This window comes from Astatotilapia calliptera, chromosome 14, assembly GCF_900246225.1.
Source record: "Astatotilapia calliptera chromosome 14, fAstCal1.2, whole genome shotgun sequence".
NCBI lineage: Eukaryota > Metazoa > Chordata > Actinopteri > Cichliformes > Cichlidae > Astatotilapia > Astatotilapia calliptera.
The window spans coordinates 13,940,157-14,012,245 of record NC_039315.1 but is presented as its reverse complement, the minus strand read 5'-3'; the positions used below and the strand labels follow the sequence as shown (position 1 = coordinate 14,012,245).

Below are 72,089 nucleotides of genomic sequence, written 5' to 3'. Positions count from 1 at the left end.
AACTCTTACTAACTAACTAACACTTTTGAATGGCCTTTTTCCTAACTATCCTCTCCAGGCTGTGGTCATCCCTGTTGTTTGTGCACCATTTTCTTCCATGCTTTTCCCTTACACATAACTTTCTATTAATGTGTTTTGATACAGCTCTTTGGGAACATTCAAGTTCTTTTGTAATGACTTTTTGAGGCTTTCCCCTCCTTATGAAGGGTGTGGATGATGATTTTCTGCACAACTGTAGGTCAGCAGTCTTCCCCATAAATGGGATTCCTACTGAACCAGACTGAGAGATAAAGGCTCAGGAACCATTTGCAGCTGTTTTGAATTAATTAGCTGATTAGACATTAACACTTTGAGCCTACAATATTGAACCTTTTCACCATATCCTAATTTTCTGAGCTTTTGAATTTTGGGTTTTCATAAGGTGTAAGTCATAATAATCAAACTTAAAACAAATAAAGGTGTGAAATTTTTCACTTTGCATGCAGTAAGTCTAATCTTATATTACGTTCACCTTTTAAGTTGAATTACTGAAATAGATGAACTTTTTCATGATATTCAAATTTTTCAAGTTACACCTGTATTTTCTCCTCACACTTGGTCATGATTAATAACTTTTCAATTAAAATAGGTCAACCAATGAAGCTACATCCGACATCAGCAGTTGATCAGATAATTTAAACCAAGAAAAATGTCTTACTTTTGGTCAGTGTGCAGTTAAATGCATCCTCCCAGAACTCAGTAAGTATTTGAGAAGAAGCCACTTGTGAGGGGGACAGCTTCAGCAGGAAGTCTCTGAGGCCTGGGATTATAGACTTCGGAATCCCAAATCCAATGGCCCCAGCACAGAAACTGAACCTCGTTAATTCTGGGTTGGTTACCCATGATTCACTGCCTATCCACTGGCGGGGTGGGGAAGGCTCATGTGATGTGAGCTCCTTCAACAGGATCTTCATGTCTCCAAAAGATGCAAATGCCACAACAACTACAGCTTTAGACCTGGAGAGACAATGTAATGCATTAGAAAAATGTTTTTTAAATGTCTTCACATGATCAAACATTTATTTTACAAATAATTAAACAAGTCAATGCACAATAATTATCTCTGATGAGGAAACCTGCGGATAACATCTGCCACTCTCTGAATTCTGCTCTGTGGGTCTGTCCGATAGAAAGATACAGAGTATTCCACACAGATCCCCTCTTTATGTGCTGCTTTTAGAAATGAAGCCATGCCATTATTTCCATAATCCGAATCTGACCGAACAGCACCTATCCAAGTCCAGCCAAAGTGTTTCACTAGCTTGGCTAGTGCTTCAGCTTGAATCTGATCACTGGGGACTGTTCTGAAAAAACTTGGGTACTGCTGCTTGTCAGACAAGCATGCACATGTCGAAAAGTGGCTCACCTAAACCAAAAGAAATAAAACAGTGTAGCTCAGAAAATACCGCAAACACAAATATCACATAGCATATTTTAAATACGAAAATTGACAGAAATTGGAAATTGGCATTTACCTGGGGAATGTTAAAAGAACTGATGACTTGGGACAAACTGATGGATGTCGTAGACCCCGAGCCACCAACAACAGCCATCACCATACCAGAATGTGAGCAATTGTTATCCGTGGAAAACACAGGGTCGAAGCTATTTAGAAACTGAAATGCCATATGCACTGCTACAGGCACTGATGCACATGAGTCATAGATCTGATACCCGAGCCTGATTCCGGGCAGCAGCTCTGTGCTGTTGTTAATCTCTTCTATGGCAAAAACCATTGTACGCGATGATTGCAGTTCACTGGTGATAATACTGCAAATAGTTGTGTCACTGTTATAATATACACTGTAGATTTAGTTTAAGTTAAATGTTAAAAAATAAAATAAAGAAAAATTCAACAACAGGATAATTTAAACAAATTAAAGTCTTTTCATTTCCTTTTAAATATAATTCCTTTCCTGTGTTTCCTTTATAAAACTGTTATTTAACATATTGTATAATTTGTTTTTTAAAATACAACATTTTTTTTTATAAAGAATAAAAGACCATTGTTTACATTTTTTAACACTATACTGAATCAATGTAGTTCCGTAGATCATAACACACATGAAAACATTTCTCTCCTCATACAGTCCAACATGTTTTTACTTCTTCTTCTTCCCATTACTGAACTTCTTACTTACTAACCTTCCTTTGCATTTTACAGGCTCAGGCATGCTGGTGTAGTCACTGTAAACTGTGTTCATGTAGACGTGAAGGGAAAAATCACCACCAATAACAAAGTCCCCATCCTTTGAAAATGCTGGTAGACGAGTGCTTCCCTGCAGCTTGCAGTTCAGAGAGGATGCCGTCGTACCATCTTGAGCTCCTATATGCCTAGTCATTTGTCTCATACCATCTAGACACACTGCAAAGGCAACAGCTGAGTTGAGGTGAAACAAACACACAGCCAATACCAAACCAATTACAAGAGCTGCAATCTCCATTTCCATCTAAAATTGTCTGTATATGGGCACGCATTGTTTCCATTGGTTTATATAGGTCTTCAAACAAAGGGGTTTTGTCATCTTCTCACCTTCTTGAGAATATGTGGTCATGGATTAACCCTTACATGGTGTTGAATTTCTAAGTCTTCACAGTATGGTTTTGATTGGGCCCAAGATTTCCCTCACAATAATTGGCAACAGCAAAAGATACAATACAGCTTTATTTAATTTAGATTGGAACATCAACAGATTTTTAATCCTTAAGTAATGTTTCATAGAGTAGAAAGAGTGTATATTTTTGTTTTTGCACCAATTTTGGGGGGAGAAAAACATATATTATCACACACAATCTTATGCTGGTATACCTAAGACAGAAAAATATCATAGTATTAATAATTTAAATCTATTTTTTGGAAAGTGTAAATTGCAAGAAAATTCTGGAATTGTCGGGATTTATTATATGACTGTACTACATAACCATTACTACTACTAACATTGTCTTTACTCTGTAACTACTATCTGTAGTAATACAAAGGAATTAAAAAAGGGTAAATGGCCTTTATTTGTATAGCGCTTTACTAGTCCCTAAGGACCCCAAAGCGCTTGACACTTCCAGTCATCCACCAATTCACACACTGGTGATGGCAAGCTACATTGTAGCCACCCTGGGGCGCACTGACAGAGGCGAAGCTGCCGGACACTGGCGCCACCGGGCCCTCTGACCACCACCAGTAGGAAACAGGTGAAGTGTCTTGCCCAAGGACACAACAAGCAAGACTGTCCAAGCCGGTGCTCGAACTGGCAACCTTCCGTTTACAAGGCGAACTCCCAACTCTTGAGCCACGATCGCCCCTAAACAAGTTAAAATTTTGAGCACAAAAGTCATTCATTAGTCTGCATTCAAAGCATTGGGAGGAAATGTTGCATATTTGGGATTTTTATGTGTTTCTTAACCTCACTAAAATAGTAGCTCAGGTGCTTCTCTGTTCTCACGACATTCCACTCCATCTTTGATAGCTGTTTTAATCTTAGTTAGCTCATAATAAACGGATTTCACTTTAGTTAATGTTGCATTTTTTTTTCTTTTTTCTTTTGCCTGTCCCGTTTGGCTCTTTTGCCATCAGAATTGTTGTCTAAAGGCAAAGAAAGATGCCCAACGGATTTACTTTACCAAATTGACCATCCCAGCCTTGCCGTAATGGTCCATTTGATTCACCTTTTATTGTTCATTTTATTTTCATTTACTGAATACGGGACAGACTTGACTGGGGGAAAGAAGGGGAGAAAGAAAGAGGGAAAGAGAAACAGCTGAGAAGAGGGACGGGTTCCTTCATGTAATGATCTGCTAGAGGGTGTGGGGGGGGCACAGCCCCGTCCTCCAGGGCATGAAGCAGGTATGGAGGAGATCAAAACTCCAGACATCCAGAGGCCCCCAGAACACAAGAGACCAAGGAAGACCAACAGAGGGGCAGCCGCGCCACTGTCCCAGAAAGAGCTGAGGAGAGTCCCAGATGAGGGCTCACTCAGCAGCCGCGGAGCAGAAGCCAGGGGGAGTTGCAGTGACGCGCCCGTGAGCTCCGCCGGCAGCCAGCCGTGCCTGAGTGACCGAGCCCCAGGCCGAGAGGCCGGGGGCACCCCACCTCCGAAGTGGCCCGGGCGAGCCCCAGGCTCCAGGCCCCGATAAGCGGCCGCCAAGGAGTGAGCCGGTGTGTACCTGGACGCCCATCCCCGGACACAAAGAACCACCAACGCACCGATGTCTGAGGGAGTCCGCCACTGGCAGGGAAGTGGTGGTAGGGGGAGATAGGCCTCCAAACCTTGGAGGGCCTAAGATGTCCCCAGAGAGGTGGCGCCTGACACCCAACCTGACATATAGACACAGAAATACAGGCACACACATAAACAAACATCCATTCCCACCCTCATGCTCTCATATGCACTTACTCCACACTCAACCAACGTGGAGACAGACATAAAGAGACGCTGTACACACGATTACACTCCCCAAGCGTACTCTACACACCGGGTCTAGGTACCCTTGCCCCTGGAGGGGGAAACTGCACCCAGACCCAGGTGGTGTTACCCTTTTCCCTGCGGTGGGGGGAGGCAGACCGCCCTGACTCCGCAGCAGCAGGAAGGCCCCACACTCCAGACCGCAGTCGGACGGCCAACTCCTCCTCCTAGCCCCCCCACTCCAGCAGGTCGCAGAGAACGGGGGTGAGAGAAGATTCCAAACCTCCCTCCACCCGCTCATTGTAGTGTTGATGCATGTGTGTTCTAAGGTGCATTTAAAACCCAGGAGGGCATGGAGCTACCTGCCAGAGAGCAGCAGGTAAGCGCATGGTCCCTCCTGCTAGCCCTCAATGTCTACGTGTATTTAACATTGAGAGGTGGGCAACGACGCCAGGGGTGGGGTGTACACCCTGATGGTACTTTGGATTCCGTGTATCGTGCCCACCCCCAAGATCCTATATGTATGTGTAATGAGAGTGTGAGTAATGTGAATGTCTAAGTTGTGGGATAAAATTGAGGCAGAGGCAGCCAGAAGGGGACAGGGGGGGTGGCCTCCTCTGCACCCTGGTGACATACCCCTACTCCAAGGTCCTGCATGTGTGGGTGGTTGTGGTGGAGCGGGAAGAGGGAGGCAGCTGGAGATGGGGAGGGAAGGAAGGGAGGGGCAAGTGACCCCTCCCTGGGGCCAGCACCCCCGCTGACCCCAGTAGGCACCCCCATACTCCGCGACCCGCCAGGGAAAGGGGGCCCAGGCCCATCCAGACCGGGGCCCAGCGCAGCAGCGCCTCCCGGCCCCACAGAGTCCGGGACAGTCCACCCAACCCCACCACAGAGAAAACTGCACCCACCCCACCATCCACTCATCTTCCAGACTACATAAGACAATAAACACCCAGGCTGAGATCTTCTTCCACCTCTCCTGTATCTCCCCCTCTTGCAGAGAGAGCCCCTGAGGAGAGGAAAGCTCCTGCAAGATGTGACAATCTTCCCCACCAGTTGAAGAGCCTCCCAGGTGGCTCGATGCACCGGCGGCACCCCGCTCCAGGGCTGGGCCCCCATGCACCCACCCGCCCACAACCCCGGCAACACACCAACCAGGACCCAAGCCCCCGAGGCCCGGCCCGGGCCCCAGCCCAGAGACGGAGCGCCCCCAGAACCTCACGCCCATCCCGGACCCACCCAGGGGCAGCCAGGCTACCAGGTCAGTAACCCACGTCCGTCAGCACAGACCCTCCCCTAGCCCCGCTGCACGCAGCCGCGAGGAAACAGTCATCTGAGAGCCAACAGAGCCCCTAACCGGACGTGACCGCTACCCCGGGTTGAGCCCCCCAAGGAAGATGCCTCCGGGGAACCCCCCGACGCCCTAAGCCTGTCCCTACCCCCACACCAATCACAACAGTGAAGGCGGGACCAAACTATGACCCCCCACCCCCACTAGGTGATGGAGCTGATCAAAGGAGCCCAGAGCAATTGATCTGATGTGGTGGCAGAGGCTGTATCAAGACTAATGTAATCTAATAGATAATTTCTATATTGGTTAGAATTAAGATTATTTTTATTTTTCCAGTTCATGAGGACTGTTTTCTTGGCTATGCATAGGGCAGTGAAAACCATATGGGCGATATTCTTTTCTGAAGTGACATTATCTAAGCTGCCTAACAAACACACTAAGGGGGAAGTTGGAATGTTACATTTCAGACACTTTGATAAGTCTTCACATATCTCGCGCCAAAACTTCTGAACTGGTGGACAGAACCAAAGAGCGTGGATATAATTGTCCGGTGAATTGGTTTGGCAGTGTGAGCAGTTGTTGGTAGACGTAAAGCCCATCTTGAACATCCGATGACCTGTATAGTGCACTCTATGTAATATTTTGTATTGAATTAATTGAAGACTGGGATTTCTAATTAGATGAAAGGTTTTTAAGCAAATCTGAGACCAGAAGTTTAGGTCTAAGTTAAGTGATAAATCCGCTTCCCATTTTGCAATAGGAAGTGATATTGATTCATCTGTTTTAGAAAGCATTCTGTATATTTTGGATAGTAATTTGGGGGTTTTAAGAGTAAGAAATTGAACCACACTTGGTGGTGTTTGTAGTTCAACTTGACCCGGTTTAAATTTCTTTTTTACTATGGATTTAATTTGTTGATATTCTAAAAATCTTTTCTTGTTGATCCCATATTGTGTAACTACCCATATGGAAAAGGAATAGTAAAAACTTATATGTGATTACTCATGAAAGTGGCCACTTTCATGAGTAAATCATATAAGGCTTACATGATTTACTCATGAAAGTGGCCACTTTCTCATTACTTTCATACATTGTTTTAGTAAGTATCCAAAACATACAAGTTTCATTATATAATTTTTTCAAGTGATCTTATATCTATTTTCACTCGTATATGCTTTTCATACAAGTTTCACACAAGACAGATACAAACTTTATAAGATTTATAAATAGCTTTTCCATATGGGTAGTCCGTCAAATGAAATAAAATCTGTTCCTTCTAGTATATGTTCTAAATATTTGATTCCTTTACCACTCCAATCTGAAAAGTTTATCATATTATTGTTTTGTAATATGTCAGGGTTGTTCCAGATAGGTGTACGTTTGCATGGGATTAATGAAGACACCGTCAATTTTAGAAACTCCCACCATGCTGTCAGAGAAGAGCTGATGTTGATGCTTTTAAAGCATTCATGTCGTTGGATGTTTGAGCTGATAAATGGTAGGTCTGAGATCTCTAGATTATTGCAAAGTGCTTGTTCTACATCTAGCCAAGGTTCATCTAAGAGAGTATGTTTTAGCCATCCTGAGATAAACTGAAGCCTGTTGGCTAAGAAGTAGTGCTGAAAGTTAGGCAGTTCTAGTCCTCCTTTATCCTTGGTCTTTTGTAGTGTTTTTAAGCTTATACGTGGGGGTTTATTTTTCCAAAGGAATTTGGACATACATGAATCTAGAGATCTGAACCAATCTTGTGGCGGTTTAGTTGGGATCATTGAGAATAAATAATTTATTTTTGGTAAGACCATCATTTTTATAGCGGCAACCCTTCCCATGAGTGATATGGGTAGACATTTCCATCTAGCCAGATGCATTATTTTCTTACATTGTGGATGCTAGTCCTTGCACAAGTACCAGCAGACAGACACGTAAGGTAATAGCATTTCCATAGCACATTTGTAGTCGTGATTACTAGTTGACCAAGTTATATTTTAAACATATGTTCATCCAGCACTTGGAGGACTTTGAGGAAACCCACTCAAGGTATTCTAGAGCAGTGGTCCCTAACCTTTTTTGTGCCACGCACCGGTTTATGTCCAACAATATTTTTAAGGTGTCGCCGATGAATAGCAAAATAAAACCAGCACTGGTGCCAAAATAAAGAAGATTTATTCATAACGCATATGAAAAGACCCAGGGAGACAGAGTTAACAATACAAAAAATACAAAAATAATTATCAAAACCCTGAAAGCCATAAATGTCACAACCGAGCCTCAAATCTTGCGCCCCGGTAACCAAATGACTCACGGACGGGCCCGGTGGCTGAGCACCGCTGTTCTAGAGTAATGTTTTAAAACACAACTAAACAGTGGGGAAGACTGAGATAAAGTGAGCTATATTTAAATGTGTGGTCCTCACGATAATTGAAAATGAGGCAGCATTACAATCAAAATGTGCAAACTAGGTTACTTACTTTTCTAGGTTATTTAGTTTAAATAATGCTTTCAGTTCAATTGTATGCTCCATCAAATGCCATCTTATCATGGTGGATGGGGTTGAACACCTAAGAGTGTGCATCTGATGGCTGACCTTGCGTGAATGTGTGACGTAGGTTTTGATGCACTGTGGACTGGATGTTTATGGGGCATGGAATACCCAGGGGATAAGACTGACATTAGGTATGTAGCCCTGGCTATATAAATAGTTCATTTATTTTGATGGTTAAATACAAATGTTCACTGTGTTCAAGAATGTATATAAAGGCCTGTAAGGTATGTGATGTGTGTTAGTGGTGGGTAGATCGATCCAAAAATCGATTGTATCAATACCAAGTCAGCATCGGTATCGGATCGATACTAGCTTGATGAGATTGATTCTTTGCTTTAAGTTCTGCTCTTGTTTGCAATGCTGTGGTTTCGGCAAAGACGAAACAGCCAGGTCACCAGACTCGCCGCTCCTGTGTAAGGAGAGCAGGCACACTTTGCTACCCCTCCCACCTCTTGTGTTTAGATGTTGCACTGTCACATGACGTGACCTAGATGCTTTGGGGGTTGTTAAGTTGTTTACGTATTATTTATATTTTCACCAGTTGTTGTTTTTGTTTGAGATGTGAAACTTAAAAGATGAATATCAGTTTGTACATGCTCCAGATAGCTTTTCTTCAAATTCTTTAATTCTCACTCACTTTTGCGCATGCGCAGGACTGAGACGTAAGCGTTTTCATCCATTTCAATGTGGAAGCACACCTCTGTGAAATAGACTGAAGCCGCTAGCTTAACCAAGGATGTTTGGTAAAAATGGTAAATGGCCTGTATTTGTATAGCGCTTTACTTAGTCCCTAAGGACCCCAAAGCACTTTACACTACATTCAGTCATCCACCAATTCACACACACACACACTGGTGATGGCAAGCTACATTGTAGCCACAGCTGCCCTGGGGCGCACTGACAGAGGCGAGGCTGCCGGTCACTGGCACCACCAGGCCCTCTGACCACCACCAGTAGGAAACAGGTGAAGTGTCTTGCCCATGGACCAAGACTGTTGGAGCTCGAACCGGCAATCTTCCAATTACAAGACAAACTGTCCTGCTCTCTTCTTATGTATTAAGCTAATGCTAATATTGCTAAGACTGAATGTAATAGCATGTGAACTGGCATTTAGCTGAGTTATCTGATTCGGTAGGAGGACACGGACATCTTGCTGGCGTGCCAGAGAGGTCTCTTCTGCTTATGTGTTAACGTGGGAACACGTAGATACAGCACCTGTGAGTGCTGCTGCTGCCGTGCCCTGCTGGTGGCCTTGACCCAGTTTCCCCAACTATCCCCTTGAACTCCCTGGAGGCGGGAGTACTGTTGTGTATACATGCTTTTTATTTTACTGCTTGGCAACAAGTGAAGCGGCCATGTTGTTTTAGATCCCAATACACCCGAGCCACGACTCAGGTCAGCAACAAAGTGTTTGTTAACAGAGAAACACTGTTGCACTTAAGGTGTGTGTGTGTTGGTGAGAGTGTATGTAGGTCCACAATATTGTTTAATTACTTGGTTTCAGTTGATGTTAAATACTTTATTATTGCTCAACAAACTTTGTTATTTTTACTTATTTTTCTTTTGTGTTTTGGAACTAATCAGCAGTGTTGGGGAGTAACGGAATACATGTACCGCCGTTATGTATTTAAAATACAAAATATGAGTAACTGTATTCTGTTACAGTTACCGTTTAAAAAGGTGATATTCAAAATACAGTTACTTTGCTGAAATAAAGGGATTACACTGCGGTATTTTCCTATTTCATGTGTTCGGCTATGCCCTCACCATTTTTGGTTTCCACGCCCCAAACAAAACACGCGTTAAGAGTCTCTAATACCTGTGTCTCAATCTCGCAGCCCATGTCACCCCTACTTGCGGCCGCATATAGACATGAAGAAACATTTTTAAAAATTATTCACAAAAATGATTTAATATGAAGGCAATAGGCAGAGTGTTACAGGCATAGCCCTAAAGAATGTAGCTTCATAGGCAGTGTAGTCCGTTTTGTGAGCACGAGGGAGGGAGAAAAAGGAGAGTCGAAAAGTACGAGTTGTCACCGACCAGAAACGGGAGCTGGAAGAATGCAAATATAATAATAACCACTGCAGCCAAAAAGAGTGCCTGACGAGCCCAGTTGTAAGTAAGCTATTAAGACTCGGCTGTAAGTTCTGTTGAAACAACCTTTCAACGCCTCACTCTGTCTCTCGCTAGCAAAGTTGACCCAGACAACAAAGTAAAGCTAGTTTTTGGCTACGAGCCCCACACGGAACCCGACTTATTAGCCAGAGGTCTCTTTACTACGGTTCAGAGCCGCGGACCTGTTTTATATACGTGTGAAATAGTTTTCTATACAAGATCGCTGCAAAAAGTGCAGCCTTACCTAATGTCCACACTACTGTTACTAATTTTATATTAAGATTTAAACATCTAGTTGGTATTGGTATGGCGAGTAACCTTCAGTAAAAGTAATAATTCACACAGCAATAGTACATTCATGTAGTTGTAAAAAGCATGATAATATAATAGGTAATCCAAAGTATTGAGAATACGTTACTTTCATTGAGTAACGTAACGGAATACGTTATAAAATTGATTTTGGGGCATGTATTCTGTAATCTGTAGTGGAATACATTTTAAAAGTAACCTTCCCAACATTGCTAATGAGTCACTAAAGTGGACTGCTTGCGTGTGGTTTATTGTAATTAGGGATGGGTATCGTTTAGGTTTTATCCGATACCGGTGCCAAATCGGTACTTTTGAAACGGTGCCGGTGCTTAAACGGTGCTCAAACCGGTGCTTAAAGAATGGAGAACACAAAATTGGTCCAAAAACCTCTCATGTTCAGCTGTTTTTTTGTAAAAAGATAACAATGTTAGCCTTTTCTGCAGCTATGGGTCATATATGGCATCACTCTTGGCTGGAAGCAGTGCTTAAACAATGGAAAAAACACAAACTTTGTCCAAAAACCTCTCATGTTTAGCTGTTTTCCACTTTTTCTTTGGTCATTTTAGCCTTTTTGGCCAGGGTGAAGGGAGCATCTGCCATCAAACAAGAAGACAGCCGCATGTAGCTATGATGATGTTTGCTAGTTCACCTTACATGCATTAATGTAATAACGTGGTTAGCCTACTCAACGTAAATTACACACGAACAACAACATTAAGCTACTCACGCAGAGAAGAACGGCTGCTGCTGCCATCATCATCCGTCATCATTTCTGCTACACTGGCAGGGCTAGGGGCCAGGACTCTCCTCTTCGGGTTTTTGGGGGATATTGCTCCGGGTCCGATAACAGGCAACCCACCTGCAGTAGATGTGCACGGTGTGAGGTCTCGCAGCAAGCTATCAAATACGGCGCATTTCTCGGCTTTTAAAAAAAAACAAAAAAAACCCACTATGCGTCGCCAGGTGTTTCATCGGATTTGAGGAGTTACCTCCTTTGACAGTATCACAGTATCAGCTTAAACCATTGTTGCAGGCTGCTGAGTTTGCATATTTTGCTGTGAAGTACAGCCAGACTTTTGACCGCTTTGCCTTGGACATTTTTAATCTGTAGCTCTGCTCTCAAAGAACATACGTACCTGGACCCGCCTACTATCCTCGGAAACGTAAAATGATTGGCTAGAATCCAAAGTGTATCACAGCTCAGGAAAAAAAAAGCACCGAAATAAAGCACCGAAATGTGCGCTGCTTTTCGGTCTGGTTACTACCGTTTATGTCAGAACCGGTACCCATCCCTAATTGTAATATAGTCTATTTTAATGCACATTTCATATTACAAGCAAAAAACGGAGTATCAGTAGTAAGTGACAACAGGAACTCAGGGCCCCTCTCAATAGAATGTGGGACGGGTTTTACACTATTATGAAGGCACTGCTAGGATACTCCCATGCTAAACCTTTCTAGTTTGTTCTTTGCTGTTTCTATTTATCCTTATTATACAGAACTTACCACAGGTGTTTCCAGGTTATAGTCACACATTTTTTTAAGCTTTAATAGGTTAACAATATGCTATTAATTAGAAACAGATAGTTTTGCATTTACAATTAGGCCATCCGGAGCGCAGAATGGACAAACTTTGTACAAACTGCGCAAAATGTGTTGACAATCACAATTCAGGGATTTGAGTCATTCTGTGCTCCAGATGAAAATATTAATCACGTTAATCGTGGTGATGACAGATTAATGCGCGTTACTGCGTTAATGTTGACAGCCCCACTATTTTCTCAATACAAATATTCTAATCATAAATCAACCATAAATAGCTCATAAGTAGCTATACAGTCTGAATGATGATCTAACTCACAGTTTTCAAATGACATATTCATGAGCAAAAAAGAAGATTCTGTGTCACAATAAACACACTCTGAATGCAAAATGAGATGTATTAATGCAAAAAAAAATTTTAAATCAAGGATTAAAATACAAACAAACATCCTTCTAAAATCTATTTAACTTTACAATATTACAATTTTAGAATTGTTTAATGGTTTGATGATTTTTAGAAAGTCTACTCAACTTAAAAATAAAGAAAAGGAGGACAGATCTTCAGAAGGTCCATCACTCATTGAGATCTAAATGGGGTTTGAGGCGCCTGAAAAGAAATCTCAAAACTGCACTGTAGGTACCAACAATGCAGTTCACATCTGGTTTTGAACTGAAGAAGCTTCTTGGATGAGAGTTGAAACACCTTCAAAAAACTCAAAGAAGTCTAGTTACTTTCTTTCCAAGCGCCTTATATTACCACATATAGACAATCATTATACCTCATGACATTAATCAATCTGTTATTACTACAAAATAAAAATGAAATGTGTAGTTTTCTTTATTATGCCTTCCTGATTTATGGTTTTTACATAGAAACTAAAAATTGTTTCTGGGAAATAAGCCACAGCATCATTGAAAAAGACATTTAATAATCACATCATTACATTCAAACAAAGGACCAGGATTATTATCAGGATAATAGTATGAAAAGTATCCTAAAATGTGAACTTATATTACCTTATGATCATGAGTTTAGTACCACATAAAGATCTTAATGTTAAATATGTTTTGTTTGAAATGCCCCATAGAAACTTACATTTTATTACTTACCATACTATATGTTATTGCTTCTTGGGAAAAATTTTCTTCCACAGTATTATTCCTAGTTCTTGTTCTTTTGTCTACGCTGTTTAGGGGTCTCCGCAGTAGATCATCAGCTTCCAACTTACCCTATCCCTAACATTCTCCTGTGTCACACGCTGATCACTTGTCAGAACAGGAAGTGGTGAACATTGTTGTAATACAGCTGAAAGAAGCATTAAATTCCCCTTCACGAACCACTACCTTATCGTGGAGGGGTTTGTGTGTCCCAGGGATCTCAGGGCTACAGTATGTTGTTCAAGTGCTTTTGTCCCGTGGTAGGGTCTCCCATGGGAAATTGGTCCTGGGTGAGGGACCAGACAAAGAGTGATTCAGAAGACCCTTGAGAGAATAAGGGGATATGGGCCCATCTTCCTGCAGGCCCACCACCGATAGGAGATGCCATAGGAGTTGTTTGCACTGTGTGCCAAGCGGTCGCCAGGCGCAGAGGCCCTGGCGGACCGATCCCCGCCTACCAAGACTGGCAATTGGGACATGGAATGTCACCTCTCTGGTGGGGAAGGAGCCTGAGGTCGTGCTTGAGGTTGAGAGGTACCAGCTTAACGCAGGGCTTGGGCTCTGGAAACAGTCTCTGCTAGGCTGGGAATGCCTAGCAAAGGCCCCAGTCCGCGAGATATTAAACGCACACCGGCAGACCTTCAACAGCATTCCGAGGGAAACTGGGGACATTGAGGCCGAATGAACCATGTTCAGCATCTCCATTGCCGAAGCTGCTGCAATGAGCTGCGGCCGCAAAGTGGTTGGTGCCTGTCGTGGTGGTAACCCCCGAACCAAATGGTGGACACCAGAGGAGAAGGGAGCCCCCAGTCTTATCGACCTTGGTTAGCCTGTGGGACTTTGGAGGCAGCTGATAGGTACCAACCAGCCAAGCGGAATGCGGCTCGGGCAGTGGCTGAAGCAAAAACTCGGGTGTGGGAGGAGTTCGGAAAGCCCATGAAAAAATAAATTTTTTCTGGTGACTTCATCGGGTGATGGACTCCAGCTCACACTGACACAGTTCGCAGCCGAATGTGAAGCAGCGGGAATGAGGATCAGCACCTCCAAATCTGAGACCATGGTTTTCAGCCGGAAAAGGGTGGAGTGCCCACTCTGGGTTGGAGACAAGTTCCTGCTCCAAGTGGAGGATTTTAAGTATCTTGGGGTCTTGTTCACGGGTCATGGGAGAAGGGAGCCAGAGATCGACAGACAGATTGGTGGTGTGGCTGTAGTGATGCTGACACTGCACCAGTCCATCATGGTGAAGAGAGAGCTGAGCGTAAAAGCGGTTTACCGGTCGATCTACATCCCTACCCTCACCTATGGTCACAAGCTGTGGGTAGTGACCGAAAGAACGAGATTGTGGATACAAGCGGCGGAAATGAGCTTCCTCCGAAGGGTGGCTGGCCTCTCCCTTAGAGATAGGGTGAGAAGTTCAGCCATTGAGGAGGGGCTTAGAGAAGAGCCCTTGCTCCTTCACATCGAAAGGAGCCAGTTGAGGTGGTTCAGGCGCCTGACAAGGATGACTCCTGGGTGAGGTGTTCCGGGCATGTCCCACCGGGAGGAGGCCCCGGGGCAGACCCAGGATATGCTGGATATATCTCTCGGCTGGCCTGGGAACGCCTTGGTGTTCCCCTGGACAAGCTCAAGGAGGTGGCTAGGGAGAGGGAAATCTGGGCTTCTCTACTTCGGCTGCTGCCCCCACAGCCCCAGATACAGCGGAAGAAAATGGATTGATGGTGGATGTTTTTTTTATTACTGAGTATAATGGAATGCTGAAATTTTGAAGGCCGGTTCTTTTTGTTGAGTTCCAATTCTCTGGTGGGGGCTTGGGGGAATTGAAAACTATTGAAAAATAACTCGGAATCATGTAGTGTTATTGTGAAAGGTGATTTTCTGTTTATTTACTTTACTCCAAATTAAATATTATTGGATTAAAATAAACCAAAAAATAAATAAAAAATAATAACTTTAAAAAGTTTATCTTTAAAAGTAAAATTTGAAGCTATTTAACAGAAAAAAGTTATAAATAAAGAGATTTTTGAAATAAAAAAAAATTGAAAAGTTTTGTTTTTGCATTGAATTTGTACAATAATTGCAAGTACTAGAAGCTCTGATATACTATGATTGATTTTTGTTCATTAAATATTTCTTAGTGTTCTTCTCAGGCTTGAACAATATGATAAAACACTTGGGAGCAAATATACACATTATTAGCCCAAAGCTGGAGGCCAGAATTGCAAAAATCTCCACAACTACAGTGAATTTCCCAGGGGAGCTGACATATGCTGGGATAAATGTGATCCAGACAGTACAAAATATCAACATGCTGAAGGTGATAAGCTTGGCTTCATTGAAATTATCAGGTAATTTGCGGGCTAAGACTGCTAAAACAAAGCAAAAGGCAGCAAGTATGCCTAAGTATCCAAGCACAGCCCAGAAGCCAGCAGCAGAGCCTAATGCACATTCCAATATGATTTTCTCCTTGTATGTGGTTAGATTTTTTATTGGAAAGGGAGGGCTCACTACCAACCAAACAGTACATATTAAAACTTGAAGAAAGGTGAAAGACACAACAGTCATTCTTTGTTGTGGAGGGCCAAACCATTTCATCACATTACTACCTGGAAGTGTCGATTTAAAAGCCATTAAAACCACTATAGTCTTCCCAAGTACACAGGAGATACAGAGCACAAAGGTGATCCCAAATGCAGTGTGACGCAGCATGCAGGACCACTCAGATGGTGCTCCAATGAAAGTTAATGAACATAAGAAACACAGAGCCAGTGAGATGAGCAGCAGGAAGCTCAGCTCAGAGTTGTTGGCCCTGACAATTGGAGTTTTCCTGTGACAAAAGAATACAGCTGCAATTACGATGGTCAGACAGGCACCCACAACTGAGAATGTAGCCAGGATAATTCCTAGGAGGTCTTGAAAGGAAAGATACTCTACAGGCTTAGGGATGCAAGTGTCTCTCTTTGCGTTAGGCCAGAATTCTTTTTGACAAGGTAAACAATCAGTCGAATCTGGATAAAAAACACATAAATACAAAATTTTCTTGATTTTCATATATACACAATGAAACATTTTAAATGCATGGCAATCATTTCTCTTTACCTGTGCTATTACTGATCTCCCCCTCAGGACATGCTGTACAGTCATAGCAGCAGATGGGTTTTCCTTTCTGCAACACTTTACGAGTTCCTGGAGGACAACTGTCCGTGCACACTGACACTGGCACCTGTCAAAGACATAAATGTTGGAGAATACATGTAAATATTTACTATGCAGCTGTAATCATTGTTTAGTAAAGTTTGAATGCTTACTTTCATGCTACCCTCCATCCAGGTAATGTTTTTGTCGATCTGGAATTCCTGGCCCACGGGCCGTGATGCATCATACAGCCCTACAGTCACCATGTCAGTTGCGCCCTTTTCATTTTTCTGCCAGTTAACCAGTTCATAAATAGCCACAGGATCCCCATTAGCGTCAAATGACACATCATAGCCATTTCGGGAAAAATTTACTTTCTTCAGCTCAATTAAAATCTGAAAAGATGAAATTAAGTATAATGGGAGGGGAAAGGAAAAAAAATGCTCTATTTCAATAACAAATATTAATATTACATACAATGTTCCCTCTAATCTTTCATGTGTCTGAGCGAACACGCAAACTCCCTGAGCGGTCCCTTGGACCACTGTGAGCAACAGTAGACGTGAGCACTGTGGCCACGCCATCATCGAATCCATCCAAGTTACATGGTTTATTAAAATAATCCAATAACAGCATTTATATTTATGTTAGACTACTTTTAATTAAGTGCTTTAGCCCACTTACATTGAAATTTTAAAAAATCTTGTTCATGACCTGTGTAGTATGTTAACACTATTGGAAGTAAAAATAACTTGAACTCCAATTTATAAACACAACTTTCTTTCTTTTTTTTTTAAATAGAGCTCTGACTTTTATTATGAGTCTGTGGTCTGGGAGAGATTCCTGTAACTCTCTGTCTGCAATATACAGTATATAAAGACCAATGTTGGGCAATTAATTATATAGTTACTTCTTCAAAAAAGTTACTGAGTTTTGCAAACAACAAAGTTTTTTGCAGCTGTTTACCTAAACATGCAGCCAAGGCATTTTTTTAGACAAACATTTCAAAATATTTACAGAACAATCAGCTGTTCTGCAACAAATTTGATGCCACACAAATTATTTGTGCCACTCCAAAAAATTATTTCTGTCCACTATGAGATAAAGGAGAACAACAGCCTGATACCTGCAGACCTGACAACAGGAGATGTATCACTGCTGTAACACCTGTAACATTCAGCAGTCGCCTCATTGTTCTGACACACACAACAAAACTATTGACTACACTACACACTAACTACACAAGATTTGCGTCCCAACGTTGCAAATCTCTCACTTCTCAAAACACCGCCGTCACTCCTAAAACTTCCTCCCGTTTCTTAACACTACATGCCATGATTTGATTGGTCGACATGGTACATTTTTCCACCAATAGGAAAGGGTGGGGGGTGTTTTGGTTTCATCTTTGCTCACAGGCAGAGAGTGCTTTCGATCGTTTTCCTTATAAAACGCTGTTTGTACCGTTTCTTCCTGCAGTAAATATAAACAACGATAATATTCAGGAAGAAAACCAAACATTGCATATATTTTTATCATAACTGGCCTATCAACACAATTTAAAACTGGTATATACTGGTATATAAGTCCACACTTTTTCCGTCAATTGTTCCGTCTGTCCCGCTCACATCTCCAATGGTTGTACACGTTGTCATTAACGTGGATTCACTCCACACTGTCAGCCACACCGTTTTGCTAGCTAAAACACCGGCACATAAGGACGCTGTCATAGCCTGTCAACGACTTTGATTAGCTGCGTATATACGAATGTGAGTCGCGTGATTAGCTGCGCTATGGGATAAGGTGGCATCGTTCTAATCCCATACAGGAGCAGCCAGTCACTTACTGACTAACACTGCAAAACAGAATTGTTAAAGTATTTACTTTAATTTCAATTCAGGTTAGAATTGTTTACGCAATGCAGATTTTTTTCTGCGCAGAGACCGTGCCAGCAGTGCACAATTGCGCACGCGCGCAGCTTAGAGGGAACACTGATTACATATCAACTCATATTGCAGTTGATGAAAGACACTGGCATCAAGATATTTATTTCTTCTGACCTGTTTGGACTCTAACTTGGTTAACTTGTCACACTTTGCAGTGCCATTTATTTCCTTGCACACTGCATTATGGATGGCATGTGCTACTGCATACATGGCCTTGTACACCATGTTAGTAACTCTGAGCTGTGATGTGTCAGTGTACTGGTTTTGAAGATTCTGTATGTCTTCATTTCCATCACATACTTTCTTCTTTGCAGTGGCATCTAAAAATCACAAAAAGACAGAGCAGATGTCAACGTTGAACTAGATCTCAACTGTGTTCTCTTTATAAATGTTGCAAATTATGTTGGTAACATGACACATATTTCTAAAAGGTTAAAATAAATAAAATAAAAAATGGAAAATAATCCTAGTTTACCATGGCCCTTTCTCAATTCTCAAGTACGCAAGTCCATACTCGCTTGCCGAGAATGTGAGCACGGACTGAGGAACAAATAAAACACTGAAATAAACCAAAGATTAACATTTCAAAGTTATCTAAGAGTCTTATATATATATATATATATATATATATATATATATATATATATATATATATATATATATATCCCACAGTTGTTCATGTTTTTAAACCCATTTTGCACAGAGAGGCATATTTTGAAAAATGTATTGATAGCAATGTTGAATATTATTACACAGAAAAAAAAAACAACTACATGTAACATAATTACACCGTGACGCCTCTGCCTTTCTAAATAGAGGGACAGTAATTGCATGTGTAAATGTAAGTGTGTAAAGCCTGAAGATAGAGACAAAATACTGTTAATCTGACTATCTGCCGTTCTGCAATTTATCTCCTGTAAACAATAACGTGGCGCACAGCGTGACGTGGAAAAAGGCACATACCTTTAACGTTGTGTGACGAACTCTGTATTCCTCGTCCACACATAAACCCAAAAAAGGAGTTTTTAAAAATCTCCGTTTTCGGTGATTCCAAACGCCGTTTACGTGTGGACGAAACAGCTGCGTTTTCAAAATCACCCGTGTACGTGCGGACGCAGCGTAAAAGAGTTAGTAGTTTATTTTCTTACTACCTGCAGATTACGTGTATTTGCTTAATTGTTTACTAAATGTTTGAGGTGTGAAATAAACCGCAATGGAGCAAAATATGGGTGTGTGTGGTTGGAGGATGTGATTGTGCGTGGGCGCGCGGGAGTGGGGCGAATATTTTTTTTGTAAAACAAAGGGGGGCCCAGCAAAAAAAGTTTGGGAACCACTGCTCTATATCATCATGAAGGTATCCGATGATGAATCAAACTACACATGACCAATTTAAGATGACACAGCAACAAGATGCTATGTCAACCCTGAGCCTCCAATTTTTGTTTTAAAAGTGTGAACTTCAAAGTATGTACCAGTTTTTAAATTGTGTTAATAGGCCACATAAAACCAGAGTTACAATAACAAATACACACAATGTCTTTTTCCTGAATATTGTTGTCATGTTTACTGCAGAAAGAAACGGTAAAAACAGTGTTTTCTAAGGAAAGCGCTCAAAAGCAGTCTCTTCTTGCGATCAAAAAAAGAAAGAAAAGAAAAAACACCTTTTTCATATAGATGGAAAAATGTGCCATATCGACCACTCAGAAGATGATATGGCAAAATGGCTTTGGTTGTTTAGGAAGAGGGGGAAAACAGCTGAAAGAAAGAGAGAGAGAGAGAGAGCGAGTTTTGAGATGTAAGAGATTGGCATGTTAGGAATGTGTAGTAAGTGTGTTTTGTGCAGTGTGTTGAACAATGAGGCAACTGCTGAATATTGCAGTTACTGCCAAAACGCCACCAAAGGCCGCTTGCAATGTAAACGTTGCCTCCAGGTCGAAGAGGCAACATATTTGCACATATTCAACTCTGTATATTTTATATATTTTATTATTATTATTATTATTATTATTATTTTTTATTTTTTATTTTTTATTATTTAATTTGTAAAAATGTGTACACACACACACACGTAGGAAAAATATTTAGTATACACATCCAGAAATGCATACACTATTATATATTGTACATATATTTATTAGTTTCAGGTTGGCCATTCTTGAATTTTGCTCGTTTGTGTTGTTGTGTTTGCACATCTCTGTTGCTTGTGGGGCTCGCACACAAGAATTTCACTCGCATGTGCTGTGCCAGTGTGCCTGCACATGTGATGTGACAATAAAAGTGATTTGATTTGATTTGATTTGAAGACATGAGGGGTGATACACCTCCTGCTTTCAGGCCTGCAGGTATCAGGCTTGTGATGTTCTCCTTTATGTTAGAGTGGACAGAAATATTTTTTTGGAGTAGCAAAAATAATTTGCGTGTTATCTTATTACCTGATTGTTCTATAAGTACTTTGAATTGGTTATATAAAAACTAGGAGCATTAATTGCAATTAATTAATTTGAAAAAAACAATGTACTAAAAAAATTATGTATTTAATTGCAGTTTGCATTCCAGGCAAAGGCTAACTTTTGTCAATGCACAATTTTCTGGTATATCGATTACACTGATGCACACATCAGAATCAGAAGAAAGTGCATTGCTAGGAATGATTGGAGGCAAGTTTAATTTCAAAAGACTACCCAATGGAAGGCTTGATGAAAGTGTGGCTTTGTGCAAACTGTGAAAAATGGAGTTTGCATACCACAGAAGCACTTCAACTTTCCATTACCATCTAAATGCAAAACATGTTGCTAGCAGTCTGAGTACCAACAAAAGGTAATGGCAGCCCAAACTTGATGAAATGACTAACTTGAGGACTAAAATTAGTAAGTCAACATTGGACAAATTTACAAATTCTCTTGCAAAATTGATTGCTCTGGACTGTAACCCACTATCAGTGGTAGAAGATAGGGGGTTAGAAAATGTACTACACTTAGCGTCAGGTGATCCAACTTCCAACTGCTCTGCCAAAAGACTATTTCAAGTAAAATTCAACAGCTTTATGACACTGAAAAGCAAGAAAAATTAGACGCCTTATAGACAGCCCTGCTAATATGGAGGAACTACACCAAGAGCAAACAAGACTGGGGCAACAGCCAAACAAAAGCACAAGCTAGTCATTATAACTCCATCAGAGCTGGTAAAACTCCAAAAGCTAGCGACTGTCCTTGAGCCATTGAAGAAAATATAATCTGATCAAACATTATTCAGCTTTAAATATTGTTCAGCTTTAAAGTTACTGTGCAACTGTGTAATAAAAATATGCGCTCACGACTTTGGCCTTGAGAGCGATAAGAAGCGATCGCCTCATTCTGCAGGTGCAAGATATCTGCAAGCGAAGAGACTAGAACACCCAAGGCCGCTTTCCTTTTATGGAGTTGTTTTTCTGCTAATGCAGCACTGTCCTCACAACCCCCTCCTGTAAGTTTTAGAGAATATATACCCATCCTCACAGCAAATATTAGGAATCTCCTGATGTGAGCTGTGTTGAGAGGTTGTCTCTGTCTCAATAAAAGTTCACTGATTCCCCCATCTGCTGCAGGTGTCCGGTTGTCTTCATTCTCCGCCAGCCTGGTTAAGTCAATTCCTCCTTAACATCTAAAAGAACCTATTTAATGAAGGAAGACGGGTTCACTTTGTGTTTAATATTATTCTATTGTTGTTGTTTTTTTTATATCCTTCAATTGGCGTCACGGAACAGGATCCGCTCCAGGGCAACTGGAACGGATGGGAGGAAATCGGCCGTGGTCTGAGTGAACGGAGTTTGGACAAAAGCTGTGTGCACACAAAAACAAGGTAAGCAGACCTTTTATTTCTGCTATATTGAACATTATAAAAATACTTAGTGTCCAAACTCCTAGTAATTCATAACCAAAATTGTCTGGCTTACTTAAGGCTTGTTGAGAATCAGACAAGTGAATAAGAGATAAGTGAATAAGAAATAAGTGAATAAGTGAATAAAGATAAGAGTGAACTGAGGTCTGACCACGGTTGCAGCCGACGGGTTGCTCTCCGGTGTCGGATAAATACCTCAGTGCAGGTCTGGGACCTTGAAAGGGTTTATTAGTAACGCCTTTCTAAACAAATTAAAAGGTTAAAGGCCTTGAGAATATTTTTTAGTAATATTCTCTAAACTACAGAAGGGTTAGGAAGGCCCAGAGGACTTTATTAGAAAAGATCCTCTAAAACTTAAAAGGAGAAGTACTGGTTGGAGTCCAAAGGAGGGGTCCCTTTGATCAATAGGAGAAAACGGATCTCTTCTTAAAACCCCGATGATTTTAGTGTTTTAAATGTTTTGATGTTCTGTTTGATATTGGACACACATAAATACACGCTGAATGCTTGCTGTGGAACACTGGGCAGGACAGTTTGGTTCTCCGTGTTCACAGATTACACAATTAAAGGAACTAGGTTCCTCTTTTGGTTAAAATAATACACCACACATAGAATTTTTTACACATTTATTACATACATAAGGAGGGTAATGAGTGACTGCAGGTAATGTATGAAGTGTGAATGAGACGTGTGAACAAGGTGACAACCAACTAGCACCCCTATCAGGAAGCTCTAGGCAAGGTTACCCGCCAGACTCCGGTTTGGTAGAAGCCTGGTAACACCTGAAGGGATATTTCAGTGCTGACTCACCTTTAAAGCAGCGCCCCAGCTGTTAGTGCCTAACAGAGGCAGAAACCCAGCTGGCCCAAATTCTCCTTTAAAATCAATAAATAGAACATAAATTACCGGTGTGTGTAAATAAGTTGTATAAATCTGTTAGATCTGAAACTCCTGCTAAAAAACTTCCTCTCTACAACTCTTTTCTCTTCTCTCCCTCTTTCTCTCAGTTGGGATTCTGTGTGTGTATGTGTGCTGGAGAAATAAAAAAAAAAGGAAAAGGGTCTCTCTCTGTCTCTGTGAGAGGAAAAAGGTGGGGGCCGAGTGAGCCCGCGGGGCCGAGCGGGTCCGCGAGAGCGAGCGTGTATGCTGTATGAGGAAGAAGGGAGTGAGAGGGAGCGAGTGAAAAGAGTAATCGAGTATTTGGTGATTTTTTTATTATTTCAGAGGCACTGGGTAAGAGTTTTGACTTTAGCTGTGAGAGTTGTGAAAAGAGCAGGTTTTTCTTTTGTTGTAGACTGTGAGTAATCGGTGTTTTTCTGCCTATTGTGCTGCGTGGAAGACACAGAAGTGTAGAAATGTTTGTGGTTTATCTTTGTTTGACGTTTTATATAGAGTTGGTTGATTCAGGGTGATTTCTCCCGTTTAAGGGAGGAGTTGCATTGTGGTTATGTTAAAGCTTTGCTGTAGGGGTATGTGTGTGATTTTGTGCTGGCTTCGCATGTTTAAATGGATGCATAGAAGTTTGTCAGTGAGAAATTGTTATGGTGGGGTTTTAAAGTTAGTAAAGAGTCAAACAACGCCCACTGTTTTAAAAAGGCCCAAAACATCATAAAAGACACCTCACATCCTGGCCACTCCCTGTTCGAACTGTTGCCCTAAGGCAGACGGTACAGGGCAATCAGAGCAAGGACTAATAGACTCAAACACAGCTGTTATCCAACTGCAATAACACATCTGAATACTACAAAAATGTCCACCATGCCACTCTTGTGTTAATCTATGCACGGTCTGAAGCATGACGGTGGGAATACTTAGTATTTTAAGTATTCTATCTATTTTATTGATTGAATTTTATTGTTTTTTTATATTTGATATTACTAGGGATGATGCAATGATCAGGGACCATTCTTAATGTCGTCGGTCTCATGACAATGACAATAAAGTTTTTGATTTTGATTCTGATTCTGAAATACACCCTCCTCAAGAGTTCAATGATTTAGGCAGTTATGTTTATACAAATACTAAATGTATGTTTAGTGTCTTCATACAGGTGTTTTTTCTTAACCTGGAAGCCTGAGTACGGCAGCAGAAGACAGGCCAAGCTTTGGCTAAAATTCACGGCTGGACACCAGAGTTGTCCTCACCCCTCCCGGTAAAACAAAAAAGAGAGAATGTAGTTTGAGGCGGGTTTTTCTCGCTGACCTGCTCTGGGTGCTGTGTCCCTGAATCTCACCAGTGTTAACCTCTGGCGGAAGACATGGAGAAAAGGAAAAGATGTTCCTGGTAAATCACTGAAACAAATAAAACCACACACAACCAGAGAAAGATATGAGAAGGGTGAGGAACAGACACATGTGCGTGTTAGAGAAATGCCTCGTTTGAGAAAAAGTTAAAGTAACCCATATACAGACGCACCCATACATGCAATGAAGAAACAGCTTACATACATGTGCACGTACATGCAAGGTTAAAGTAGCGACACTTAACATACACCTGTTTTTAAATGATATAGTTCATACATTACTGACAATTAAACGCTTTGGGTTGCAGGACAACAACGTAACGTCAAAAGACAAAGACACTGGTCTGAGGATTAAGTGAGGACACGACAAATTTAGTGGTTAAAAGGGTCGACTTGGGACATGTTTTTGTTGATTGTTTAAGACAAATGACTACTGAATGATAGGAAATTCCTTTTTAGGTTTCTAAACAGGATCTTAAGAATTTTGACACGTACCTGTGTTGTCCTGTCAACTTGAGGGGTTATGAGTTGATTATATGGAGAAAAAAAAAAAAAAAAAAAAAAAAAAAAAAAAAAAAAAAAAAAAAAAAAAAAGGGGGGAGACGAGATCTCGTTGTTTCTCCCCTCTCGGGATAACACAGCCAACACAGCACAGCCAACACAACATCATTTTCCTGTTCGCCTGTTTTGTTTTGTTTTTGTTTTTTCTGAGAGCCGAAGCTGACCTGGACTCCTACCCTCCCCTCTACCATCGTTGCCCTCTCCGCGACCATCTTTGACCCTTTGACCCCTGAAGGCCACAGCAGCTGGACTCACAACAACAACTTGAGGATGTCAACAGTGCTGCAAAAGAGTGATCTCATGCAGCAGAGACGGAGAGCACTAAACCTAAAGCCCGTTTCACTACACGGGGGAAATTCCCAGGCTGCGTCAGCTGACAGAGCTGTGACGAGACGCGCATTAAGCCCGGAGGAAAAGGGACGGTGAGCAGAAGGATGCTGACCTCTGAGAAGAGCCGAACAGCAGAGCTGCAGAAGGCCGTGGAGCAAAGTAAGGAAGATGCAGGCAGCTGCAACAACGGATGAAAACAGACCCAAAGAGGAGGGGAGGACCCTAGGCCATGCGTCAGGCCGCTGGTTTACCTAAACTACAGAACAGGAAGGTGATGAACACAAACATATACCAACACACGAACACACACTTCTGCATGCGCCTACTTAGAATGAAGGGAAACACACACATGAACACTTATGCACTTGTTGAGGGAGTAAAAACTGATACATACCCATGCACTAAAATCAAAATGTTGATTTAATTTACTAAGAAGTGACACACAATGCTCTAGCTGCTGCAATGAAGAATGCTTTACTGACAAAGGCTCAATGCTGCACACAACAAAGTCAAATACAGAATTTGCTATAATAATAAGCCCAGAGGGCATTTGTGTGGTCTGGGGAGCAGAGTCCGGAGCGGTTTGGTTATGAAAATGATGCCCGTGCGAGATATCTGGGGCTTAAGGCCTCGACTTAATTGTTTACTCTACACTAAAAAGAAAAGAAAACACTCTGAGCAGTGGTGCAGAGTGAAAACGAGGAATTAACAGTGTGAGTTTTATTTCAGAGCGCCACGTCATTGTGATGGAGATTTAATAAAGGAGGAACACACGGACAAAGAAGAAGAGAAGGGGGGGCAGCCCTTGAACGCGATTGCCTGAGGCATTAAAGTTCTGTACTAAATTCTGGTTTCCAGTGTGAGAAAAGTCACGCAGTGCCAGTAGTAGAGCTAGGTTGAGTGATGATTCTAAATTACTGTAAGTAAATCATCGTACACCGTTCAAGTTTCATGATAACGGGGATCTAGACTTTGTTGAACCCTAGGCAATTTGAACAGGTAAAAGTCGAGTGACCAAGTAGCAGTTGAATAAAAGTCATTGAATAAGTGTTGAAATAAACTGGCAGAATTAAGAGAATTAAAACATTTCAAGAGCTCAACTTACTTAATGGTTCAATTTTGTTTCACGAACGCAAAACATATAGGTTTATGAATATGAAAAGGTTGAGGTGGTGTTGATTTGACTCTGTGTAGGTTTAGGTTGGTATTTTTATTGATGGGAAGAATATTCAGTGACAAGTCCTAAGACCCGGGCGTCTGCATTTTGTTTTTGTTATTTTTCATTTTATTTTGTTTTATATTTACTGATTTTTGTTTGTGAATCTTTTCTTTAAGCAGATCTGCACATCGGAAATTACAAGCATTACACGTCGGCGAGAAAATTGTTGTAAGTGAGTTTCTCCGCATTGAAATGGGTTCTGGAGGAAACACTTGTGGGGACAATTAGAAACGAGAGTCCCTGTTTAAAAAAGGATTCAGCGAGGTAATCCAAACTCAAGTTCTTGTTTCTTTTTGAGATGACGTCATTTTGCTGAGTGTGGAAACTAGATGCGACGACAGGTTTCACTATCAGCAAAGAACGGATGAATGGATGAAAGACTGGGAATAAAAACAAACGGACTGACTGGTAAAAGATGACAAGACTTGACCATGACTCAAGGTTAACCACCTCCACCTAGATAGGATAAAAGGGTGGATGAATTTATGTGGGTTTCTTTTACAGGAGTAGAAGGATGACAAAATATTCGAGGATGAGTGAACCTGTAAATGCCATTTTTGTGTCTTGTGTTGCTTACAGAGGTAACTGCGCAGCGTTACCATTTACATTTTCTTCCCTACAGGGTTACAGTTTTAATGTTTTTCTATTACAGGATTTCTGGGCGGATGTGTGAAGAAACGGTGTTTATGGGTTAGGAGTTGGGGATGCTATTACACTGTATTTACAGGAAATGTTTTATAGCACCTATGGAATGAGGATGCCTGACTACGGTCAATGTGCTGCTAATGTTTGCTTTGCTTTGGTGAGAGGGGTGCAGTAGAAAACAGACAAGTGACATGAAAACAAGTAATAATAACAAATAACAAATTTGGGGACAGTTTGACCTAGAGCCCACTAACTGGCCATTAGGGGCTCTCTCTCTCTCTCTCTCTCTCTCTCTCTCTCTCTCTCTCTCTCTCTCTCTCTCTCTCTCTCTCTCTCTCTCTCTCAGGTTGTTGCTCTTTAACTCCTAGAACACGCCCTTGGCGAGGTGGGGGGAACTGGACCACCTTTCTGTGCCCCATCATCCTCTATTAGACGACATCCAAGCTAAGTAAACATGTCTTGGCCCTTTCCCCCTGAAATGACAGGCAGGCAAAGATGTTGCGTCTTTGTTTGCTTCCTGGCCCTGGGTCTCATTCCCATTGGCATAATCCTGATCTGTGAAGGGCCCCCGACACTTCTGACACCTTCAAGTTCAAAAGCTTCGCCCCCTTCTGACAGTCCCAATCTGACAAATGTAGCCCCTAGGGTCTTGCCCACCACTTCCTCTCCAGTTTTGCCCACGCCCGATCCATTTAGAAAGAAACGAGACACGGTTACCTCCTCGCCAACGGATGATGAAAACTCTGATCGTGAGGGTGACGAACATTATCGTCTTTCTCTTGTTTAAATGCTTCTAGAATGGTTGTTTCTCTGTGGTGTTTTGTATTAGGCTTGTTATTAATTGTTTCCCTCACCCACTTCCTCTTGAAGGATATATCTGGTTGAACTGTGTCTGGTCGGGTTGTGAGGATTAAGCGATGTTCTCAGGGTCTCCGGACTTAAGCCTGAGCGAATGTGTACTCCCACCACTGGATATAAATTGTTTTTTTTCCACACCCCTTCCTCACGTTTTACCATATTCACTTTTGAATGTCCTTAGCAGTTACCGTTCTGAGTTTATTTTACGGTTGATTTACTCTTTCACATTTTCACGTTTATATCTCTCATTATTATAGTATACTCTGTACTCTCCACATTTTTATCATTACTTATGCTTTTTGGTTGCTGAGTTACAGGAACTGTTAATTTTGTGTCACTACCCTGGTTGCACTAACTCGTTGTATCCTTGTGTGCAGGACAGCTGTTACTGCTTTCATCGGGAACCGAGACTGCTTGCAGCCGACCCCTGGGCAGGGTGGTGCCTGGACTCTTTTCTCCTCATCTGCAATGACAGATAAAGACAAATGATAAGACCCGAGGAGTTTTTCGAGCCAGGCTTCGACACGTCTCTGTGTTCCTTTGAATGTTACTTATTTTTGTATGTTGACCCATTTAAGATGGGTCAAAAGGGGGATTTGAAGAAAATATAATCTGATCAAACATTATTCAGCTTTAAATATTGTTCAGCTTTAAAGTTACTGTGCAACTGTGTAATAAAAATATGCGCTCACGACTTTGGCCTTGAGAGCGATAAGAAGCGATCGCCTCATTCTGCAGGTGCAAGATATCTGCAAGCGAAGAGACTAGAACACCCAAGGCCGCTTTCCTTTTATGGAGTTGTTTTTCTGCTAATGCAGCACTGTCCTCACAACCCCCTCCTGTAAGTTTTAGAGAATATATACCCATCCTCACAGCAAATATTAGGAATCTCCTGATGTGAGCTGTGTTGAGAGGTTGTCTCTGTCTCAATAAAAGTTCACTGATTCCCCCATCTGCTGCAGGTGTCCGGTTGTCTTCATTCTCCGCCAGCCTGGTTAAGTCAATTCCTCCTTAACATCTAAAAGAACCTATTTAATGAAGGAAGACGGGTTCACTTTGTGTTTAATATTATTCTATTGTTGTTGTTTTTTTTATATCCTTCACCATGCAAGTAAATTAAACTATTTTTTAACTTTTTGTTACTGTTTCTTCAAAAAGCTCTATTCGTTCTTTAAGTCTGACCTCATTAGCCGTGTCTGGTCCCAAACTCTGCTGCATGTCCATAAGCCAAATGATCACTGCGGCATCACTGAGAGTTAAAAAGTGTCTAAATTCTTTCATCTGTAATAAAAAGATCAGTGTGGCTGCTCTACCAGGTGTAGCAATTAAGTTAAACATCCAGGCATCCATGAAAACGGAATTTATTAAACTTAACGGAGTTAGAAGTTAGCAAGGAGTTAGCTCGCTAGCTTCCATCTAAATATAATATAGCCTGTCCTGACTGAGAGATTTCTGAAACAAATTAAGATGTACAGCTCTGCTATCACTTCTGACATAAATGAAGACAGAAAAGTAAACAGCAGTGGCGTTTGTAGGGTTACTTTAGTTTGGCTAGCTGATATATAACTGATATATAACAATGAGCTAAGTGATAGCTAGCGACACAGCTATGTTAGCATAATATAAACAGTGAAGGTGGAGGATGAACGCTAACTTCTTTCCACTCGATAAAAGTTGCCGTGAGGATTCTCGATTGTTCATTAATTCATTAGTCATTAATATACTGCTGCATGGGCTGGGCTGTAGTTGCATCATAAGTGTTATAACCTCAGGATAAAAATGCTCAAAAACTCAGGTGCCACTTTTAGGACGTTTACTGACCACTTTTAGAAACAACCACAGGTAGTCACAACACTCACAACACATGTAGGAAACTGTTTCTCACATAACATTCCGATAGGGAAAACCCTGAAAAACCTCTGAAGGTTCCGGCGTGCAACGCCCCCAAACATACATTAACAATAACACTGTCTACAACAGTAAGGTTTTAAAAACTGAGCTTTAAAATGAATAGCGCTAATAAAAACCGAGAGAAGGCGACTGGCTGTCGCCCTCGCTGATTTTAGGGGCTTTTTGAGAATGAATAGAACCAGACACAAAGCATTAAAACATGTTAAAAACACAAAAGCCTTATTAAACGCAGGGTAGTTTGGGCCCGGAAGGAGGATTCATCACATCATCACTTAAAGACCGGATATTTGACAGTTATTGTGTAGATTAATAATTACTTTCTTGAACTGTCTACTACAGGTTTGTGACTGAGCTTCTTAGAGCAGAGACATGTGTCTCATGTTCAGGGGTTTATCTGTTTTCTGCCACCTGCATCACACCATGGAGGTCTCCGATGATGACTCAAACTACATGGTGAAATTCAAGGCTACCTGCACAATGTGTAGCTACCCTCAACCACCTGTGGCTCAAGATAGCTACTGTGCTTGGCCACACTTTAAGGATTTAAAGTGTCTTGCAAGGAGGAGAGCGAGAAGAGGTTTGGACCACCCTTGAGGCCCTGCTGCAGGAACAGTGTAAAAATAAAAGCCTCAGCACAGCCTCAGATGAAAAGATTTCCTCTCATCAGAAAAGAGGAACCACTGAGCAACAGACCAGTTCTTTTTTTCTTTAGCCCAGGTAAGACGCTTCTGACATCTGTTGTTCAGGAGCAGCTTGACAAGAGGAATACGACATTTGAAGCCCATGTCCAGGCTCTTGATGCACTAACTCTTACTAACTAACTAACACTTTTGAATGGCCTTTTTCCTGACAATCCTCTCCAGGCTGTGGTCATCCCTGTTGTTTGTGCACCATTTTCTTCCATGCTTTTCCCTTACACATAACTTTCTATTAATGTGTTTTGATACAGCTCTTTGGGAACATTCAAGTAGGTCAGCAGTCTTCCCCATAAATGGGATTCCTACTGAACCAGACTGAGAGATAAAGGCTCAGGAACCCTTTGCAGCTGTTTTGAATTAATTAGCTGATTAGACATTAACACTTTGAGCCTACAATATTGAACCTTTTTCATCATATCCTAATTTTCTGAGCTTTTGAATTTTGGGTTTTCATAAGGTGTAAGTCATAATAATCAAACTTAAAACAAATAAAGGTGTGAAATTTTTCACTTTGCATGCAGTAAGTCTAAATCTTATATTACGTTCACCTTTTAAGTTGAATTACTGATATAAATAAACTTTTGCATAATATTCTTATTTTTCGAGTTACACCTGTATTTTCTCCTCACACTTGGTCATGATTAATAACTTTTCAATGAAAGTAGGTCAGCCCATGAAGCAACATCAGACTTTGTAACATCAGCAGTTGATCAGATAATTTAAACCAAGAAAAATGTCTTACTTTTGGTCAGTGTGCAGTTAAATGCATCCTCCCAGAACTCAGTAAGTATTTGAGAAGAAGCCACTTGTGAGGGGGACAGATTCAGCAGGAAGTCTCTGAGACCTAGGATTCTAGACTTCGGAATCCCAAATCCAATGGCCCCAGCACAGAAACTAAACCTCGTTAATTCTGGGTTGGTTACCCATGATTCACTGCCTATCCACTGGCGGGGTGGGGAATGCTGATGTGATAGCTCCTCCAAAAGTGCCCTCATGTCCCCCAAAGAGAGAAGTGCCACAACAACCATGGCTGTAGACCTTGACAGACAATATTGTGCATTAGAAGCATTTTAAAATGTAAATGTATGAAAATTTTTAATTTAGACAGTAAAACTAATATTTGCAGAATAAATATCTGTGATGAGAACACCTGCGGATAACATCTGCTACTTTCTGAATTCTGCTATGTGGGTATGTTCGATGGAAAGAAAGAGAGTATTCCACACAGATCCCCTCTTTCTTTGCTGCTTTTAGAAATGAAGCCATGCCATTATTTCCATAATCCGAATCTGATCGAACAGCACCTATCCAAGTCCAGCCAAAGTGTTTTACCAGCTTGGCCATTGCTTCAGCTTGGAACTGGTCACTGGGAATTGTTCTGAAGAAATTTGGGTACTGCTGCTTGTCAGACAAGCATGCGCATGTTGAAAAGTGGCTAACCTAAACCAAATTAAATAAAACATCACACACCACAAAATCAAATATCATGCACATACATATTTTAAATACAAAAATTGACAGAAATTGAAAACATTTACCTGGGGAATGTTAAAGGACCTGATGACTTTTGACAAACTGATGGATTCTGTAGACCCCGAGCCACCAACAACAGCCATCACCATACCAGAATGTGAGCAATTGTTATCCATGGAAAACACAGGGTCGAAGCTATTTAGAAACTGAAATGCCATGTGCACTGCTACAGGCACTGATCCACATGAGTCATATATCTGATACCCGAGCATGATTCCGGGCAGCAGCTCTGTACTGTTGTTAATCTCTTCTATGGCAAAAACCATTGCACGCGATGATTGCAGTTCACTGGTGAAAAGGCTGCAAATAGTTGTGTCACTGTTAGCATATACACTGTAGATTTAGTTTAAGTTAAATGTTACAAAAATAAAATAAAGAAAAAATCAACAACAGGATAATTTAAACAAATTAAAGTCTTTTTATTTCCTTTTAAATATAATTCCTTTCCTATATTTCCTGTATAAAACTGTTATTTAACATATTGTATAATTTCTGTTTTGAAAATACAACAATTTTTTTATAAAGAATAAATGACCTTTTTTTTTTTTTTTTTACATTTTTTAACACTACACAGAATCAATGTAGTTCCATAGAACATAACACACATGAAAACATTTCTCTCCTCATACAGTCCAACATGTTTTTAGCACCTTCTTCTTCCCATTACTGAACTTCTTACTTACTAACCTTCCTTTGCATTTTGCAGGCTCAGGCATGCTGGTGTAGTCACTGTAAACTGTGTTCATGTAGACGTGAAGGGAAAAATCACCACCAATAACAAAGTCCCCATCCTTTGAAAATGCAGGTAGACGGGTGCTTCCCTGCAGCTTGCAGTTCAGAGAGGATGTCGACGTACCAGCTTGAGCTCCTATATGCCTAGTCATTTGTCTCATACCATCTAGACACACTGCAAAGGCAACAGCTGAGTTGAGGTGAAACAAACACACAGCCAATGCCAGACCAATTTTAACAGCTGCTATCTCCATTTCCATCTAAAATTGTCTGTATATGGGCACACATTGTTTCCATTGGCTATATAAGTCTTCAGACAAAGGGGTTTGGTCATCTTTTTAAGGACATGTGGTCGTGGATTAACCCTTACATAGTGTTGACATTCTAAGTCTTCACAGTATGGTTCATGTACATTTTGATTGGGACCAAGATTTCCCTCATAACTATCGGCTATGATAAATTATGAACTTCAGATTAATTTAGAATGGATAATCAACAGAATTTTAATCCTTAACTAATGTTTCATAGAGCAGAAAGAGTGTAAATTTTTTGTGTACATTTTTGGTTTTACACCAGTTGTTTTTGGAGAAAAACATATTATCACACAAGATCTTATGTCGGTATGCCTAAGACAGAAACATATCATAAAAAAAACCATATCAATAATTTAAACATATAATTTTAGAAAGTGTAAATGGCAAGAAAATTCTGGAATTGTTGGGATTTATTATATAACTGTACTTCGTAACCATTACTACTACTAACATTGTCTTTACTATGTAACTAATATCTGTAGTGATACAAAGGAATTAAAATTTAGAGCACAAAAGTCATTCATTAGTCTGCATTCAAATTATTGGGAGGAAATGTTGGATATTTGGGATTTTTATGTGTTTCTTAACCTCACTAAAATGGCAGCTCAGGTGCTTCTCTGTTCTCACGACATTCCACTCCATCTTTGATAGCTGTTTTAATCTTAGTTAGCTCATAATAAACAGATTCCACTTTTTTGAAAAAAAAAGTACCTTTTTTCCACTATACTTTTTTACTTGTACTTGAGTACATTTATGAAGAAGAAACTGTACTTTTACTCTGCTACATTTGGCAATATTTGACCCGTTACTTTTTTAAAAAAAATAATTAATTTCACTCATTAGATAATGCTACTAATAATAGATCATGCCGCCAGTGGAGTTTCCTGTTACTCTTTCACCAATCAGATGTAGCCATATGATCACATGACCAGTTATGAACTGTGGCGGGCACAGCGGCCCAAGCCTTTCTGAATTTCTTTTTAGCTGTGTTTAGATGGATGCCATTCTTCATGTAACAGCAGCTGTGTCGAGCTTGATTCCTCGAGGTGTTGGTGTACTGCAACTTTTTGATATGTCCATAGTCCAATTAATTAAATGGCTAAATTGCCACCTCTGCATGCAGTACTATAGAGTCTTGCTAATGACCTAATGATTTTATACTGGTGTGTTGCGGTGAGGACATGTTTAATAGTTTTAGGACACTGGGCCTCGAGGATTGGAGCGATTTTCCTCCTGCCCTCAGTTTGACTAAACTAGAATCACATATTTTCGGTGCTACGTTGTGGTGAGATAAGTTCGTGGGTGTTGTCTGCAGCTTCTATTGTCCTTTTAATGTCTCGCTGGTTAGCTAGCGTGAGCTATAAGCTAACAGCTAGCCTGGTTAATAATGCCAGAGTTCCACGCACATGTAAACACAGTATTTCTGTGGTGTTGATGCTGTGCTGAGCGGGCAGCACCCGAAGCAATTGAAGTGTCGGAATGTGGAAATTTCAGCATCGCTTGAAAAAACTGCCAGCTAGCAAAGTCCCTCTCACCGGTAGGTAGGGTTGCCAACCGTCCCTTAAAAAACGGAATCATCCTGTATTTCGAAACAAAAGTACACGTCCCGTATTGAGCTAATAAAGGACGCACTTTGTCCCGTAATACAGTGAGAATCAAAAGTAGTCTATAAATGTTAATGGAATTAACGCTTTGTTGGAAAACATAATTCCCAGCCCCTCCCCTGCTTTGTGACCAATGAACTGACAGCACACTTATGACAATTCGAGTATGACAATTCAGATTACCGCTCATCTCATTGGTCGAGGAAAGGTCGCTTACGGAGAAAATACCGGAAGACAACAGATGACCACAACAAGAAGCATGGCCAACAGGGAAACAAACGCCGACACTGCGGTGCAAGTCTCGGACGTCAGTACACCTAAAGCTGGACATACACTGGGCGATTTTCAAACTGCACGATTGACTCGCAGGGGTTAGAAGTTGGTAGGTCACGATGCAGGTCTCACACTATACCGCCCGATGCTCTGATGCGACCTGAGTGCTCACACTGTGCCTCCATAAAATGAAGGTTATAACAGAAAATCTGTCGCTCGCTCTCTCTGTCTTTCACTCACACAGACACACCACCACCATCAACTTTGCTAAATTGCTAATGAAAAACATTGATCAGGCAGCTGTGATTGAGCAGCAATGTAAATCCAACTATTTTCACGGTTGTTGTGGTCGTGATAATTTTGTGATGCCACATGGAAAAGGCTCGGATGAGCTTTTCAAAGTTCTACAAGTTGTGCCTCCATCGCTTGTGTCCAGATCACAGGCTGCACAGCCGTGCTGCTCCATCTTTTACACCAACGTTTACGTGTTTGCGCGTGAGCAGCTGCGGTGACACCCTCACGAGCGATTGATGATCGGGAGCTGCTCGAGGTGTTAATCGCTTCTCGTTACCCCACGTATACTGCACGATGAAGGCCAAAATTGGGCCGATCACCAAATCGGTCGCATGACTCAAAAATCGGCTCAAAATGGGCCAAAAATCACACAGTATAAGCCCAGCATTACAGCAGCAATGTTTGTTCCCCTCAGAGAAAGAAAAATATGCTGCAAAAGTACAGGGAGGAATGGGAAAAGGAAAACACCTGGCTGGAAAAGTGCACGATAACATCTATAAAGCGCACTGCACTGTATGCCGGCGCACTTTTTCCATAGGCATGCTTCTAATGGTGGGCACATGAAGAACATGAGGGGCGTGAAAGCTCGGGGAACCCTTAACCAATTTTTTGTCCACCAGGCCACGGCAGAAGTAGATATGGTATGTAAGCATTGGTTTGTTTTTTTTTAAACCCTCTGGTTAAGGTTAATATGGGCATGTGCGGTGAATATCAGCGCTATGTGGCCAGAAGTGTGATAATATAATTTATTTTGTGTAATAAACAACTGCAAGGATAGATGATTACAACAAATAGATGACTAATACATAAAAGTAATACATAGATGAATAATGATGATGAGTTAAGATGCGTAATCATGGGAACAAGTGGGTTTACAAACAGGAGCAGCTGATTAGCATTAGAAAAGCTGATACGTCAACTGAAGCCAATTGTACTAAATGCACTATATGTGCACAGTTACAAGAATGATTTTGTTCTATTGTTTTCTATTAATTTATATAATTTTAAGTTAAGCAGGACAGAGTTCTTTTAAAGAAAGATTTACTTATATTCTCAAAAGTTAAGCATGACAGGCTTCTGTTTAAGAAAGAGACCTGTTTTACTGTGTTACTGTTGTCATTTTGAGCTAAAAATAAATGGCTAAATGATCATTTGTTTCCCATATGGTCATATCACAAAGAATATGCATCTGCTTAAATCAAATTCAAGTCAAATGATTAAAAAATAATTTCACACACACAAAAAAAAGAGCTACCACACTGGGAAGGGTGAAGACAACTGGGTTGCCCGGCCCTGGCCACGAGGTGTCCCTTATTTATTTTTCAGGGAGTTGGCAACCCTACCGGTAGGCGAAGTGATTTTCAACCAATTACAAGATGAATCTGGTAGTTTTGTTGTTGTTAGCTAAGATACTGTCATTAAGAAGCGGCACAACTAATGTGTCTATGTGAGCTAATTTGCGATGTGCACTGCGGGTCGTGCCATCAGTTAACCCTTCGCATGCCAGCTGTGGCACGAGTGCCCAGGGTTGCCGACCCCTGATCTATTGGATAGTTTTCCTCAATCAAGAAGCTGTCAATCAAAATCACTACATCTCTTCCTGCATCTGGAGCTTGTGAAAGACTGTGCGAGATTCCTGTTCACTGCTGAACAGTTACAGCTTCACAGCAAAAATCTTTAGAGCAGGGGTCTCAAACTCGCAGGCCATATGCGGCCCATGTCACCTCAACTTGCGGCTGCATATTGATGTGAAGAAATATTTTTAAAAAACTATTACACGAAAAATTATTTAAGATGACGGCAGAGTGTTACAGGCATGGCCCTTTAAGACTGTAGCCTCATGGGCGGTGTAGTCCTTGCTGCAGGAAAAACATGTGGGACCGCCCCTCCCGCTGTATGTGTGTGAGCGTGAGGGAGGGAGAAAAAGGAACGTTGAAAATTACGAGGTGCTACCGAGCAGAAACGGGAGATGGAAGCATGTAAATATAAAAATAACTACTGCAGCCAAAAAGAGTGCCTGACGAGCCCAGTTGTACGTAAGCTATTTAAACTCGACTGTACACTGTGTTCGGGTTTTCCTCCGAAACAATAAAGTTCTGCTCGAGCAGCCTTTCAACGCCTCTTTCTGTCTCTCGCTAGCAAAGATGACCCAGATAGTAAAGCTACTTCCCGGCTACGAGCCCGACACGGAACCCAAAGTATTAGCCAGAGGTCTCCTTACCATGGTTCGGAGCCGCGGACCTGGCCGAGGTAAGAAGAGAGTTCAAATATGTTGAGAGAGTGGCTGTGTTAGTTCAGTGACAGATTATTTGGAAAGAAAACAGTTTTCACTTGCAGTCGAAAACTAATGTGTACGCTTATGCCTGCATTTTTATACATAAATGTAGCAAAAGTGCTGCCACGTGTCTGGCCAGAAAGAGCTGTTTATTTGGTAGTTCAATGAAACTACTGTACTCTACTGTACTATACTGCTGAGTGACTGTCTTCTGCTCGTCAAATAAATTTCATTGCAGTGTTGACCCTGTGCTAACTTGCATATGACAAATGAAACTGAAAGGCTTCAGATAGTTAAGAGTGAGAAAAAAAATTGCATTCATGTTTGCAATTTTGTCTTGTTACACAATATTTGGAATTAAATTAATTAATTAAATAAAAACACTACATTTCAGGAAATATTAGTGGGTGTTTTCGTGTTTGTTTTCTTTGTACTACTTGGACACTAAAGTGGCCCTCCAATGAGATGACAGTGCCAGAAGTGGTCCGCGGCTCATTTGAGTTTGAGACCCCTTGTCATGGTCCTGAGTCTGAGGACTCAGTGTTTTGTGTTTCCTTATGTTTTTGTTCATTCCGAGTGTGTATTCTGTTGTGATTTTGCCATTTGTTAGGTTTCTGTTCTTTGCCTGCCTGCTCCCACTTCTCTGTGTTCCCTCTGTCTGTCTATGGTGTCACCCTGTCTGTTTGTGAAGCTGTCCGTTTAGTTCTGTGTCTTGTTTGGTTCCCCGTGTCTGAGTTTCCTGTTTTATTGTGAAGGTCTCTGTCTGATGTGAGTGTGTTCAGTTTACATTTCCCCTGTCCCGTCAGCTCTGATTCCTCCCAGCTGTGTTGCCCTCCTGTCTCTCATCCCCTGATTACTGGTGTGTGTATTTAAGCCCTGTTTGTTCTCCTGCCTGTTGCTGGTTTGTCTGTGTCAGTCGGTGTTACTTGGGCTCCTGCTCCTGCTCCTGCTCCTGCTCCTGCTCCTGCTCCTGCTCCTGCTCCTGCTCCTGCTCCTGCTCCTGCTCCTGCTCCTGCTCCTGCTCCTGCTCCTGCTCCTGCTCCTGCTCCTGCTCCTGCTCGTCTGCCTCTCATCCCTTTGTCGTATGCTCCCAGGTCTGTTATTTTAGTTCTCCCAGTTTAGGTGTTTTCAGCTATTTGTCATGCCCCACTGCTTGTTTGCCACTACACCTTGTAAATAAACTTCACTAGCATTTTCATCCACTGCTTGCATCTTGGGTCCTCCTTCCTCCACACCACACGGCTCGCCTTCCCAGCCGTGACACCCCTGCTTTAGAGCATACTGCTGCTGAAGCTCAATCATCACTTACTGAGTGAAGAAATGGCGCTTTTTTGCTAAATATGCAGAGATTGATGCACACCCATATAGTTTATGGTAAAGTGAGCTGCCTTGTATGTACTTATGTTGAAGATGCCTCCTTCTTGTTTTCTCTGAGGCTGCTGTGCCATTTAGAGTAGAAGTGAATATAAAGTATACAGCATATCTTGTCACTGAAAATAGTTTGCACTGTTTATATATTTATATTGTTCACTGTAGTTATTGGTTAAAAAAGCTTTATGTTGTGAAAAACTGAAATCAGGAAATTAGAATTGTTGTCCCTAACTTGTTAATGTATTTACATATATTCTATTTAAAAGTGTGTGTGTGTGTGTGTGTGTGTGTGTGTGTGTGTGTGTGTGTGTGTGTGTGTGTGTGTGTGTGTGTGTGTGTGTGTGTGTGTGTGTGTGTGTGTGTGTGTGTGTGTTCGAGCATTAAAAATGCTCGAACATTACGAGCAGTTTTTTCTCTAATGGTTAAAATTTTATTTGTTAAGAAGTTCATGAAGTCATTACTAGTTAACATTAAAGGAATGGTTTGCGCAACAGCCTCTGACTTTTTGTCTGCCTGGCTACAGTGCTGTAGAGAAACCTAGGGTTGCTCTTCTTTTCTTTAATCAATGACGGGAATAAAACAATATCCACCACTGCTCAGTGCATCTTATGCCGGGCTCACACTGTGCGATTTTTGGCCCATTTTGAGCCGATTTTTGAGTCGTGCGACCGTTTTGGCGATCGGCCCGATTTTGGCCTTCATCGTGCGTTGTGCATTGTGTAGTATACGTGGGGTAACGAGAAGCGAGTAACACCTCACGACCAGCTCCCGATCATCAATCGCTTGGTCGCGAGGGTGTCACCGCAGTTTCTCACACTGCGCACGTGCAAACACAAATGTCAGCGAAAAAGACGGCGCAGCACGGCAGTGCAGCGTGTGATCTGGACACAAGCGATGGACGCACTTGCAGAACTTTGGAAAGCTCATCCGAGCCTTTTCGGTGTAACCTCACAAAATTATCACGACCACAACAACCGTGAAAATAGTTGGATGGACATTGCTGCTCAATCACAGCTGCCTGATCAGTGTTTTTCATTAGCAATTTAGCAAAGTTGATGGTGGTGGTGTGTCTGTGTGAGTGAAAGACAGAGAGGGAGAGCAAGCGACAGAATTTCTGTTATAACCTTCATTTTATGGACGCACAGTGTGAGCACTCAGATCGCATCAGAGCATCGGGTCATATAGTGTGAGACCCTGCATCGTGACCTACAAACTTCTAACCCCTGCGAGTCAATCGTACAGTTTGAGCAGGAGCTGAATTGCGCGACTGACAAAATCGCACAGTGTGAGCCCGGCATTACTGAGAGTACAGAGTCCAGCACCTCTTCGGGAGACTGGCTCCAGAATTGAGCCAGTTTATTATAACTAGCTGGTTACTTTTCAACCTCATGCACAAGCTCAGGCTGCTTATCCATCAAAATGTAATGTTCCCTGATCCTAAAGCCAAATTGTTCAGTCAGGCATCAGACTGCCAGACTCTGCTCCTGTCCCCTACCCAATAATCAAATCACAGAGCTCTGATAACAAACCACACTGTCGAGGGAAAAATGCCTTTCGTAGGGTGTTTCAAGTAGAGATAGCACGATGCCACTTTTTTATGTCCGATACCGATATCATAAATTTGGATATCTGCCGATACCGATGTGAATCCGATACAGTGTGTTTTTTAATTAATAAAACTGTTTTTTTTAATATCTTGCTGCATTTTGTATAAGTTCATAATCAAGTTTAAATAAACAACAACACTAAAGCTATTCTGTTATACCTGTATGTGTAAAAAAAAATAAAATAAAATAAAAAAATACACTGCACCCAAAATATTTCATAGTTCAGCAATACTGATCAATCTAATAAACCTAAACCTACTCCATCCTTCCTATTCTGGTATTTTGTGCGCATGCGCCAACCAGCGTGCAGCCTGTTACAGTCGCTCCTGCTTTTCTCTTAGTTTAGCTCTTTTTTTCTTACGTATTCTTTTTTTTTCTGACTTGTATTTTCATCCGTTTTCTATCTCTTACTCAATCATGTGGATTGAGAGAGTTTTTGTTCTTCTGGTGGCCGTGGAACTGTTACTTTTATCAAGGAACGGGACCGCGGCACATCTCCTACACTCACGGACTGTTTACTCCAGAGATCAGCTGATCGCCCTGATGCCGGCCGGCTCGCTGGCCAGGCCCGCAGAAGTACCAGCTGAAATTTGGAGGAAAACACATCGGGGATGCAGAGGTCAAGGACAGAAAAGAAGAAAAAAGGTGACGGTGAGACAGCGGAGGCTCGAAGCAAGGAGGAGGTTTAAACCGTGTCTGCCGTCTATCGTGATGGGAAATGTGCGATCGTTGGCAATTAAAATCGAGGAGCTCTCAGCACTGGTACGGAGTCAGAGGGAATACCAAGAGTGTAGCCTGATGTGTTTCACCGAATCATGGCTGCACCAGGACATTCTCGATGAGAATGCTTCCGTGGAAGGCTTCCAGACTGTTCGGGCGGACGGGGACAGCATTGCTAGCGGTAAGCAGAAAGGAGGTGGGCTTGCTGTTTTAGTTAACAATCGGTGGTGTAACCCTGCCAACATAACAATCAAAGAAAGGATTTGTTGCCCGGACACTGAACTGTGTGCTGTTGGACTCAGGCCGTATTATTTACCCAGGGAATTCTCTCACGTCATCTTGGTGGCTGTTTATGTTCCTCCCTCTGCTAACCCCACAGCTGCATGTGACACTATCCACTCTGCCATAGCTCGGTTACAGACTCAGCACCCGGGTGCCTTTATTGTGATCTCGGGTGACTTCAACCATGTATCACTGGACAATACACTACCAACATTCAAACAATATGTGGACTGTCCCACCAGGGGAGAGAAAATTTTAGACTTACTGTATGCTAACGTCAGGGATGCATACAGCTCCTCCTCCCTCCCCCCACTTGGTAGGTCAGATCATAACCTGATTCACCTCATCCCCCGCTATGTGCCAATTGTGAGGAGGGAACCTGTGACCACCAGGACTGTTAGGTGGTCAGAGGAGGCAATAGCAGAACTACAGGGCTGTTTTGAGGTGACCGACTGGGAAACACTCTGTGAGCCTCACGCCGAGGACATCAATGGGCTTACTGAGTGTATCACAGACTACATAACTTTCTGCACCGACTCCGTTGTTCCAGCTCGGACTGTTCATTGTTACCCAAATAACAAGCCGTGGGTGACTAAGGACAGCAAAGCCCTCCTCAACAACAAGAAGAGGGCTTTCAGAGGGGGCAACAAAGAGGAGGTGAGGAAGATCCAGGTGTTACTAAAGGACAAGATCAGAGAGGCTAAGGACAATTACAGGAGGAAGCTGGAGTGGAAACTCCAGCAGAACAGCATGAGAGAGGTGTGGAGGGGCATGAAGACCATCACTGGATTCAGGCCAACCAACAGCAGGGGAGCTGAGGGAGGTGAGAATAGAGCCAACAAGTGGAATCTGTTTTTCAATAGATTCGACACCACAGTGTCTGCTCCCACCCCCACAACCTCACCTGTAGTCAGCCTGGAATCCAGAGCCACACCACTGTGCCAGCCTCTCTCTTCACATGGCGCTGTTGCCTCCTGTGAGATTCCTGACACCCCTCCCCCACCCATCACCTTCACTCAATACCAGGTTGAATGAGGAGACTTCACTCAGGCAAGTCTGCTGGACCAGACGGAGTGAGTCCCCTTGTCCTCAAGACCTGTGCCCCCCAGCTGTGTGGAGTCTTTCATAAACTGTTTATGCTGAGTCTGAGTCTGCAGAGGGTCCCGGTGATGTGGAAGACATCATGCCTCGTCCCTGTACCAAAGACGCCTCGTCCCAGTGGCCCCCAGGATTACAGGCCCGTGGCACTGACCTCTCACATCATGAAGACCCTGGAAAGGCTCATCCTGGACCAGCTGCGACCCATAGTAAGACCACATCTGGATCCCCTTCAGTTCGCTTATCAGCCTCGTCTCGGAACTGAGGACGCCATCATCTACCTGCTCAATCGTGTCTACACCCATCTGGACCAGCCGGCGAGCACTGTGAGGGTCATGTTTTTTGACTTTTCCAGTGCTTTCAATACCATCAGGCCGACCCTCCTGGGTGATAAGTTAGCAGCGATGCAGGTGGATGCTTCTCTGGTGTCCTGGATTGTTGATTACCTGACAGGAAGACCACAATATGTACGTCTCCCACAGTGTGTGTCTGACAAGGTGATCAGCAACACAGGGGCACCACAGGGGACTGTCCTCTCCCCCTTCCTCTTCACCCTCTACACCACAGACTTCAGCCACTGCACAGAGACCTGCCATCTTCAGAAGTTTTCTGATGACTCTGCGGTGGTTGGATGCATCAGCAGGGATGATGAGACAGAGTACCGGGCTGTGGTCGACTCCTTTGTCACGTGGTGTGAGCAGAATCATCTGCAGCTCAACGTGGCAAAGACCAAGGAACTGATCGTGGACTTCAGGAAGACCAGGAAACACTCGACCCCTGTTTCAATCCAGGGGGTCAGTGTTGACATTGTGGAGGACTATAAATACCTTGGAGTACACATTGACAATAAACTGGACTGGGCTAAAAACACCACAGCACTTTACAGGAAGGGCCAGAGTCGTCTCTATTTTTTTGAGGCGACTGAGGTCCTTCAACATATGCCGGAAAATGCTGAGGATTTTCTATGAGTCTGTTGTGGCCAGTGCGATCCTCTATGCTGTTGCATGCTGGGGGAGCAGGCTGAGGGTCGCAGATGCCAACAGACTCAATAAACTAATCCGTAAGGCCAGCAATGTTATGGGGATGGAGCTGGACTCCCTCAAGGTGGTGTCGGAGAGGCGGATGCTGTCCAAGATAAAGACAATGTTGGATAACACCTCCCACCCACTCCATGACATGCTGGTCAGTCACAGGAGCACGTTCAGTGAGAGACTGAGATTACCGAAAAGCACCACTGAACGACACAGGAAATCTTTCCTGCCTGTGGCCATCTCCCTGTACAACGCATCCACTTAACACACTGTTTGCTGCTATAACTACACATGTTTCTTTTTCAGCTATTTATTTATGAGTGACTTATGTATGTATGTATGTATGTATGTGTGTATATATATGTATATATTGTACTATTCTTAGTTAGTGTATTGTCTGCCTTGTCTTAATGTTGGTTTATAATGGAGCACTGTAACAAAACATAATTTCCCCCAGGGATCAATAAAGTATTCTGATTCTGATTTTAAAGAGTACTTAGCAGAAATATTATGCAACCTAACTAATAGGGTTGCAAGCTCCCAGCAAAAAAAAATAGGGAACCACCCTCCACCTCATGATGCTTAATAGACGTAATCGACTTTAATTTGATGCAGTGTGAAAAGAAATGCACAGAAATAAATTATTTTTCGTGAATAATTAAATAAATTCAACATCTTTCTTCAACAGAATAGCAGACTGCACAGATGGTATCTTTCCAAAGGAAAAAGTAGTATAGCTTACTAGGGTATATTAGACTTAACTGTTACTATATACAGTAATGGACTTCTATACATTTTACATCAGATTAAAACTTTGGGTGTAAGATTCAGATAATCATTTATTAAAAGCTAGACATTTTAAATGAGAATAAGAAAGAAAAGCATGTCTTTGTGCCCTCCTTTTCCCTGTTAATGCCCTATCGGCCCCCCTGGCTAAACTTTGCTAGATCCGCCACTGCACAGTTACCAGCCGTCAGCTACGTAGAAAAAGATCCTGGTGTAGAAAGTAATATTAAATAAATTCTAACAACAGCTTATCAAGCTTAAACGTGCTGCTGTTGTTCAGCCGCTGGTTTCCTCTTTCTGGCACGAAGTGGGCCAAAAACAAAGAAGAGAGACAGACTCGCAACAGAAAAGCCGATCAGCTGATCATTAATCAGTTTCATGATTGAAGTACCAGCAGGAGAGGGAGAGAAGAGGCACTAGCTCTATATATCGGTTGTTAAGCTTAACATGGGAATGCTTTACAAACATTCAGAGATGAACTTACACACTTGCTTTACTTCTCTTGGGGATCACTTCCTCGGAGATGAAATGCCACCGGTTTGGTAGCAAGGCTACAAATACACACAGCCGCTCTATCACATGATGCATACTGCTCCGAGTGCTACGGTTATGAGCCGAGTTATGCCATGTCGCAAGTTTTGTGAGGTGCTTTTTTGATATTTAATGGATCGGATTACATTTTTTATTTATATCCGATCCAGTAATTTACATCAGTATCGGACCGATACCGATACGTAATATCGGATCGGTCCATCTCTAGTTTCAAGGCAAATTCAGGAAACCCCTAGGAGTAACTCCCTCTTAATGCCTGTCCACTGAGAGGGTTACTAGAGCCTCACCCCATATAAATCAACTTATATAAATGTAAAGGTATTATTATAATAATTAATTCCATTTTATTTAATTCAATTTACTTTTATGTATAAAATTAGTGGCCTGAATAAATAGAGGAGCTGAGCTTCTAACTGATCAACATGTGTTGGTATATTGCCTATATGGAGTTGGTGTGGTGCTTGGTGCCTTTCATGGCAGTCAACCCTGAACCAGATGCATCAACCCTGACACCACAACTGACGGGCACTATAGCAAGAGAATTTGAGTGCAGCTTTAGTATTACTCAAAAGTCAAGGAGGCCATAGAGCACGACTTTTTGTTACATTGTCAAATGACACTGCCTTACAATGAGTGAACAATTATTGAACCTGCAAAATAGGAATGGTTTTATAGGTGATTGCCACTGAGATTTCCTCAGTTGTCTTTTCTGAATGCTTTTCTTTCTCACTTTTTTTTTTTTTTTTTTTTTTTTGCCTTTGCTAGGGTCACTGTCACTACTGGTAGCATGAAGTGATACCTGAACCCTACAGAGGTTTCACAGGTAATCCTGCCCTTTCAGAATGGCACATCAATACCTACATTTGCAGAAACATTGTTGTATCTCTGAAGACAGTCTAAAGAACAGGTGATTCCAGGAGACAAACAGTTATTCTAAGAGAGCTTATTGCACACAGGAGGAGAATTTGGTCCCTAACCCATCATCAAGACCGTTATTTGTTTTTGTGTGCAGGAAAGAACCGGATGAGCATTGGCATCACCCTACAAAATTACCTCCAGCAGACCACTGCTATGAATGTTTCTGACCAAATATTCAGAAGCAGACTTAATAATGGTGGCCTAAGGGCCTGATATAATGTACTGGGCCCAGTACTGATGGCTCAGCATCATGGAGCCCACTTGGCATTTGCCATAGACTGCTAGAATTGGCTGTTCTACCATTGGCTCCCTGTACATTTCAAACATGAGGGCATGCAATGATTATTATATGAGTACATGTAATAAATGTCAAAGGGTTGGAAGAAACCATGGAGAATGTTGTATGCCTGTAACACTGTTCACCATGACTGGTTTGATGATGGGTCACCACTAATCTGGGTAAGCATATTAATTTTACAGTTTACTTTATAAAGGCGAAACAATTACAGTACCCAACCAAAATAGTCCTTTGTTTCTGTAAATTTAAGAAACTCCCAACAAAAGTGTTTATTTCTTTGAGCAGTTTGATTATACTATGACTGAGTATGATTTAGTGTTTGATACAAAATGAAATGGTAAAAGAAATCAAACTGCTAGAAGAAATTGTATCAGGCCACTGAGAAATAACTCAGAACCACACACTGAGTATTAAATATGACTTTACATTTATTTATGTGATTGACTCTCAATGAAATATCCATACACTAAATAATTACATGTACAAAAAAATAAATAATGACATATGAATTTGAACTTAGCAACAACAACAAAAATACTTTGAAGGGGCACAATTTAAGTTTGCGATTAGAATATTCACCATTTTCCGATTGTTAATAGACTATGATTGATTTTTGTTCATTAAATATTTCTTGGTGTTCTTCTCAGGCTTAAACAATATGATAAAACACTTTGGAGCAAATATACACATTATTAGACCAAAGCTGGAGGCCAGAATGGCAAAAATCTCCACAACCACTGTAAATTTCCCAGGAGAGCTGACATATGCTGGGATAAAGGTGATCCACACTGCACAGAATATCAGCATGCTGAAAGTGATAAGCTTGGCTTCATTGAAATTATCAGGTAATTTGCGGGCTAAGACAGCTAAAACAAAACAAAAGGCAGCAAGTAGGCCTATGTAACCGAGAACAGCCCAGAAGCCAACAGCAGAGCCTAATGAACATTCCAATATGATTTTCTCCTTGTATGTGGTTAGATTTTTTATTGGAAAAGGAGGGCTCACTACCAACCAAATAGTACATATTAAAACTTGAATAAAGGTGAAAGACACAACAGTCATTCTTTGTTGTGGAGGACCAAACCATTTCATGACATTGTTACCTGGAAGTGTCGCTTTAAAAGCCATTAAAACCACTATGGTTTTCCCAAGTACACAGGAGATACAGAGCACAAAGGTGATCCCAAATGCAGTGTGACGCAGCATGCAGGACCACTCTGATGGTGCTCCAATGAAAGTTAATGAACATAAGAAACACAGAGTGAGAGAGATGAGCAGCAGAAAGCTCAGCTCAGAGTTGTTGGCCCTAACTATTGGAGATGTCCTGTGATGAAAGAATATAGCCGCCGTGATAATAGCCAGAAAAGCACCCACAACTGAGAATGTAGCCAGGATAATTCCTAGGATGCCTTGAAAGGAAAGATACTCTACAGGCTTAGGGATACAAGTGTCTCTCTTTGCATTAGGCCAGAATTCCGTGAGACAGCGTAGACAATCAGCAGAATCTGAATAAAGAAAAAAAAAAAGAGAGACTTCTGGGAAGCGTAAAACCATTTTAAATGCTTGGACAAAAATTTGATTTTACCTGTTGTATTACTGATCTCTCCCTCAGGACACGCTATACAGTCATAGCAGCAGATGGGTTTTCCTTTCTGCAGTACTTTACGAGTTCCTGGAGGACAACTGTCAGTGCACACTGACACTGGCACCTGTCAACACACAAAGGTGGCATAATAAATATAAATTATCTTGTTCAGTAGAGTTAGATTCTCATCCTTTGAGTCATTACTTTTCTGCTATCCCCCATCCAGGTAATGTTTCTGTTAATCCAAAATTCGTGGCCCACTGGTAGTGATGCATCATACAGCCCCACAGTTATCATATCAATGATTCCACTTTCACTTTTCTGCCAGTTGACGAGCTCATAAATAGCCACAGGATCCCCATTAGCATTAAATGACACATCATATCCATTTTGGGTAAAATTAACTTTTTTCAGTTCAATTAAAATCTATAAAAATGAATAAAGAGAGAGCGTGGGAGAGAAAGAAAATACATACAATATTGCAATTATTAATAGTAATACTTTATTTGATCCAAGTTATATTAGAGGTGATGAGGGAAACTGCCATTAAGATATTTATTTCTTCTGACCTGTTTGGACTGCAACTTGGTTAATGTGTCACACTGAGCTGTGACATTTGCTCCTCGACACATTGCATTATGAATGGCATGTGCTATTGCATACACAGCTTTGTACACCATGTTAGTAATTCTGAGCTGAGATGTGTCAGTGTACTGATTATGGAGACTGTTTATGTCTTCTTTTCCATCACATACCTTCTTGTCTGCAGCAGTATCTAAAAATAAACAAAGACAGAACTGACATTTTAAACTCTGAAATTCAAACTAGTCTCAGATCTCATTTATGTACTTACAAATTACATTACCACTGTGATTCATAATCTCAAAAGATTAAAAATATATAGATATGTAAAGTCTGTAATACAAAAACTAAGTCACGTAAACTTCAACTGAATTAGAAGTCATCATAAATCTGTGACGGTTCTCAGACATCCAGGTCATCGTTGTCTAAGGAGCTTGGAAAGAAATGCATCTGGAAGTGCAGATTCTTTTCTTTCCATGTTCCTTAGACAAGGTATCATAAGTATCAATATTTGTAGAGAGCCACCTGTCTCATATTTCATTGCTACCATTAATACTTCAAGCTCATGGATCAACAGTGCACCTTGTAACACCAGAAGTTTGACAGGATCATTTAAACCTAGAAACATTCCTTACTGTTTTTAAGTGTGCAGTTGAATGAACCTTCCCAAAACTCAGCAAGTATTTGAGAAGCAGCCACTTCAGAGGGAGACAGATTCAACAAGAAGTCTCTGAGACCTGAAATTACTGACTTCGGAATCGCAAATCCAATGGCCCCAGCACATAAATGGAATTTCGTTAATTCTGAGTATGTTATCCAAGACTCACTGCCTATCCACTGGCGGGGTGGGGAAGGCTCACGTGAAAGCTCCTCCAGCAGTATCCTCATGTCTCCTAAAGCTGCAAATGCGACAACAACCATAGCTGTAGACCTTGACAAACAACATAGTGCATTAGAAAGATGTTTTTATGTCTTCACATCATCAAATGTTTATTTTAAAGATAATTAAACAAGTTAATTCACAATAAATATCTGTGATGAAGAAACCTGCGGATAACATCTGCCACTCTCTGAATTCTGCTCTGTGGGTCTGTCCGATAAAAAGATACAGAGTATTCCACACAGATCCCCTCTTTCTGTGCTGCTTGGAGAAAAGAAGCCATGCCCTTATTTCCATAATCCGAATCTGACCGAACAGCACCTATCCAAGTCCAGCCAAAGTGTTTCACTAGCTTGGCTAGTGCTTCAGCTTGAATCTGGTCACTGGGAATTGTTCTGAAAAAACTTGGGTACTGCTGCTTGTCAGACAAGCATGCACATGTCGAAAAGTGGCTAACCTAAACCAAAAGAAATAAAACAGTGTAAATGTAAAAGAACCGCAAAATCAAATATCATGCACATGCTTAATGTAAATACAAAAATTGGAAACATTTACTTGGGGAATGTTAAAGGCCCTGATGACTTGTGACAAACTGATGGATGTCGTAGACCCAGAGTCCCCAACAACGGCCATCACCATACCAGATTGTGAGCAATTGTTACCAATAAAAAACACAGGGTCGAAGCCATTTAGAAACTGAAATGCCACATGCACTGCCACAGCCACTGATGCACATGAGTCATAGATCTGATACCCGAGCCTAATTCTGGGCAGCAGCTCTGTGCTGTTGTTAATCTCTTCTATGGCAAAGACCATTGCACGTAATGATTGCAGTTCACTGGTGATAATGCTGCAGAAAGTCAACTCACTGTTAGAAATTAAACTACAGACTTAGGTTAAATGTCACAAGAAAACATTGTAGGAGTTGTGGGTTTTGACCATGGCCAGATAATGACTTCATTGTATAAGGGTACTTCAACACATTGTCTGACCAGTTAAATTCAGCAAAAATGATTATCATGCTCACAAGATCACAAAAATGTATAAATAAATATGTAAAGGCTTGCCATTTCCTGTTCAATTTTTTTTTTAAATTGTTGTTTAACAATATGATTTCTGTTTTCAAAATACAACTATTACTTCCAAGAATATAAATGACTGACTATTGGAATACTTTTCTTGTTTATTTTTTTTTTCAGCACCACACAAGAGCAATGTAATACTACAGAACATAAAACGTGAAAATAGTTTTATTTTTAGACAGTCCAACATGTTTTGAGCACTCTCTTCATCCCAGTACTGACCTTCCTTTGCATTTCACAGGCTCGGGTATGATGGTGTAGTCATTGTAAACTGTGTGTGTGTAGGCATGAAGGGAAAAAGCACCACCAATAACAAAGTCCCCGTCCTTTGAAAATGCAGGTAAACGAGTGCTTCCTTGCAGCTTGCATTTCACAGATGATACTACCGTACCAGCCCAAGCCCCTGTAGACATGGTTGTTTGAGTCAGATGAGCAGCCAATACCAGACCAATTAAAACAGCTGATCTTTCCATCTCTGTCTGACATCCAGCTTGTGCATATGGGCGTACGTTTGTTTTCCCTCGTTTATATAAGTCTTTGGAGAAATCTTTTTTCTTGTTTTTTTTAACCTTCTCAAGTACATCCTCTTACCAAGTATTTTTTTCAAAACCCCCAGATATTAATCATATTCTATGCCGTCCCAGTGTGGTTTGGTGACTTTGAGTTGCCTAGGCCAAAAATCATTTCATAATTAGTTTAACTTTTAACAATTGATATATTTAGAATGTATAAATAGCTTGTCTCACATTAAGAAATTGATCATTTATTAATTATCCATTGATCCAGAACATCCTAAATGTACAAAAAATTAGAGCACTTGTATAGCAGTATAAAATAAGAAAAAAAAAGGTATTTAATTTTTGTTTATTTATGTCACTTCTGTGAAACATCATCAAATGTCAGGCAAAAACAAATTAGGATGTCTTTGCTGTCAAAACTGTTCAAATTTTACCTGAAAATTTTTGCTATCAATAAAAGAGTAAGATGAAACATGTAATGACTTGGATGTAGTGATAGAGATTGTCCCCATGGGGGAGAGATTTGTCAATGGAGCAAATGTTGATGATTGATTTGTAGTTGCAAGGAATAGAGAAGCTAAAGATGTGTTTGACAGATAGGATATTAAGGAGAGAAATGCAGGAAAATAGATGGTGGTGGATTCTGCAGAAAGGATGCAAATGACTATGGAAATAATTATCAAGAGACACATTGTGTACCTAAATAGACACTGAGGGTGTAGTATTAACATCTGTATGGCCTAAGGCCTCTTTCTACATCATTTTCAATTACTATCTCCTGCATAACTTTGACAGTATACCAAGGGATTTGGGAAATTTGAATGCTGAGTTGGCTGTATGAAGCTGTCATTGTAGAACCTATACCTACAGGCTCTGCACATGCGCAGCTTAAAAATAAATGCACAATTGTTAGCAAGACGTTAACATCAGTGTTTGTCTTGATGCATGCTCAATTATCCAGGTAAAGAAATACCCAAAAAGTTGATTTTTAAATACCCAAAACTGAACATTGATTCAGCGTAACATCTTAAAGTTTCTGGCATTGGTCCTCAACCCCACATCCAAAACACCTTGGATTTTGTTGAGAAGGTGATTATGGAGGCAGATGACACAATGGTCTCATATGATGTTACGTCACTTCACTCTTGTTCCAGTCACTGAATCAGTGAAGGTAGTTCGTAAGAGACTTAGCAACAGGACCACTGTCAGCACCAACCAAGTGCGTTTGCTCTTGGAACCGTGAGGATATGAGAAGAGGCAGGTTAGCCTTCTTAAACTGTAAGATTTCCATCAGCAATGGAGGACATTTAACTGTTGATGTGTATCCTGAATATATGCATACAGGTCATAATTTAAGGTTTGACTCTCATCGTCCACCGGAGTACAAACTGGATGTCATCAGGATGCTACAACACAGAGCGAACATTATCCCCAAAGACACAGCACCCAGGGAAGCAGACGAACATCATATCAAGAAGGTCCCCAAGCTAGTGAAACACTTTGGCTGGCCTCTGTCAGTGCACCCCAGGGTGGCTGTGGCTACAATGTAACTTGCCATCATCAGTGTGTGTATGTGTGCGTGAATGGGTGGATGACTGGATATGTAAAGCGCTTTGGGGTCCTTAGGGACTAGTAAAGCGCTATATAAATACAGGCCATTTAAATGTGGTTGTCTGAACTGGAAATACCCAAGCAATCATGAGAGAAGGACAACTGCTGCCTATGTGTCAGGGGAACTGGAACAGTTGAGCAGATTTTTTTCTAAACGCCACGTCTCTGTGGCTTTTAAACACCAAAACTCGCTGTGCCAAAAATTCGTCTACCCCAAGGATCTGGTTACCCGACACAAACAGAGTAATATAGTAAATGCTGTTAAGTGCCAGTAGGGTTGTCATGATTTATACATTGGGGAAACCAAACAACCTTTGGCTAAGCAGATGGCACAACACAGAAGAGCTAACTGCTAAGAGCTAACGACTCTGGAGTCTATTTACACCTGCAGGCCAGTGGCCACTCTTTCAATGATGAGGATGTATACATCCTGGACAGGGAGGAATGCTGGTTTGATCAGAGAGTCAAGGAGGGCATTTACGTGAAAAGGGAAAGACCATCTCTGAACCGAGGAGGGGGCCTAAGGGTACATCTTTCACCATGTTACAATGCTATGATTGCAGCAATTCCCCAACTCTCTATGAATGGTACTCATTTGTCATTTGGTACTCAATTGTCATGACCACTGATCATTGATAATTTGCATATCAATGACCTAGGAAGTGACCTCACAGTCCATTGTTCATTCAGTGGGCTAGTTTCAGTCATTATTATTGTTTAGAGAGAAGAGGTTAAAGATATTTAACCAGCTTAAAATACTACAGGCAGATGTTGATTTGTGTTACGTGCGTATGTTGGTGGGTTATTTATTTCTTAATGTGTGTATGCAAATTCACCTGTTCAGGAGCTCGGCTGTGATTGGTGGACCTAAGGAATGGCCTGATGTAACTGGTTCCTGCTGTGGACGTGAACTATAAAAGGGCGACTGAAGAGCTGTGGTGCGGGGGTGTGTGGCAGACTTCCCGTGCACTTGCCTCAGGTCCAGACGGAGCAGCCGTAGCCATAGCTACTTGGTTACAAGGTTGGGCATGTGTATGAAGTGCGGAGCAAGTAGGGGGTGAGCTGCCGATTATTTTGGGAAGCCTTCTTTTCTCCTGTGTTTTTAGACCAGGAGGGTCAGACTGTGTTATTTCTTTGTTTTCTTTTCCTTGAACAGGTCAGAGGGGAACCGAAGCCTAGGTTGAGTTTTGTTTGTTGTGTTGGCCTTAGCTCACCCCGAAATTATACATTCACACTACCGTGAGTGCCATTGTTGTGAATAAACTTTTGTTAAAAGTCAGATGCTGTGGCTGTGTCTGTTTGAGCGTGGGAAGTCACGGGACACCCCGCTCTTGTTACGGTCATTTTGAGCCGGGTCGTAACAATTTGTTACAGGAGGCTCATAGGCCTGTCACAGCTACAGATTAATTTAAAACACCTGAGTTTCCAAATGCGTTGTCAGCCTGCTATAACTCTAGGCAAAGGGGAGTAGCAATTTTAATACACAAAAAGTCCACAAATATAGTTGAACAGTATGTCAGCGATTTCGGACTTTGCGACACATGGCATTCATCTCAACCATAAGAAATATACTTTATAGTAGTCAGCAGCTCACTGTTGAGTGACATTGAGTGACAGCTGTCAGCGATCATGCTCCTGCATCTCTAACACGAATACATAAGAAGAACATTCCGCCAAGTAAAAACTGCAGATTTAATACATCACTGCTCAAAGATATAGAATTTACTAAATATTTTAAAAAAGAATAGACTTCAGGCAATAATGACACTCCTGGGACATCAGCATCTCTTCTCTGGGAAGCAGGGAAAGCTGTGATGAAAAGTAAAATAATTTCTTTTTCATCACATAAAAAGTGCCACATGGAGCAAAACTGTTAGCCTTTGTTTGCTCTAATTTGTTATCAACTGCCTGAAAGTTCATCTCATTCTGCTTCCATAATTAAGGTAACACTTAAAGTACAACTTATGTTGATTTTTATTCACGTTGAGACGTCATGTCACTGTCATTAAAGACTAAAATAAACATGCCCTGTTATGTTGTTTAGACCCCTGCATGTTCCGACCGGGAGACACCATATCATTGTCTTTGGCCATGATACACTGAGATCGGTGAGCACATATTGTATGTCTCAGTTAGTTTTAATCTGTTTTGACCTTTATAGTTGAATAACTGAATTCATCTGAATTGTTTGATTAATAATTGTTGCATATCCAATAAATTTAAAACTTACCAATCGAACTAAGTAATATTTTCATATTGTATTTGGAAAAGTACTTATTTTGCAATTTACAAAAAAGTGTTCTGACAATACATTGCAGTAGCACATAGTTTGTATAAGAGAGATGTTTTATTGTTTTTGCAAATTTGAGTATTTTAGTTACAAATTGATGCCAAATGTGATGTCAACAAAAGCCTAAGTTGTGGATTATAGCTAGAACAGCATAATTAATTGAATTACTCTTCTGACCCTGCCTGTTGACTATGGAACGCCAGGACTGCCATAATGAATTAATTAAATACACCATTAAATAACACCGGTGGTGTCTAACGCGGAGCTCAATCGTGGATAAGGGAAACCGAAGGCAGGAGCGTGAGGTGGTGGCTGACGCGGAGCTATAACAGAGGGCAGCTAGCCACCGGTGTATGTCTCTTTCCCCTCATATGTGGGGAAAGAAACATGCGAGGCGGTGAGGCGGCCGCCGATCGACCGGTGGTGGCTTACGCGGAGCTCAATCGTGGATAAGGGAAACCGAAGGCAGGAGAAGCAGGCGGCTGCTGGTCGGAGCATGAGGTGAACTGAATTTCAGGTAAGAAGTTATGAACTGCACTCTATTTGGGTCAGATATAAACCGAGTTTAGGTGTAGTTTATTTTCGTTGTGCTGACGGTTACAATAACTCGTACTGCGTGCTAGCTAGCACGACGGAGTTTCTATACAGCTGTGTGCGCTAAGTTACTGATGTTGAACTTTGACAGCCTCCCCTGTCATTCTCTCGCCTGTTGAAACTTCAGTCATGAAACTGGTCAATGATCGGCTTTTCTCTCGTTTGTTTATTGCGCTAAACAACAGCAGCAGTTTAAGCTTGATCAGCTGTTGTTAGAATTCATTTGATTTTAATTTCTAGTATCAGCTGATGTTTGCTGGAGCCACAGCTGTAAAAAAGGGCTGGTCGAAACCAGGAGATGTCCTTACTGAATCATCAGAGCTGAACTGGTGATGGAAAAACAGGTTTACCTTTTAGGTGACATGAATGAGTTGAAGGGAAGTTATGAACTGTTTCTGAGAGACAACTAACACCAAGCTCCTTTTTTTGTGTAGCTGACAGCTGGTAACTGTGCAGGGGCGGATCTAGCACAGCTTTTGCCAGGGGGCCAGGTAGGGCATTAACAGGGAGAGGGGGACACAAATATGTACTTTTCTTTCTTACTCTCATATAAAATATTTAGCTTTTATTAAATAGTTATCTGAATCTTACAACCAAAGTTTGTATAATAATACACAAGATTGGCTGTAGACCATTGTTAATCATTCAGAACACTGTGTAAAAATAACAAAAAACAAAAAGTGAGTGCAAAAGTGCATAAATATTTATTTTACGTGTTTGATGTGTGTGGCAGGGCGTGGTCTGCAGTGCCGCTGCAGGGGAGGTGGACCCACCTCAGCGGCATCTGCAATCACGCCTCTCAGGCGTAAAGTCTGTGCTCTCTCGGCTGTTTTTTTTTTTTTTTTTTTGTATGTGTCGGGCTGTGAGATGAAAAGCTACAGCCGGCTGTGTGGGTACAGCAACTATGTGTGAAAAGTGGTCCATAACGTAATGCTTCAAAGCGTGTTCATGCAAACATTGTCAGGTCTGCTTATGAACCTCTGTGCACAGCGTCTGCAAATCGGGGCTGTACGAAGTCACCTCATCTTTACACAAAACTGTAAGCTGTCATCTGTGAGGCGCGAGCGGTGTTTGGTTTTACCATAGTTCATGGTGGAGAATGGCTGCTCTGCTGAGTTTTGCTCTCTGTAGCCGTTTGAATGGCAAACTACACTGATTAGCGGCGGCATAGGCACACTTAAAATTTCTTCTGAAATTTTCGCTTTCTAGTTTATGTTTGATGTGTGTTTATTACTCCCTAAATATCGTCGGTGAAGTTTGCCATGCACGTCAGATTTTCCTGCGCATTTTTATACCTCTGCCAACAGAGAGAGAAAAAAATTCACATTCTAACAGACAGCTGGTGCTTAGAATACAGTTGAATAACTATTAAATAACAGATGATATAATATTTCTGTCCAGGTTGCACACTTCATGATGAACATGAAACCCTGCTCCTCTCGGTGGAAATGCGCCTTCTCTTTCCTCTTTGTATAAAAACATTTTAAAAGTCAGTTTAATCTCAAAATTCACTGTTAAATCCAAAACACACCAGATAAAGAAAAGCGAATAGTTCAGTCTAACACATGTGCCAGTGAACCATTAAACGTCTGTGAAACTATGCAGTTATGAAACGTAACTTTAACCTCAGCCAAACCGATTTGCTCAGTTGTAAATAAAACAGCGAAGTAAACGTGACCCGACAGACAGAACCTGAGTGAATGAAGTCCAGCGTTTAACCACTGAGAGCTAAAACTAAGGTGAGGTTTCAAAGCTGTGTGCCGGTGATTGGACATCAGCCGCTGATGAAGCTGGTTCGCCTATAAAGTGCTCTGTAAGGAAACAAGCTCCAGCAGCTCTGCGCTTGGGGAAAACACTATATTTCCTTATCTTGTGCAGAAAAATGCGCTGACATTGCTTTATATCGAGCACCGGCTGCCCAGTTAAACTGTGACTATCACCAGGTAACGTAGGTGTGTTTCTTGAATTAGCAGCAGGTGTTAAACAGCTAACAGATGAGGAGGAGGATGCATGCAGGTAAACTGAGGGTCTGTTGAGCTGATCGCTGGTTTCGTGAGAAAAATGTCAGCTCGTTCTTTATGTTACAGAAGCACAGAGACACAAGACCAGGCGGAAAGAGACGATCGTTCGGTGAAAATGAGAATCTGCGAATGCAACATGTGGAACACGGAGAGTGGAATATGTAAACAAACCGGTTAACGTAACCCCCTGGGTGCACTCTGCATGCTAATTGTTAGCAGAGCTAGTGAAATCTCTGAAAAAATCTGAGCACTTTTGCAAACATGTTCTATGTTGACAACCTGACCAGACATATGGCGCGACATTCGCGGCTAAAACACTGTTAAAAGTGTAGTTGGTGACAGAAAAACGGGGTATTTTAAAACTACACCACCACCATAGCTGCCTGTGATTTGATCTGCATTCTGGGATACCTGGCTGCCCCAAGTCTACACAAGCAATCGATTATATAGGATCGACCTGTTTTGACTTACTTTGCACGGCAACCAATCAAATGTTAGAGAAGCTGCATGGGCAGCGTTAACCCCGCCCCCTGAGTTTGATGGGTGAGGCTGACAGATAAAATTATTTCAAGATGAGAGCCAGACGCCAGGACTGCCAAAATGAAATAAATAAATATATCATTAAATAATTCATTAAATGTGTCAATAATTAATTAAATGTGTCAATAATTAATTAATTAATTAATTAATTAAATGTGTCAATAATTAATTAAAATGTGAAGTACATAAATAATTAATTAAATGTGTCAATAATTAATTAATTACATGTGTCATAACTATTTATTTAATTAATTAATTCCAATTTTAATTAATTATTGACACATTTAATTAATTATTTAATCAATCAATCAATCTTTATTTATAAAGCACTTTTCATACAAAAAAAATGTAGCACAAAGTGCTTTACATAGTTAAAAGCAGCCCACCCCACCCTCCAACTCACTCCCCACACTCTCATTAACATAAATGATGTGAATACAAACATATTCCCCCCCCCCCCCCCCCCTCTTCCACACACACACACACACACACACACACATGCACACACGCGCACACTTAAAGAGTAAAAATTGGGCTGGGCTCGCATGAGCCAAGTGAGGAAACACTATAACAGGGAACCGTCTGCACCGGGAGCCGGTCACAGACCGCAGCCTCCTGGCTGGGCACACAGCAGGAGGGAGGCCAGCCAGGCTGAGAGGACCCCCAGAAACCCAGCAGCCACAGTCGATCACAGCCCCGGTGCAGAGAGCGCCCTCTGAGGAAACACTGGAGATATGACACAATAGGATATATACAGGGTAAAATGATAAAATAAATAAGAACAGGATACAATATAAATATAAATATAAATAGAGTAAGAAGATTAAAAAATGAATAAGAATAAAATCAATAAATATTAGGTAAAGTCTAAATTAATAATAGAATAACAGGATAGAATAAATAAGCATAAAATAAATAAACGTTCAGTAAAAGCTAAATTAAAAAGGTGGGTCTTGAGCCTGTTCTTAAAAACATGTACGTTCTCTGCGGCCCTGAGCTCCTCCGGCAGGCTGTTCCACAGACGAGGACCATACCACTGAAAAGCTGCCTCTCCGTGAGTATGTGTCCTGACTTTAGGGACAATTAAAAGGCCAGTACCAGAGGACCTCAGGGTCCGCGAGGGTTCGTATGGTAAAAGCAGATCTGAGAGATAAGAAGGCCCAAGACCATTAAGACATTTAAAAAACAATAAAAGAACTTTAAAATCGATCCTGAAACACACGGGGAGCCAATGCAGCGATTCTAAAACCGGTGTAATGTGGGCCCGCCCTCTGGTCTTCGTCAGCACACGAGCTGCCGAGTTTTGCAAAAGTTGTAAAGTTGAAATATTCTTCTTAGGAAGACCAGAGAGCACGGCATTACAGTAATCAATGCGACTGGTAATAAAAGCATGCATCAGCATCTCCGTGTTGGCCCGAGAGAGAATAGGGCGAACTCTGGCTATATTTTTTAGATGATAAAATCCAATTTTGGTTACATGTTTAACATGTGGGATAAAACCAAGCTCAGAGTCAAAAATAACACCCAGGTTTTTCACTTGTAGCGAAGGACATAGTGAAAATGCCTCTAATTTAGACAAGAGTTTCTCTCTCTGAGCCTCAGGACCGACGATTAAAACTTCAGTCTTATCCTGGTTAAGCTGTAAAAAGTTTTCTGCCATCCAAGATCGTATATCTAAGATACAGTTAAAAAGGGCATCCATTGGTCTGGTGTCATCAGGAGACACGGAGATGTACAGCTGCGTGTCATCAGCGTAACTGTGGAAGTTCACTCCATGCCTCCCGATGACACTGCCGAGAGGGAGCATATACAAATTAAAAAGTACAGGGCCTAGAACCGACCCTTGAGGCACACCACATGTCATTCTATGGATCTTAGAGGAGCATGTATCCATACTCACCATAAAAGTTCTGTCAGAGAGATAGGAAGTGAACCAGTTATGTACAGCACCAGAGAGGCCCACCATGTGTTGGTGTATTTAATTAATTCATTATGGCAGTCCTGGCGCTCCATAGACAGGTCAGGTGTTTTTTAGTATACTGGATTGCTCCTCAGGTGGATTCCTCCAGTGAATTACATGGCGAGCCTTCCCACCTGGACTTAAAGAGACCGAGAATCCCTTCTTTTCCACTTGATGATCTGCTGCACCTTGCGGTGTGGTTGGACTGTATCACTCACACGGTTGGTTATGAAAAAGACCACTGACTGACATTTTCCCATCCCTATTTTCTTTCACACCCTGGGAATTTTTGGACTGTACCCCTTGGACGTGTTTTATTTGGGACTGTGCATAATAAGCGGCTGTGTAGAACATTCTCCACATGTGAAAGGTGTGTGAGATTTTCTTATGAATGGACACTGAATTTGAGTCATCGGTTTTCCATAACAGTTAAGGAGTCAGGGTACCAGGGTGCACCCAGCATTAAGGATTAACACTTTTCCAAGTCACTGTTTTAGTAGTTTATGTGTTTTACTTTTCTTTCATTTTTTGTCATTTTCTTTTCCACAATTGTAAAGTGCCTTAAACCTGTGGTTGTCAACCATATGGTTTATAGACCCATTAATACAATCGTTTCAGCAATTCCCCTAACTGTGTTACACTAAGATGAATGATGGCTAGAGTTATTTATTCAACAGAGGCTAACATTGCTAGGATTATGCACTTGAATTGAGAGGAGAAAGAAACTAGAATTTAGTAAATTGCAGATTACATCTGCAATTTAGTCAGGGATAATTTGTGACACAAGCATAGCAGCAAGAGTGAAAGGTAAAGATTACAAGATGATAGTGAGACCTGCTATGATGTATGGTTTGGAGATGATGGTAGTGACAAAAGGGCCCACCAATCACATATGATTGTGTTACTGGTGCCAGACCTAGAGCAAATCTAGACCTGTATCAATAGAAAGAACACTGCAGTTAGCATCTTTCTAATAGCACATGCTTGGTGTCTATTTCGGTATACCAGGTTGTATTTTTCCCTACCACCTGAGCCAGCTCACTACTAGCTGTTGATCAACTGCTATCTATTCTACCACCAATCAACACAATGTATCAAACCCCTAAAGTTCCTACTGGTGGTAGCCGACCCACAGGAGATTGGACGCATGTGGCTCTTTCAGGCTAGGCCCAACCAGCCACGAGACATTCCCCTCAAGCCTAATGGTAAATGGCCTGTATTTATATAGCGCTTTACTAGTCCCTAAGGACCCCAAAGCGCTTTACATATCCAGTCATCCACCCATTCACACATTCGCACACTGGTGATGGCAAGCTACATTGTAACCACAGCCACCCTGGGGTGCACTGACAGAGGCGAGGCTGCCGGACACTGGCGCCACCAGGCCCTCTGACCACCACCAGTAGGCAACAGGTGAAGTGTCTTGCCCAAGGACACAACGACCGAGACTGTCCGAGCCGGGGCTCGAACCGGCAACCTTCCGATTACAAGGCGAACTCCTAACTCTTGAGCCACGATCGCCCTGTACACCAAAGTTCCAGTAACCTTGTTGTGGAAAAGGTAACTGTGCCTCTTGATAATTATTTCCACCCTTCCCACAAAATCCACCACCATCTGTTTTCCTGCATTTCTCTCCTTATAATCTTACCTGTCCAACACCTCTTCAGCTTCTCTATTATTTTGATCTACACGTCCATCAATATCTGCTCCTTGACAAGTCTCTCCCCTATGGGGACACTCTCTATCACTACATTCAACTCATTACACGATTCTTCTTTGTCTTCATCGTGATATTGCCCTAATTTGTTTTTGCCTGAAATTTGATGAATTTTTACAGAAGTGACATAAATACACAAAAAATAAAGATTTTTTAAATTTCATACTGCTATGAAAGTGCTTTAATTTTTTGTGTATTTAGGATGTTTTGGGTCAATGGATAATTAGTAAACTATTTATTTATGTGAGACAAGCTATTTATAAATTCTAGATATATCTGTTGTTTAAAGTTAATCAAACTTATTATGAAAGGATTTTTGGCCTGGGTAACCCAAAGACACCAAACCATACTGGGAAGGCGTAGACTATCATTAATATCTGAGGGTTTTGAAAACACTACTTGGTAAGGGGATGTACTTGTGAAGATGAAAAGAAGAAAAAAAATTCTCAGAAGACTTATATAAACCAAGGAAAACAAACGTACGCCCATATACACAAGCTGGATGTCAGACAGAGATGGAAAGATCAGCTGTTTTAATTGGTCTGGTATTGGCTGCTTATCTGACTCAAACAACCATGTCTACAGGGGCTTGGGCTGGTACGGTAGTATCATCTGTGAAATGCAAGCTTCAAGGAAGCACTCGTTTGCCTGCATTCTCAATGGACGGGGACTTTGTTATTGGTGGTGTTTTCTCTCTTCATACCTACGCACACACAGTTTACAATGACTACACCATCATACCCGAGCCTGTGAAATGCAAAGGAAGGTCAGTATTGGAAAGAAGAGAGTGATCAAAACATATTGCACTATGTAAGAATGAAAATGTTTTCACGTTTTATTTTCTGTGGTATTACATTGCTTCTGTATGGTTCTGAAAAAAATCACCAAGAAAAATATTCCAATAGTCAGTCATTTATATTTGTGGAAGTAATATTTGTGTTTTTGAAAACAGAAATCATATTTTTAAACAACAATCTTACAAAAATCAAACAGGAAATGACAAGCCTTTACATATTTATTTATACATTTTTGTGATTTATCATGATAATCATTTCTGCTGAATTTAACTGATGAAGCAATGTGTTGAAGTGCCCGTAAAAATTTAAGTCATTATTTGGCCATGGTCAAAACCCACAACTCCTACAATGTTTTCTTGTGACATTTAACCTAAGTCTGTAGTTTAATTTCTAAAAGTGAGTTAACTTTCTGCAGGATTAATGATCTGCAATCATTACGTGCAATGATCTTTGCCATAGAAGAGATTAACAACAGCACAGAGCTGCTGCCCGGAATTAGGCTCGGGTATCAGATCTATGACTCATGTGCATCAGTGGCTGTGGCAGTGCATGTGGCATTTCAGTTTCTAAATAGCTTCGACCCTGTGTTTTTCATTGGTAACAATTGCTCACAATCTGGTATGGTGATGGCCGTTGTTGGGGACTCTGGGTCTATGACATCCATCAGTTTGTCACAAGTCATCAGTTCTTTTAACATTCCCCAGGTAAATGCCAATTTCCAATTTCTGTTCATTTTTGTATTTAAAATATGCCATGTGATATTTGTGTTTGCAGTATTTTCTGAGCTACACTGTTTTATTTCTTTTGGTTTAGGTGAGCCACTTTGCCACATGTGCATGCTTGTCTGACAAGCAGCAGTACCCAAGTTTTTTCAGAACAGTCCCCAGTGACCAGATTCAAGCTGAAGCACTAGCCAAGCTAGTGAAACACTTTGGCTGGACTTGGATAGGTGCTGTTCGGTCAGATTCGGATTATGGAAATAAGGGCATGGCTTCTTTTCTCCAAGCAGCACAGAAAGAGGGGATCTGTGTGGAATACTCTGTGTCTTTCTATCGGACAGACCCACAGAGCAGAATTCAGAGAGTGGCAGATGTTATCCGCAGGTTTCTTCATCAGAGATAATTATTGTGCATTGACTTGTTTAATTATCTTTAAAATAAACATTTGATGATGTAAAAAGACACAAAAACATTTTTCAAATGCACTATGTCGTCTCAGCAGGTCTACAGCTACAGTTGTGGTGGCATTTGCAGCTTTAGGAGACATGAAGATATTGTTGGAGGAGCTTTCACGTGAGCCTTCCCCACTACGCCAATGGATAGGCAGTGAGTCATGGATAACATACTCAGAATTAAAGAGATTCCATTTATGTGCTGGGGCCATTGGATTTGCGATTCCGAAGTCAGTAATTCCAGGTCTAAGAGACTTCTTGTTGAATCTGTCTCCCTCTGAAGTGGCTGCTTCTCAAGTACTTACTGAGTTTTGGGAAGATTCATTCAACTGCACACTTAAAAACAGTAAGGAATGTTTCTAGGTTTAAATGATCCTGTCAAACTTCTGGTGTTACAAGGTGCACTGTTGATCCATAAGCTTAGCAGTTTTCAATTAAATATTATACACACACGCACACATACACACACACACACACACACACACACACACACACACACACACACACACACACACACACACACGTATGGTTTTCAGAATATTGGTCACAGTGGAAAGTACATAAAAGAGATCTGAGACTAGTTTGAATTTCAGAGTTTAAAATGTCAGTTCTGTCTTTGTTTATTTTTAGATACTGCTGCAGACAAGAAGGTATGTGATGGAAAAGAAGACATAAACAGTCTCCATAATCAGTACACTGACACATCTCAGCTCAGAATTACTAACATGGTGTACAAAGCTGTGTATGCAATAGCACATGCCATTCATAATGCAATGTGTCGAGGAGCAAATGTCACAGCTCAGTGTGACACATTAACCAAGTTGCAGGCCAAACAGGTCAGAAGAAATAAATATCTTAATGGCAGTTTCCCTCATCACCTGCTTGAATTCAATTTTGTATTAATATTGATTATTGCACTATTTTATCTATTTCCTTTCTCTCCCACCCTCTCTCTTTATTCATGTTTACAGATTTTAACTGAACTGAAAAAGGTAAATTTTTCCCAAAATGGATATGATGTGTCATTTAATGCTAATGGTGATCCTGTGGCTATTTATGAGCTCGTTAACTGGCAGAAAAGTGAAAGTGGCATCATTGATATTATAACTGTAGGGCTTTATGATGCATCACTACCAGTGGGCCACGAACTTTGGATTAACAGAAATATAACCTGGATGGAGGATAGCAGAAAAGTAATGACTCAAAGGATGAGAATCTAACTCTACTGAACAAGATAATTTATATTTATTATGCCACCTTTGTTTGTTGACAGGTGCCAGTGTCAGTGTGCACTGACAGTTGTTCTCCAGGAACTCGTAAAGTACTGCAGAAAGGAAAACCCATCTGCTGCTATGACTGTATAGCGTGTCCTGAGGGAGAGATCAGTAATACAACAGGTAAAATGAAAAAAATTCTATGCATGTAAAATGTTTTTATTGTGAACATATGAAAATTACAGAAATTACAAGGAGCCTATATTTTTTTTTTCTCTCTTATTCAGATTCAGCTGACTGTTTACCCTGCCACAAAGAATTCTGGCCTAATGCAAAGAGAGACACTTGTATCCCTAAACCTATAGAGTTTCTTTCCTTTCAAGACATCTTAGGAATCACCTTGGCTACATTCTCAGTCATTGGTGCCTGTCTGGCCATTATCACTGGAGTTGTATTCCTTTATCACAGGACATCTCCAATTGTCCGAGCCAACAATTCTGAGCTGAGCTTCCTGCTGCTCATCTCACTGACTCTGTGTTTCTTATGTTCATTAACTTTCATTGGAGCGCCATCTGAGTGGTCCTGCATGCTGCGTCACACTGCATTTGGTATCAACTTTGTTCTCTGTATTTCCTGTGTACTTGGGAAAACTATAGTGGTTTTAATGGCCTTTAAAGCTACAATTCCAGGTAGTAATGTGATGAAATGGTTTGGTCCTCCACAGCAGAGAATGACTGTTATGTCTTTCACATTTATTCAAGTTTTAATATGTTCTTTTTGGTTAGTATTCAGTCCCCCTTTTCCAATAAAAAATCTAACCACATACAAGGAGAAAATCATATTGGAATGTGCATTAGGCTCTCCTGTTGGCTTCTGGGCTGTTCTCGGGTACATAGGGCTACTTGCTTTGTTTTGCTTTGTTTTAGCCGCCTTAGCCCGCAAATTACCTGATAATTTCAATGAAGCCAAGTTTATCACCTTCAGCATGTTGATATTCTGTGCAGTGTGGATCACCTTTATCCCAGCATATGTTAGTTCACCTGGGAAATTTGCTGTAGTTGTAGAAATCTTTGCCATTCTGGCCTCCAGCTTTGGACTAATAATGTGTATATTTGTTCCAAAATGTTTTATCATATTGTTTAAGCCTGAGAAAAACACCAAGAAATGTTTAATGAACAAAAATTAATCAGAGTATATTGGACTTTTCACAACAAGCTAGTATTCCATTTTTAAGCTGAAATTCTACATATTCAATATGCATAGGAAAGTTTTGGTTACTTTGTCAAATTAAGATTATTTCTGTTGTGATTAATAGCAAACACAGAAATGTATTTACAAATTAAGGGAGTGATTTGAAAAGATGGATGGGATACTTTTTAAGGTCTTTTTTTTTCTGGAAAACCTGATTAATTTGCACAATAACTTTTATGCAATAAATTGGACAATATTGCCAGATGTAGCAAAAGATGATACAAATTAAATTTCATTTATGACTGATAATTAATTTATTTTATTTAAACGGTTCAGAAGTTTCAACATTTCCTCCAGTTAGGGTTAGGGTAATTGATTTACTGACCATCATCCAATTATTTAGGGAAAAACAGCTATCCAAAGTTTCCTGGCCCTGGAAAAGTAATCGCCCTCCCCTTAGTGAGAGCCATTATCCACAAATGGATGAACCTTAAAACCAATTACCTACCGAATTTGTCTCAGTTAGGGTGAATGTTTGTGATTCAAAAACAAGAAAGAAACTGGACAAAAATGGTATTCATGGGGGAGCCGCAAGGCAAAAACAACAACAAAAAACTGCTGACCAAAGTCCAAAGAATACCAAACTGGATATCCTGAAGGCAAATGCTCATGCTCTATAATTTAAGTACAGTCAGATTATGTAGCAGGACAATTATCAGAAACACACTAACAAATCTATTTTATGCTCAAAAAAAGGAAAATGATGATTTTGAAGTCAAATTCTGGACTTAATCAGATCGAGATAATTTGGCATGGCCTTATAAATGTCATTTAGGGGTGGCTGTAGCTCAGGTGGCAGAGCAGGTCAGCCACTAATCAGAAGGTCGGCGGTTCGATCCCTGGCTGCATGCCAAATATCCTTGGGCAAGATACTAACCCCGTGTTTGCCTACTGGTGGTGGTCAGAGGGCCCGGTGGCGCCTGTGTCCGGCAGCCTTTCCTCTGTCAGTGCGCCCCAGGGCAGCTGTGGCTACGATGTAGCTTGCTATCGCCAGTGTGTGAATGGGTGAATGACTGAATGTAGTGTGAAGCGCTTTGGGGTCCTATGGACTAGAAAAGCGCTATACAAATGCAGGCCATTTACCATTTATTTGTAAAATCTCTAATGTGATGAGTCAGTGAAGCTCACTTCTGTCTAATGACAGCAATACTGAGGTGTGTTGTACTCAGAGACTTTGCAAATAAACTCTAATAGAATAGGAGAATGGTATCAAAGTGTTTATCATGGCATCTAATAAGAGAACTCTAATATTTGATTCTTTCAAAGTCATTATACAAATGATAAACTTTCAATTTGGCCAACAATCTCAACTGGAAATAAAAATAATATATACTTTTTTTTCTTTTTTTTTTTACCACAGAACTAATCTGTTTGTCAAAGTTGGCACTAATAGTTGTTTCCTAATATATGCACCCATCTGCTACCAGAAGAAGCATTGTTGGTGAGAAATGCTATCAATCTGTTAACCCTTTAAGACCTACCATAGAACCAAGTCTGCCAGAGTTATTTTTATATTTTTACATGCTGTAGTGCCATTTTTGGGAGCATTCCAAGTTGCTATACATCAATATAACCATTATAACCCAAATTTTAATAATATTTCTGCATTAAGTCTATAATAACTACACAAATTGCAACAAAGTGCAATTTACAAAAAAATAGAAAATCGTTTTTGTTTTTTGTTTTTTTTTACATATATTTCTAGTTAGAGAAATTTAAGAGGTTTGTCCCTCAAAACTGTAAATACAAAAAAGTTGCACAAAATAGTTTCTTTCAACAGGAAATTTATTTTGAGTGTCTTCATAGTTTTATTTTTGAGATACACCAATTTTTATATACTGTTGGAAAAAAAATATTACAATGCAAATTTGCAAAAAAACCAGCATGTGCATCAAAATAAACTATTTCCAGCAGTGTAACATGACTTTTAAAAACACCAGTACAGGCTTATAAGGCCCCAAAGGTAAAAATCTACATTTTGTGCGAATAATCAGAATCAGAATCAGAATCAGAATACTTTATTGATCCCTGGGGGAAATTATTTTTTGTTACAGTGCTCCATTTTAAACCAACATTAAGACAAGACAGACAATACGCTAACTAAGAATAGTACAATATATACATATATATACATACATACATACATACATACATACATAAGTCACTTATAAATAAATATTTGGAAAAGAAACATGTGTAGTTGTAGCAGCAAACAGTGTGTTAAGTGGATGCGTTGTACAGGGAGATGGCCACAGGCAGGAATGATTTCCTGTGTCGTTCAGTGACATCACTTCCAGTTTTGGCCAGGTAATGGTGGACACGCGATAGTTCACGCTGACGTCTATTCCTTTTTTTTTTTTTCCTGTTCTTTCTCTCTTTTTCTTCTCTGATGGGAACACACACTGGTCATTTTACTATTTGAATAAATGTTCCCCGACTGACAGCTGCCTGTCTAACTTACTTAGCACAATTAAACTGAATCTTTGCCAACCAAAACCTCTCAGCCCATGACAGCTGGGATATGAGCAAGGGTTTCAGAAAATGAATGGATGTTGTGTGATTTGGACTGGAAAGAAAGAGCATCCAAAGAAAACCTGTGAGTACCTTCATAAGCCAAAAGTTCATGTGCATGTCTTGTGTTTAGGCAGTGAGGTAAAAAATGGTAGCTGCTGTTGATTATAAATGTAGTATTACTCAAAATTATAATCAAGGAAGTCTGGGAAATGTTAAAAAACTATAAATGCACCCCAGCAGCTACTGGATTCTAGAGGCTCCAATTCCTTGTTAGCTATTGGCTGTTATTTATACTGTCAACAATAAAAGCTGTTGTTACACGCGGGTCACTAAACACTTGCACAAAGTCTAACTCCTTGGGATTGCTATATGATGAATATTGATTTAAAAAAAAGAAATAAACATGTTTCAGTTTACTGGGGTATTTAGCATGACTGATCTGCTGCAGTCCTGTTCCTATTTGATGAGACAAACCCTCACAAACGGATCCCCCTCATGCAGCTCATCCCTTCCAATCTCTCCCATATGGGACAGATTGAGTTGTGACCACAGCTCCTCACTCCCATCCTGAGTAAAGCCCGCACAAATCAGTCTCCTTTCACACTTTCCTGAGGCCACACAGAAAGTAGAGTACTCAGGTCGGATGTAAATCCCCTTTAGGTCGGGGGTCAAGTGTTTTCATCATGTGTGCAGCTATTATTTTACGCGTCATTATCAGCTGTGCAATACCGTTACTTAGGCAGGAAACGGGCGTAGATGCTAGCGAGGAAGTAAAGAGACGCGGGTGGATGGCTTGTTGCCCTGCAGCTGTGATTTGAGTCTCCCCCCCCCCCAGGACCTCACACAAGCCAATTCACATCCATCCACCAAGTCCTCACCATTTCAGAATGTGAAGGAAGCAGCTGCGTTTCATCCTCTCAACCACCGTTGGCAAGCTGTAGTGACCATCAATGGGCCCAAAGCGCAACTTCCTTGTCTTCTGACCACAGCTGCTCAGATTTTTGATAAGCTTAGAAGTTTGAAGGCTGTTTATTAGATCCCAGACTTCGCTTCCCACCAAAATCAACCCATTCTTATATATCCTACAAGAAGAGCCAAAATACATTAGCATCGTTGTAATCCAATCCAAGTGTTGCATGTTAGTGCTGATAGAAAGCAGTGAAGTAGGGACTCCATCAGTTTCTAAAAGGTTTCTCTTGTTTAGATTTATTAGCCGACACTCAAGTATTACCCGGGTTTGGGAATAAATTTATTATGAAGTAAAGGCTCACACTTTTCCATTAGACTGGCTACTGCTCCGCCACACACATCATAGATGTCCCTGCCCAACATCAATAAGTTGTGCTGTTAACAGATGAAGCCGTGATTATCTCTACATAATGTAAATGTTGTCTTCCCTCCCTGTGCATTAAGAGGCAACAAGAAATATTTTCTCTGTTGCATAGCAGCAAATGACTGCTAACTTGGCAAAGTGCTCAGATGTCTGGCCCCGGGAACAAAATTTATAGCCTGCATAATATTTAAAAAAACGCACACATACAATTACGAAGCAAGATGATTATATTATAGTCTGTCTTTTACTCTTTGCAGTAATGGAGTGTTATCATTTACGGCAAAAGCAAGTTTTAACAAAGGTCAGTCAGTGAATTAAACATCTAAGGTCTCACATTTCTTTATTTGTATCTGTTTCTACCCATTAATGGTCAAATCTAATGTCTTGATATCAGTATATTAACTTTATAAAAAGGACAACTGGATTGACCTGATGTCCTATAAGCTGTTTTGTGTTTCTCGAGGTCATCCATCAAACATAATTTACAATAGCAGTTTCTAGGAGCAGTTAATAGTGCTGAACCAAACGGCAACCTCAAGGGTTTGAAAATGAAGCCAACAGTCTCTCCAGTGGTCAGTCCAAACAGGCAAATGTTCAACCCTACAGCATTAAAAATGATGTTTACAACACAGCACATGGATAGTTTTCACCTTCTAACAACTGTATGGCTATAACCATCCAATTACAGAACCGTAGCCTCACTTTTGTAATTACAGTGACCAAACTAACCTTCTACATGTTTTGTTGATATCATCTGGAGATTTTGAACATACATGGCTGGATTTGACACATATGTTTGTGCTTCTAGTGAGTGAAATTCTAGCAGTTTACTAGTCGGATACAATACACCTTTTCATCTAAGTATGGTGACTTCTGGCTCCAGAAATAGAAAAAGTGCAAGAAACACGAGGATTGAAAAACAGTGGGTGAAAGAAACTTGTAAGTTTAAGGGTGTTTACTTAAAACAACATAATAGTTTAGTCTAATCTACATATGCTACCTTTTATACATATGGCAATCTATTCTGGTATATCTGTTCTGAAATGTTTGTAGTCAGCCTGGTACCAGAATAAGACTTAGTTGGTGTAGCACACTTATTGTGTGAACTGTATGTCAACATACTTGAAGTCCTGGGCCCTATTTCAGGAAGCCGGTTTAGAAAACTCAGAGTGAAAAACGATACTCAGGGTTGAGTAACCCCGAACTGTCCAACTCGGAATATTCGGTTTCAGAAAGGCTGATAACAATTAGTTCAGTCAACGCGGAGTTGCTTTAACCCCAAGTTAAGCACGCGCACGAGGATACATAAAGCCCTGATTAGTGGAGCACAGATTAAGCGAGTCACCATGGAGACGGAGGGAAAGAAGGCGCGGTCAATGTATTTTACAGCGCTTGAGGCCGAAATTCTGATGGCAGCATATGCCGATAACATGCAAATTGCGCGGAAAAAAAAAGAAAGGGAGCATGCATGGCAAAACAAAGCCGACAGAGTCAATGCGTGAGTGTTAATTTAAACATTGATCTAGGGATTTCCACCCATTTAACACGTTATTGTCATGGTCTTGCGGCCATGACTGAGTGACTTTGTGTTTGTGTCCCTTATTGTTATTATTCTCTTTATTATTCATGGGCTGTTTTGGGATGGTTTGTGTTTTGGGATTTTAGATACTGGGTTCTGGGTTTGTGCTCCCTCTGTTGGTCCCTGGTGTTAGTGTTCCCCTGTCTCGTCAGGTTAATCAGGTCCAGCTGTTTCCCCCACCTGTGTGTGATTTCCCAGTGTCTCTTTGTGTACTTATAGTGTGTGATTTCCTCTGCTCCTCGTCGCGTCGTCTGTGTTCATACCCGGTGAATCCCATGCGTGCTCTCCCTGCTGTTCTCCCTTCATGTTCAGGTTTGCCACTCCCTTTGTGTAGTTTCTCCCAGTTTAGTT

The 72,089-nt window shown here is 41.1% G+C and overlaps 4 protein-coding genes across 4 annotated transcripts in view; 1 reads left to right on the top strand and 3 right to left on the bottom strand.

Moving 5' to 3' along the window:
• LOC113037016 (vomeronasal type-2 receptor 1-like) overlaps positions 1-2,282 on the bottom strand; it is a 10,317-nt gene extending 8,035 nt beyond the window's left edge. The window contains exons 1-4 of the mRNA XM_026193712.1: positions 2,185-2,282; positions 1,515-1,809; positions 1,116-1,405; positions 698-996 (exon numbers count right to left, since the gene is read on the bottom strand). Coding sequence (XP_026049497.1) covers positions 698-996; positions 1,116-1,405; positions 1,515-1,809; positions 2,185-2,243 — 943 coding nt within the window. The 5' untranslated portion in view covers positions 2,244-2,282. The remainder of the gene's footprint in view (positions 1-697; positions 997-1,115; positions 1,406-1,514; positions 1,810-2,184) is intronic.
• A 13,886-nt stretch (positions 2,283-16,168) lies between these two features.
• Positions 16,169-33,107, bottom strand: LOC113037015 (vomeronasal type-2 receptor 1-like). The gene is made up of 9 exons (XM_026193711.1): positions 33,017-33,107; positions 32,350-32,632; positions 31,962-32,251; positions 31,554-31,849; positions 18,586-18,791; positions 16,702-16,923; positions 16,493-16,616; positions 16,328-16,401; positions 16,169-16,220 (listed from the first exon to the last, which is right to left on the bottom strand). The coding sequence occupies exons 1-9, from the start codon at positions 33,088-33,090 to the stop codon at positions 16,188-16,190; spliced, it is 1,602 nt and encodes a 533-aa protein (XP_026049496.1). The 5' UTR covers positions 33,091-33,107; the 3' UTR covers positions 16,169-16,187.
• A 13,992-nt stretch (positions 33,108-47,099) lies between these two features.
• Positions 47,100-50,999, bottom strand: LOC113037013 (extracellular calcium-sensing receptor-like). Its single transcript, XM_026193707.1, has 8 exons — positions 50,851-50,999; positions 50,102-50,396; positions 49,714-50,003; positions 49,302-49,597; positions 48,654-48,859; positions 48,289-48,510; positions 48,085-48,208; positions 47,100-48,004 (listed from the first exon to the last, which is right to left on the bottom strand). Exons 2-8 carry the CDS (start codon positions 50,360-50,362, stop codon positions 47,100-47,102), a joined length of 2,304 nt encoding a protein of 767 aa, XP_026049492.1. The 5' UTR covers positions 50,363-50,396; positions 50,851-50,999.
• Positions 51,000-62,496: 11,497 nt separating this feature from the next.
• LOC113037014 (extracellular calcium-sensing receptor-like) lies at positions 62,497-66,247 on the top strand. The gene is made up of 8 exons (XM_026193708.1): positions 62,497-62,645; positions 63,092-63,380; positions 63,490-63,779; positions 63,898-64,193; positions 64,478-64,683; positions 64,819-65,040; positions 65,121-65,244; positions 65,349-66,247. The coding sequence occupies exons 1-8, from the start codon at positions 62,539-62,541 to the stop codon at positions 66,245-66,247; spliced, it is 2,433 nt and encodes an 810-aa protein (XP_026049493.1). The 5' UTR covers positions 62,497-62,538.
• The last annotated feature ends 5,842 nt before the right edge of the window (positions 66,248-72,089 follow it).

Excerpts from the sequence above, each read along its gene's own strand:
- LOC113037015 (XM_026193711.1), bottom strand. The coding sequence starts at position 33,090 with ATGAACACAGTTTACAGTGACTACACCAGCATGCCTGAGCCTGCAAAA. Across the intron at positions 18,792-31,553 it reads TAACTGCACACTGACCAAAA|ATGCCACTGCAAAGAAGAAA; the intron begins GTAAGACATTTT and ends TGTGATTTTTAG. Across the intron at positions 16,402-16,492 it reads GGAGATCAGTAATAGCACAG|ATTCGACTGATTGTTTACCT; the intron begins GTAAAGAGAAAT and ends TTTTTTATCCAG.
- LOC113037013 (XM_026193707.1), bottom strand. The coding sequence starts at position 50,362 with ATGGTCTTTGCCATAGAAGAGATTAACAACAGCACAGAGCTGCTGCCC. Across the intron at positions 50,004-50,101 it reads GGGCCTTTAACATTCCCCAA|GTTAGCCACTTTTCGACATG; the intron begins GTAAATGTTTCC and ends CTTTTGGTTTAG. Across the intron at positions 48,209-48,288 it reads GGATGGGGGATAGCAGAAAA|GTGCCAGTGTCAGTGTGCAC; the intron begins GTAATGACTCAA and ends GTGTGTTGACAG.
- LOC113037014 (XM_026193708.1), top strand. The coding sequence starts at position 62,539 with ATGGACGGGGACTTTGTTATTGGTGGTGTTTTCTCTCTTCATACCTAC. Across the intron at positions 64,194-64,477 it reads CAACTGCACACTTAAAAACA|ATACTGCTGCAGACAAGAAG; the intron begins GTAAGGAATGTT and ends GTTTATTTTTAG. Across the intron at positions 65,245-65,348 it reads AGAGATCAGTAATACAACAG|ATTCAGCTGACTGTTTACCC; the intron begins GTAAAATGAAAA and ends TCTCTTATTCAG.